The sequence below is a fragment of the Vombatus ursinus genome, unplaced genomic scaffold, assembly GCF_900497805.2.
Source record: "Vombatus ursinus unplaced genomic scaffold, bare-nosed wombat genome assembly UNPS02005197.1, whole genome shotgun sequence".
Lineage (NCBI taxonomy): Eukaryota > Metazoa > Chordata > Mammalia > Diprotodontia > Vombatidae > Vombatus > Vombatus ursinus.
Genome location: NW_020944975.1, coordinates 1,060,490 through 1,132,218, shown reverse-complemented (window position 1 = coordinate 1,132,218; position 71,729 = coordinate 1,060,490). Strand labels below are relative to the sequence as shown.

At 41.7% G+C, this 71,729-nt stretch overlaps 2 protein-coding genes across 6 annotated transcripts; one reads left to right on the top strand and one right to left on the bottom strand.

The window, feature by feature from the left end:
- Positions 1-34,530: 34,530 nt before the first annotated feature.
- Positions 34,531-40,153, top strand: ACHE (acetylcholinesterase (Cartwright blood group)). The gene is made up of 5 exons (XM_027843798.1): positions 34,531-34,581; positions 36,233-37,293; positions 37,690-38,174; positions 38,799-38,968; positions 39,798-40,153. The coding sequence occupies exons 2-5, from the start codon at positions 36,241-36,243 to the stop codon at positions 39,917-39,919; spliced, it is 1,830 nt and encodes a 609-aa protein (XP_027699599.1). The 5' UTR covers positions 34,531-34,581; positions 36,233-36,240; the 3' UTR covers positions 39,920-40,153.
- A 1,200-nt stretch (positions 40,154-41,353) lies between these two features.
- Positions 41,354-65,286, bottom strand: SRRT (serrate, RNA effector molecule). Of its 5 annotated transcripts, none has more exons than XM_027843762.1 (20): positions 65,019-65,286; positions 63,387-63,537; positions 56,352-56,480; positions 55,133-55,279; positions 54,686-54,898; positions 52,757-52,926; positions 45,792-45,967; positions 45,556-45,654; positions 45,325-45,442; positions 45,029-45,198; positions 44,734-44,795; positions 44,543-44,621; positions 44,112-44,300; positions 43,588-43,761; positions 43,322-43,475; positions 42,973-43,166; positions 42,199-42,355; positions 41,882-41,980; positions 41,655-41,787; positions 41,354-41,550 (listed from the first exon to the last, which is right to left on the bottom strand). In XM_027843762.1, exons 2-20 carry the CDS (start codon positions 63,506-63,508, stop codon positions 41,475-41,477), a joined length of 2,661 nt encoding a protein of 886 aa, XP_027699563.1. In that variant the 5' UTR covers positions 63,509-63,537; positions 65,019-65,286; the 3' UTR covers positions 41,354-41,474. The 5 variants fall into 5 exon arrangements, with proteins under 5 accessions (XP_027699563.1, XP_027699578.1, XP_027699583.1 ...); XM_027843777.1 differs by having other exon boundaries at positions 41,882-41,968; XM_027843782.1 differs by having other exon boundaries at positions 54,686-54,874.
- Positions 65,287-71,729: the final 6,443 nt, after the last annotated feature.

The following is a 71,729-nucleotide window of genomic DNA, read 5'->3' as shown; positions in this document are numbered from 1 at the left end:
GTATCTTGGGCAAGAAAACTCCAAATGAGGTCACAAAGAGTCAGTCACAATCAAAACAACTGAACAACAAAAACACTATTCATTCATAGACCTTTGTCTGTGTCCATTTCTAGCACAGGAAGTACATCTCTTTGTTTTGGGCCCAGGAACGTGACTGCCCACACCTTCCTCTTCTAGTGCTAAAGATACCAAGAGGACTTTTCTTGCCCTTGATTCAGTCTTCCCACATGCCCAGTGGAGAAAGATGTGACCTGGCCCCTCCCCATTACTGACAATCTACTGGCATTTTATCCAAGTGGGGACAAGTGACATTGCTGGGATCTACTGGGGAAGGAGGGAGGAGAGGCAAGTGCTAGGAGAAGCCAGTGCTAGTCTGAACCTGCTTGTATGGAGAAAAAAGGCAAGATGGTGTGAGTCCCCAGCTTCAAATCCCATACTGTCACTTATTACTGTGTAACCTGTTTCCTTATCTGTAAAACAAAAGGGTTGGATTACATATGATATCTAATGTTCCTTTCAGCTCATACTTCCTTGCTTTGGTGACTGAAATTTCTATCATTAGAATCCTTTGAGTTTTCAAAAATCGCCTGTTAGAATACATATTTTCCTGGGAAGTCTGTTACACTCTAAATTCTTATCAACTAACTCCTCAGTTGGGAATTAGTTGACAGCAAACTAGAGAGTATAATCCAGATGGAAAGAAATGGGGGAGAGGGAAGGCAAATGGAAGATTGGAGAGAAGGGGAAGAGAGCAGGGATGGAGAGTCAGGAGACCTGAATTCTAACCCCAATCTTACCATTAGCTCAATGCTCAAGTGACCTTGGGTTAGTAATTCCTCTGGCCCATCCTGATTCCTTTTTCAATAGAATGATGGCAGCTAGGTGACACAGTGGACAAAGTGCCAGGCCTGGATTTAGGAAGACTCCTCTTACTGAGCTCAAATCCAGCCTCAGCCACTTGCTAGCTGTGTGACCCTGGGCAAGTCACTTCACCCTGTTTGCCTCAGTTTCCTCATCTGTAAAGTGAGCTAGAGAAGGAAATGGCAAACCGCTCCGGTATCTTTGCCAAGAAAACCCCAAAAGGGATCTGAAGAGTTGGGCATGACTGGAAAGAAAAAAACAAAAGACTTCCGTTAAACGACCTCTAAGCTATCTTCCAGCTCTACCTTTCCGTGATCTTTTGGGATGGCATTAAAGGCAAACCTCAGTAAGTGCACAATTCTGGTCTCATCTCCAGCCATACCCTAGATGCCACTGCCTACAACCCTCACCCTCCTGCACACTTAGATGACAAACTCTCCCCAAAATGGAGAATCAATCTACAGGTGAGGAATAGAGGACCAGATTGGGTGGGGGACACTTGACTTCTCTGCCACAATAGAAATTGATACTTACTTGCCCTGACCTCTTTGAGATCTTATAGCGTTGGGTTGGGATGAGGAGGAGTTAGGGCCTTCCACAGTAGACAAGGAAGTCACCCTCACCCAATACTTCTGTCTCCCTTTTCCCAAAGACATTCTTTCTCAGCTTACCTCCAGTTCCAATGTGAGATTTATGACCACTGGCCACGCCTGTTCTTAACTCACACAAACTAGGTTCATCCTAAGGGCAGCCTGACCCCCATAAGGGTGGATCAGGCTTCTCTTTGTGACTCATTATGGCCCCACCATGAAGTAGAACTCCAGGGAAAAATTCTAAGCAAAGTTTAGGCATGGCTCATGTCTATGGTCTCCCCATAAGGAATTAACAGTGCTTCTCTGGAATGGTACTCAATGTATGTATAACACCTCCCACAGAGACTGTGGATATTATTACTATATATAACAATATGTTAGGAATGTAGGCTGGGTTTCCAACCGAGACTGGAGCATTTTCCATAAGATTCTCCTAATTTGTGGAGAAAATGCTGATGTGATAGTATATGCCTGCACAAGGGGTAGAGTTGGCTGGAAAGCTTTGGAGAGGAGAAACCTTCTTCGGGACTTCATTGAGAGAGTCACACATAATTCCAGCCTCTTTTCAAGACAGACTCCAGAGAGGAGAAAAAAAAAATTATCTAGAGAAAGAAAAAAAGTGTCTTGAAGACACGTAGAAAATCTGACCCCTCAACATAGCCCTGATTTCCATCTTGCCTCCCTACAAGCTTTGGGGAATTTGCCCTTGCATGAGATCAGGACCTCTCTTGGATGAGTGAGATCTCATCTCATTTCCATATACAGAGTTCATTTACTCATGTATTTTCTGTCCTATTCTAATCTGTAAGACATTACCAATTTCATTTCACTGTTTACTTGGAGAAATAAGTTTACTTATTATTCACTGTGATGATCCTTTGGGTAACCAGCATTGATGGGAAGGGGCCAAGTTGGTGAGTTGTTAAGTGCTATACTCCCCCTCCTCTCCCCAGACCAGCATTATTGGCCAGGGGAGGAGAGGGAAGGGGAGGGGGGAGGAGATAGATAAAATTCTAGTCTAGCATCCTCTCTCCCCAGAGAGTATAGAGTGATCTGCTTTGTGACATCTTCTCCCATCAAGGCAGGAATCACGGTCTCCATTGGAAAAGGATGGGCAAAATTCCAGAGCTCTCTCTCAATGCTTCCTGGAGCTGCCCATTTAGACAACAGTGTGGATAGACATAATCAACACAGGCAGCATACCCCTTATAAGAAAGAGGAAAGAAAATCTATAGTTAACTGTAATGTAGAAGGTCTTTGGAGGTTGTTTGTCCACCAGAACTGACCAAACCTACTGAAAACTTGAGGTTCAGAATTAAAACAATTGAGATTGGACTTCTACTCAGTCCATCTAACTATCAGCATAGGGGGTTACTAAGCCATAACAAGGTAAGGACATTCAGAGCAGGGAAGGGGATGTTCATTGAGGAAAGTTGACTTAGCTGAGCACCTCTTTCCTGTGCTGGGGCCAAATGTTATAGGCAATGCTGACCAGTCTGATCCAGGTTCGACCAGAACAGTTGCATACTTAGGTTCAGGCTTGGAATGAAATGAGATGCTCATGGTACATTTACTTGTTAACAAAAGGAAATTTACTTAGCCATGCAGGGGAAGGGCATTCAGAGCAGAGAAGGGATGTTCGCTAAGGATAAAGTTGATTCAACTGAGTTTAGCTTTCCTGTAAACCTTTGGTCATGCAGCTTCTCTGAAGCCTGAGGGAAGAGCTCTTAGCTTCTTGTGTCCTGACTGTTTCTTTACTCAGATGACAAAGAAACAATGTTAACAGTCTCAGTTTTGTACCCCCTGAGCCAATTACAGCTTGAGGAAAGTTTCAATACCTTTTAAGGAGAAACTAGTCTAACCTGCTTGGGGTTGGGACACTGCTCCCACCACAAAGATATTGTGAGAGAACTGAGTTTAAGATGCCATTTCTTTTCTTTTCTTTTTTCTTTTTTCTTGTTGAATGTAAATAGTATTGTATTTTTTCCAATTACATATAAAGACAATTTTCAACATTCATTTTTTATGGGATTTTGAGTTCCAAATTTTTCCCTTCCCTCCTTATTCTCCTCCCTCCCCAAGACAGCAAGCAATATGATATAGGTTATACATGTGCAATCATGCAAAACACATTTCCACATTAGTCATGTTGTGAAAGAAGAAACAGAATAAAAGGAAAAAAAAACCACACACACACACACACACAAAAGAAAGTAAAAAATATCAATCTGCATTCAGGTTCTATCAATCCTTTCTCTGGCGGTGGATAGCATTTTCTATCATGAGTCTTTTGGAATTGTCTTGGGTCATGGTATTGCTGAGAATAGCTAAGTCATTCACAGTTGATCATCATACAATATTGCTGTTACCATGTACAATGTTCTCCTGGTTTTGCTCACTTCATTTCACATCAGTTCTTGAATGCCTTTCCAGGTTTTCTCAAAGCATTCTGCTCCTCATTTCTTAAAGCACAATAATATTCTATCACAATCATATACCAAAATTTGTTCAGTCATTCTCCAACTGATGGGTATCTCCTTAATTTCTAATTCTTTGCCACCACAAAAAAGAACTGCTATAAAATTTTTGTACAAATAGGTCCTTTTCCTTTTTAAAAAAAAATTTCTTTGGGATATAAACCTAGTAACAGTATCACTGGGTCAAAGGGTATGCATAGATTAATATCCCTTTGGGCATAGTTCCAAATTGCTCTCCAGAATGGTTGGATCAGTTCACAACTCCACCAACAGTGTTCCAATTTTCCCATATTCTCTCTAACATTTTTCGTTTCCTTTTTCTGTCATATTAGCCTGTCTGATAGGTTTGAGGTGGTACCTCAGAGCTATTTTAATTTGCATTTCTCCAATCAATAGTCATTTAGTGTATTTCTTCCTATAGCTATAGATAGCTCTCATTTCTTCTTCTGAAAACTGCCTGTTCATATCCTTTGACCATTTATCAATTGGGGAATGACATATTCTTATAAATTTAACTTAGTTTTCTGTATATTTTAGAAATAAGATCTTTATCAGAGATTCTTTCTGTAAAAACTTTCTCTCAGCTTTCTGCTTTCCTTCTAATCTTGGTTGCGTTAGTTTTCTTTGTGCAAAACCTTTTTAATTTAACATAATAAAAATTATCCATTTTATATTCTATAATGCTCTTTATTTCTTGTTTGGTCATAAATTCTTCCCTTATCCATAAATCTGACAGGTAAACTATTCCATACTGCCTTAATTTTCTTATGATATCACTCTTTATGTCTAAATCATGTACCCATTTTGACCTTATCTTGGTATATGGTGTGAGATGTTGGTCTATACCTAATCTCTGCCAAGCTGCTTTCCAGTTTTCCCAGCACTTTTTGGGCTCTTATTTTTTAAGAGATGTTTTGGCAAGAATTTCTCAGGATCCTAAATTACTATCCTTGAGAGAACTGTGTTTTCCTTCCAGAATTGAGGAGTTATGGGCAGCATTGTTGAGAGAATTCTATTTTACGTCTATTTTCCCCGCTTTTGAAATGACTGAGGCTGTGAATTTTACTCATGGCCAATACACTGTTAATATTTATTTATACCTTTGTATTAGTATTTGTGACTGTAGTAAGTAATATGAGCAGTAACATCTATTTTGTTTAAGCCTAGGGCACCAGGGGGTTGGAGATTGAGAGTGAAGATTAAAATGTATGGGAAAAGAGGTTTCTCTCATTTACTTATCAGCTCAGATTGGGGTGGGAATAGAGCTAATTAGCCAGTCAATGATGTTTTAAAATTTCTATTAATTTATGAGGAGATATCAACATTTACAATTGGTGTCTCCACTTTATCTCCTCTGCTATCTGGCTTTCAGTGTCTTCATTCAACTGAAACTGCTCTCTCCCAAGTCACCAGTGACCTTGCCCTTTTCTCAGTCTTCATCCTCCTTAACCTCTCTGCAACCTTTAACACTGTTGACCTGAGTTCAAATCCAGCCTCAGACACTTATTAGCTGTATGACCCTGGACAAGTCACTTAACTTCTACCTGCCTCACTTTCCTCAACTATAAAATAAGAATAATAATAGCATCTACCTCTCAGGGTGATAGTGAGGATCAAATGAATTAATATTTGTAATTTTTATGGCACAATGCCTAGTACACAGTAGGTGATTAATAAATGCTTGTTTCCTTCCTTCCCTCCTTTTCTTCCTTAATCACCCTCTTCTCCTCTAAGGTTTTCATTACATTGCTCTCTCCTGGTTCTTCTCCTCCTCGTTCTTTTGATCTCCTTTGCTGGTTCTTCATCCAGGTCACTCTTACAAAGCTCTGTCCTGGATCCTCTTCTCCTCTTCTCCTATACTTTTTCACTTGGTGATCTCATCAGGTTCCATGGGTTCAATTATCATCTCTATGCAGATGATTCCTGGATCTGTATATCTAGCCCTAATTTCTTTCCTGAGCTCCAGTCTCACATTACCAACTGACTCTTAGAAATCTCACATTGGGTGTGCCATAAGCATCTTAAATTCAACATGTCCGAAACCGGCTTCATAGGTGGTGCAGTGAATAGAACTCTGGCCTTGGAGTCAGGAGGACCTGAGTTCAAATCTAGCCTCAAACACTTGACACTTACTAGCTGTGTGACCCTAGGCAAGTCACTTAATCCCAATTGCCTCACCAAAAAACAAAACAAAACAAAAAATTGGATTCATTCTCTTTCCACCCAAACTCTCCTCTCTTCCAAACTTTCCTCTAACTTTAGAGGGCACTACTATCCTCCCAGTCACCCAGGCTCAGAATCTCGGTGTCAAACTCTACTCCTCTCTCACACTCGCACCATATATCCAATCTGTTGCCAAGTCTTGTTTTTTCTACCTTCATATCATCTCTATTATATGTTCCCTTCTCTTCACTTATACAGGCAGCACTCTGGTGCAGGTTCTTATTGCCTCATATCTAAACTTTTGCAATAGCCTTCTTCTTCTTCTTCTTCTTCTTCTTCTTTAGGCAATTGGGGTTAAGTGACTTGCCCAGGGTCACACAGCTAGTAAGTGTCAAGTGTTTGGTCTGAGGCCAGATTTGAACTCAGGTCCTCCTGATTTCAGGGCTGGTGCTCAATCTACCGTGCCACCTAGCGGCCCCCTACAATAGTCTTCTGATTGGTCTCCCTGCCTCAAGTCTGTCTCCACTCATACATCATCTATTCAGCTGCCAAGTGATTTTCCTGAAGTACAGGCCTGACCATGCCAATTCCCACTCCACCCCACCATATTTAATAAACTGCAGTGGCTCGCTGTTACCTCCAGGAGCAAATATGAATTTTCTGTTTGGCATGTAAAGCCACAACCTGGCCCTTTCCTACCTTTATTCTTACACTTTGCTCCTCTCCACATACTGTATGGTCCAACAACACTGGCCTTCTTGCTGTCCCTTGCAAGGATGCTCCATCTCCTGGATTCTATATCTTTTCATTGGCTATTCCCCATGCCCGGAATGTTTTCTCCATTCTCACCTCTTCCTCCTGCCTTTCCTGAGTTCCTCCTAATACATGGGTCTGAACATGTCAACCCCCTCAATAAACTCCAGTGACTTCCTGTTGTACCAGGAGCAAATACAAAATATTCTGTTTAGCATTCAAAGCCCTTCAGAACCTAACTCCTTCCTACATTTACAGTCTTCTTATACTTTACTCCCCAGTACTGACTTCCTGACTGTTCCAGGAACAAGACGCTCCATTTCTGTGCTCTGGGCATCTTCTTTGGCTGCCTCCCATGCCTGGCCACTGTCCCTCCTCCTCTCGGACTATTGATCTCCCTAGCTTCCTTTAAGTCCCAACTAAAATCCCACTTTGTCCAGAAAGTCTTCCCTAACCCCTTTGAATTGCAGGGCTTTCCCTCTTTCACTTATTTCCTATTTATCCTATATATAGCTTACTTTTTATGTATGTTTGCATGACATACGTTTCCAAGACATTGTACACAATAACAGTCACATTGTGCGATGACTAATACTGATAAACTTAACCCTTCCCAGCAATATAAGGATATAAGACATCTCCAAAGGCTTCGTGATGGAAAATGTTATCCATATCCAAAGAAAGAACTGTGGAATTCGAATGCAGATTGAAGCATACTATTTGCTATTTTTTTTTCTCTTCTGTTGAGTTTTGTTTCCTCTTTCTGGTGGTTCCTCCTGTTGGTTCTAATTCTTCCTTACAACATCACTAATGTGAAAATATGTTTAATAAGAATGTATATGTATAACCTATATCAGATTGTGTGCCGTCTTGAGGAGGGTGGTGGGGAGGAAGGAGGAGAAAAATTTTAAACTCAAAAGTATATGGAAATGATTGTTGATAAATCAAAATAAATTAATAAAAAAAAATTTTAAAAAGAAAAGAAAAGAAAGTGCCTGCAAGGAAATATCTGGCAAAACTCCATCTTGATCCCTTTGCCTAGGGAAGATGACCTCTAGGGCTCCCTCAGAGATATTGCTCCCAGAGAAATAAGACTTGCATACCTTCCAGAAGAGCTGCTCCCTTCCCCTGCCACCCATTTCTCTCCCCCTTAAAGCAGCAATGTTTTCTCTATGTAATCCAGGATAGGAGATCCCCTTGTGCTTGTCACTCTGACAGGACCTCTTTCAGCTTTGATGAGACATTATTGCAGTATAGTTTTCATGCAAAGATAAAGCAAAGCAACTTTTTTTTTAAAGAATGTTTTTATTTTATTTTTTCTCAATTGCATGTAAAAGCAATTTTAATAGCATTTTATTTTTCCAATTACATGTAAAGACAATTTTTAATGTTCATTTTAAAGTTTTGAATTTCCAAATTTTTTTCTCCCTCCTTCCCTCCCCATTCCCCTCTCTAAAATGATAAGCAGTTTGACATTAGGTTATTTATGTGCAATCATGGAAAACATTTTCACCTTAGTCATGTTGTGAAAGAAAAAACCAAACAGAAGGAAAAAAAAACAAATCACCAAAAAAAGTAAAAAATAGTATGCTTTGATCTGCATTCAGATTTCACCAATTCTTTCTCTGGAGATGAATAGCATCTTCCATCATAAGTCTTTTGGAATTGTCTTGGATCATTGTTTTGCTGAGAAGAGCTAAACTGAGTATAATGTTCTCCTGGTTCTGCTCAAGTCTTTCAGGTTTTTCTGAAATCTGCCTGCTCATCATTTCTTACAGATAGTAATATCCCATTACATTCGTATACCACAACTTGTTCAGCTATTCCCCAATTTGACACCACAAAAAGGCACCATTGCTATAAATATTTTTGTACATGTGGGTTCTTATCCCTTTTTTATGATCTCTTTGGTATACAAATCCAGTAGTGGTATTGCTTGATCAAAGGGTATGCATAGTTTGATTGCCCTTGGGCATGGTTCCATATTGCCCTCCAGAATAGTTGGATCAGTTCACAACTCCACCAACAATGCATTAGTGTCCCAAGCTTCTCATATCCTCTCCATCATTTATTATTTTCCTTTTCTGTCATATTAGCCAATATAATAGGTATGAGGTAATACCTCAGAGTTGTTTTAATTTGCATTTCTCTAATCATCAAACAATGGTCTTGTGTACCTAGTCTATTTCATTGATCCATCACTCTATTTCTTGGTCAGTACCAGATTTGATGATTGCTGCTTTATAATATAGTTTGAGATCTAGCACAGCTAGTCTGCCTTCCTATGCATTTTTTCATTAATTTCCTTGATATTCTTGACCAATGAATTTTGTTATTATTTTTTCTAGCTCTATAAAAATTTTTTTTGGTAGTTTGATTGGTATGGCACTGAATAAATGAATTTAGGTAGAACTGTCGTTTTTACTATATGGGCTCAGCCTACCCATAAGCAACTGATATTTTCCCAATCTGACTTTATTTGTGTGTAAAGTGTTTTGTAATTGAGCTCATATAGTTCCTGGGTTTGTCTTAGCAGGTAGACTCCTGAGTATTTTATATTATTTACAGTTATTTTGATTGCTATTTCTCTTTCTATCTCTTGCTGCTGGACTTTATTGGTAATATATAGAAATGTCAATGATTTATGTGGGTTTATTTTACGTCCTTCAACTTTGCTAAAATTGTTAATTATTTCAACTAGTTTTTTAATTGATTCTTTAGGATTCTCTAAGTATACTATCATATCATCCTCAAAGAGTGATAGTTTTGTTTCCTCATTGTCTATTCTAATTCCTTCAATTTCTTTTTCTTCTATCATTGCTATAGCTAACATTTTTAGTACAATATTGAATAATAGTATTGATAATGGGCATCCTTGTCTCACCCCTGATCTTACTGGGAAGGTTTCTAGCTTATCTCCATTACAGATAATGCTTGCTGATGGTTTTAGATAGATACTGCTTATAATTTTAAGGAAATCTCCATTTATCCCTGTGCTCTCTAGTGTTTTTAATAGGAACAGGTGTATTTGTCAAAAGCTTTTTCTGCATCTATTGAGATAATCATATGATTTCTTTTGGTTTTATTGATATAGTCAATTATACTGACAGTTTTCCTAATATTGAACCAGCCCTGCATTCCTGATATAAATCCCACCTGGTCATAGTGTATAATCCTGCTGTATAGTGTATAGTTTATGATATTGCTGTAATCTCCTTGCTAGTATTTTATTTAAAATTTTGCATCAATATTCATTAGAGAAATTGGTCTATAATTTTCTTCTCTGTTTGGCTCTTCCTGGTTTAGTATCATGTTACTATGTTTGTATCATAAAAGGATGTGGTAGGACTCCTTCTTCACCTATTTTCCCAAATTGGAATTAGTTGAATTCACTTGTGAATACATCTGTCCCTGGGGATTTTTTCTTAGGGAGTCCAATGATGACTTATTCAATTTCTTTTTCTAAAATGGGGTCATTTAAGTATTCTCTTTCCTCTTCTGTTAATTTTAACAATTTATATTTTCACAAATATTCATCAATTTCACTCAGATTGTCAGATTTATTGGCATATAATTGGGCAAAATATGTCTTAATGATTGTTTTAATTTCCTCTTCATTGGGGATAAATTCACTCTTTTTATTTTTGATACTGCATATTTGGTTTTCTGCTTTTTCTTTTAATCAGATTAACCAATGATTCTTCTAGGGATTCTTTTTGGGCCTGAGACCAAATTACATTTTTCTTTGAGGTTTCACATATAGCCATTTTGACACTCCCAAGTTTGTGTCTTGATCCTTCCTGTCACCATAGTAACTTTCTATAGTCAAGTTCTTCTTTTTTTCATGTCTATTTTGTGACTTGGTATTTTTATGTGAGAGTTGGGCTCTAGTCCTATGCTGTCCTAATCTTTTTGTGCTGAGGCTCAAGGTCTTACTGCTTGCTGGCTTTCACTGGCTGAGCTGACTGAAATCTTCTGGGTTATATAGCAAGAGGAGGTTATCCCTAAGGAATTCAAGTTTGCCTCAATTGTCCATCTCTATAAAGGTAAAGGAAATAGGTTGTCCTGTGACAATCATGGGGCAGGGGTGGTGGGGGGACATGTCTTTCTGTTAGTCATTGCCATCAAGACTCTTGCCTGAGTCCTCCTTAATAGGCTGAACCTTCACCTGGAAGATGGTCATCTACCTGAGAGCCAGTGTGGCTTGAACTCCAGGAGAAATGACAGGAGCAGAACAGAAGTCTGTACACAACATTTGTTGATCTGACCAAGGCCTTTGATATTATCAGTTGTGAGGGCTTGTTGACAATTATGACAAAATTTGAGTGTCCAGAGAAGTTCATCAGTATTGTATGTCAGTTTCATGAGGGGATGCTTGGATAGGTTCTAGATAATGGACAGTGCTCTAGCACCAATCACCAATGGAGTGAAACAGGGCTGTTTGTTTGCTCACATACTTTTTAGCATGATGTTTTCAGCAGTGTTATCAGATGCCTTCAACAAGGATGAAAATTGCATCAAGGCCAGCTACCACATTGATGGTAAATTATTTAACTTGAAAAGGCTACAAACTAAGACAAAAGTGGAAGGAAAGTACGTGACTTTTTGTTGACAGGTAATTGTGCACTCAATGCAGCCTCTGAGGCCAAGATGAAACACAGTATGGATAGATTCTCTGCTGCTTGTGCTAATTTTGATTAACAATTAACACCAAGAAAACAGAGGTTCTTTGCCAGTCAGCACCACACCATCCATACTTGGAACCATTGGTTACAGCAAATGGAGAAATTTTGAATGTTGTTAATAAGTTCACTTACCTTGGCAATTACTTTCCAGGGACGTACACACAGATGTTGATGTTGACAAATGCGTTACCAGAGCTAGCTCAGTGTTTGGAAGGCTCCAAAGGAAAGTGTGAGAGAGAAGAGCTATTACCTGTCTACCAAACTGAAGGTCTACAGAACCATGGTGCTCACTTCATTGCTGTATGTCTGTAAAATCTGGACAGTATACTAGTGCCAAGCCAGGAAACCGAATTGCTTCCATTTGAGTTGTTTTAGGAAGATTCTGAAGATCACCTGGCAAGATAAGGTATCAGATACTGAGGTCCTTTGAGGTAAATTGCCAAGTATTCAAACTACTACAGAGAGTGCAACTCCAATGGGCTGGCCACGTTATTTAAATGCCAAACTTACATTTGCCTAAAAGACTATTTTATGAAGAACTCACACAAGGCAAATGTTCTCATGGTGGTCAGAAGAAGCAGGACAAGGACACTTTCAAGGTCTCTCTGAAAACTTTGGAATCAATTGTGAGACATTGGAGGCACTGGCACAGGATCTTCCAGCATGGCATGCCCACATCAAAGAAGGTGCTGTGCTCTATGAACAAAGCAGAATTGTAGCAGCTCAAAGGAAACATGAGATGTGCAAATTTAAAGTCATCTCCAAATCTTCATGTAGACTATTTGTGCCTAACTTGTAGTAGAGCCTTCTGAGCTCATATTGGTCTGATCAACCACAGTTGTACACATTGTACATTGACCCTGACATAATGATGTCATTTTGGTCCTCTTCAAGCATGAAGGCAACAAGCAATCAGAGTTCTAAAGACTTTCTTTTTTCAATTTATTTTTTCTCAATTATACTATAAACAAAAATTTTTACGTTCATTTAAAAAAATTTTAAATTTCAAATCCTCTCCCTTCCTCTCTCCCCTCCCTACCACTGAGAAGGCAAGCAATTTGATATAAGTTATATATGTGTAGTCATGTAAAATATTTCCATATTAGTCATGTTGTAAAAGAAAATGCAGACAAAATAAAACAAGAATAATGAAGAAAATTTTTTAAAAACATGCTTCAGTTTGTATTCAGATGCCATCAGTTCTTTCTCTGGAGGTGCATAGCATTTTTCATTATGAGTCCTTTGGAATTGTCTTGGATCATTGTATTGCTGATAATAGCTAAGTCATTCACAGTTGATCATCACACAATATTGCTATTGCTGTGTGCAATGTTCTCCTGGTTCTGCTCACTTCACTTCACATTAGTTCATGTACATCTTTCCAGATTTTCCAGCATCCTGCAATAGTATTCCATCACAATCATAAACCACAACTTGTTCCACCATTACGCAATTGATGGACTTCCCTTTACTTTCTACTTTTTTGCCACCACAAAAAAAGCTACTATTAATATTTTTGTACAAATAGGTTCCTTTCCTTTTTTTAAAAAAAAAATCTCTTTGAGATATAGACCTAGTAATATTATCACTGGGTCAAAGTTTTATAGCCCTTTGGCTATAAATAGTTGGATCAGTCACAACTCCACCAATGGTGCATTAGTGTTCCTATTTTTTCCATATCACATCCACATTTGTCATTTTCCTTTTCTGTCATATTAGTCAGTCTGATAGGTATTGGGTGGTGCCTCAGAATTGTTTTAAATTGCATTTCTCTAATCTATAGTGATTTAGAGCATTTTTTATATGTTTATAGATAGCTTTAATTTCTTCTTTTGAAAACTGCCTGTTCATATCCTTTGACCTTAATTAGGGAATGATTCATGTTCTTATAAATTTGACTCCTAGAGGTAACAGGGAGCCACTGGAGTTTATTGAGGAAGGTAGTGACATAGTCAGTGCTATGCAGAATAGAGTGAGTAGAGATGTGAAGCAAAGAGAATGGCTCCATTCCTCCCCTCCAACCAGAAGTGAACTGCCTTCTGACATGTGTAGCAACCATCTATGTGTCACCTACATGAGTGAGCAGAGCAGGACCAAGTTCAATCTTGGAGGTGTTCTCAACAATTATATCTTTTCTGGACAATTTTGATCCCACTTAGGATTTCCTCTGGAAATTTCAAAATGTGGCTCATTTCTAGCTCTCATCTAGCAGTCTTCTGTTATTTTGCAAGCATCATGCTGTCAAGAACTTAGAACAAAGAAGAAGCTTATTATATATAAGAGAATATATATATATATATATATATATATATATATATATATATATATTTTAACCGAGCTCCTAAGTACTAAATATACCTTCCCTTTCTTGTCTAGTCGACCTCTGCCTGCCTTCCCCAGGGACCTATGAAGTCACTTCAAACTTAGGGGATCTGGGGACCTCTAGCAGCCCCCTACTTAGTAGAGCAAGGAAAGTCTTGGAGGCAATGTCAAGTGAAGCAACCCACTCTCTTCATGGGCCCCACATTTACCAGTGACCTGCCTTTTCAGATGTATAGTGATACCCTGGGACACGCAGGAAAAGAACTGAGTCACTGGAGAGTTGACTGTCCTTCCCTAAGACCTCCTTAGAGTACATGCCTCACACAGTCCTAGGGGAAGGCATGCTGTCTCTTCTACATTGTGATACTTTTCCACTGTTCTGGTTCCCACAACTCTTGGCTTAAACCAACAGCTCCTTGCCTGGATACAGGAACTCCCCACTGCTCTATCTCCTGCTGCTACCATCACTGCTGCCATCCACTGAAAGCGATACAGGAAATGTGGTTAGAACAGTATAGTGAAAAGAGCACTGGATTCATGCAAGTCTGGCACTTGAATCCTGACTCTGAAACTCACCATTTCCTACTACCCCCTTCTCTGAGCCTTAGTTTTCTTATCTCTGTCCACTGCATCTGGGGCCATCGCCATTCATACTGATAGTGTATCTGGCCACTGGACGCAGATGGCTCCAGAGGAAAAAGTGAGGCTGGTGACTGCACAGCCCTCCCTCACTTAAATCCAATTCATTTGCATGTCATGGAATCACCTCCCTGATGTCATGGTCCTCTTGGAGAAGGAAGGACAAACCATAACTTGAATTCTTATCTCTAAACTAGGGACCATAAGATCTACAGTACCTACTTCACAGCGTTGTTGGGGGAATTGGATGAGATAGTGTATATATACTTTGCAACCCTTAAAGACATTATAGTTTGTTATTGTTGGTTTGTTTTGTTTTGTTTTGTTTTTACAATGAGATAGCCAAGGTCAATATGTCTCCAATACTTAACATAACTAATTCTGTTTCTAGTCAGGACCATAGCCCTGCCCACCCAGCATGAAAAAAGACAGGGTGATTGAACCATCTTCGTGGAGGAGGTTCATTTGAGGTGAGCCTTGAAGAAAACTAGAGAGTCTGAGAGGGGGAAAAACCAAAACTTATGTAGAAAATCCAGGCTTAATACCTGAGTATGTAATTACCACATTGAAGGTAAATAGAGTACCTTCAATTTGGGCCTTTCAGACTTATTCCAAGGCAAATATTATAACTGCCATCCATCACAGTTACATAAGTCAGTATCTAAATGAATAATGAATGAATAAAAAAGCATTTATCGAGAGTTTACAGACAAGCTAGGTGGCACAGTGGATAGAGCACTGGCCCTGGATTCGGGAGGACCTGAGTTCAAACTTGGCCTCAGACACATAACACTTACTAGTTGTGTGACCCTAGGCCAGTCACTTAACCCTATTGTCTAGCCAACAAAAGAAAAAGAAAAAGGAAAAGGAAATAAAGCTTTACTATGTGCCAAGCACTGTGAAATAACTGGGGATATAAATACAAAATCAAAGACAGTCCCTGATCTGAAGAAGCAGACATTCCAATGTGGTTAACCCACATAGAAGGACACTTTGGAGGAGAGTATCAGTTTATCTCATTTCAGCTAGTTTTGTTTTTTTTTTTTTTTTTGAGAAATTTGTTCGAAATGTGATACTAGCCCCCACAGGCGTTCTTTTGGTAATGGAGTTCAAGTGCTACATTCCTAAAGCCTAGGGAAAGATAGTGTGTGTGTTAATTCTGCAGCAAGAGCACTTTAATAATTAAAAGGATGCCTGCTCTGAATTGCCCACCAGATAAAAATTCTATTTAAGCTACCAGTCCATACCCTTTCAGTTGAATAGCCCTTTCCCAAGGGTCTGTAGTACTCCTGCTAGACACCAGAGGGCACTGAGACCATGAATAATCAGGATGCTTTTTCAGGGTTAAGCCTGGGATGCAGAGATGGGGCTAAAGCAAGTCTGATTAACTTGCTGACCAGGTCTGACTTTAATCTAGGGTAGGATAAGGTTTTGTTTTTTTTTATATTTTGGTAACTGTATTTTTAATATAGCTGGCTTCCTTTGTAATCTTCTGTATTTTATGTATTTGAAAACATTCTGAGAAAAGATCCAAATGCTTCAAAGGGATTACCAGAGGGATCAATGATACAAAGAAGAGTTTAAGAACTCCTGTTAGGAGAGACCAGCCAAGATGGTAAAGATGGAGGAAGCAGTACAGACTGTGGTCAGATCTAATCCTAATTGGGAAATCCAAAGAAAAATCACAGTGTCAGTCCCCCAGCCCAAGTCAGCATAGGGAGAGGGTAATAATAGCTAATATTTATATAGCACTTAGGGAAGATGTCAGAGTAGGTCAGAAAACTTCATGCTCTCCAAATTTCCTCCACAAAAAAAAGAACATTGTCTCAGAGTGAACATAGAACAGCAGAAATAAACAAAAGTTGGGGTAAAGCAGTGTGGCATTTAAAAAGTTCAAGAGACAATTTCTGGGTAATTAGTCATTTTATTAATAATGATAGCATTTTAATAAAAAGAGGTCAGTGGCACTCTCGAATGCCACAGACAATCATGGGGTGGGGAATAAACAAGGGTGAAATAATTTCATTTTATTAGGGGGAGGTAATACAAGAATCCCTTCAGAATAATAATATCATTGGAGTTTATAGAGGAAGTCAAATAGAACAAAGTGTTTTTATTATGTCATAATGATCAAATAAGACAATGGGAGAAAATGGTAGGGAAAATTATCTCACATAATCATAATACAGGAATAGAAGACTATAGAAATAAGGAAGAGGGATGGGGTGACTGGGTGACACTTGAACCTCACTTTCATCTGAAAGGTCAAAATATAATGCACACACACACACACATAAACACACACATTGAGCTAGGTGGAAAAATACATTTCATTCAACCAGAAAATAGGGAAAGGAGAAAGGGGAGATAAGAAGATTCAGAGAAGAATTAATCACTTAACCATAATCATAAGGAAAATAAACTCAAACCTCAGAGTATGGTAAAGAGAAATTTGAAAGGAAAGAAAAAAGGTAAAAACCTAGATGGGGTCTGGATGAGGGAAAGATAAGGGGTCAGGGAAGAATATCCTAATGACATCAAGCAGAGAGCACTGGTGTTGAGCACACTATCTATCACTCACTACTTTATTTTTTCTTTATAAAGGGGGATGCAGGAAGTAAAGAGAAGAAAAAAAGTATAAGATAACAGGATGGATGGAAATACACTATTAACAATCATAACTGAATTTGAATGGAATAGACTCATTGATAAAATGGAAAAGGATGGCAGAATGGATAGAAATCAGAATCCCCGTTGCTTACAAGAAACACACTTGAAATATAAATATTCAATAGAGTTAAAATAAGAGACTAGAGCAAAATCAATCATGCTTCAGCTGAAGTTTAAAAAAAAAAAAAAGGCAGGGATAATTATCATGACCTAAGACTAGACAAGAGCAAAAAAGAGACTTGACTAAAGAGACAGACGAGGAAACTTGTTGTTTGTCCTTTGTTCTCAAAGAGGACCAGTGACATCATGAGGGTGAGGTCTTGACTTGTGCCTGGATTGGATTTAAACAAGGCATTGCTGCACAAAGTCATCAGCCTCACTCTTTCCTCCAGAGTCATTGGAGTCCAGTGGCAAGACAAGGGTGAAGATGACTGGTGATGGCCCAAGATGCAATGGATGACCTTGGCCTTTATGAATTAGGGTCTTTCCCAGGTCTGTTTGAGGAGAAGGAGAATGAAAAGGAGGAGGAGGAGGAGGAGGAGAAGCATTCTCCAACTTCTGCTCCAATTGGCAGGTTGAGTCTGAAGAGATAATTAAAATTTGCTGATGGTATATTGCTTTACTTTATAAATCCTAGAAAATCAGCAAAGATACTAATTGAGACAATCGATAGCTTTAGCAAAGTTTCAGGCTACAAAATAAACCCTCGGAAATCAATAGCATTTCTATATGATAATAATAAAATCCAAAAGGTAATAATAGAAAAGAAAATCTCATTTCAAATAACTACAAAATACAGAAAACATCTGACAATCACACAAGATTCTTAAAGAAATAAAGAAGAGGCAGGTAAGTGTTGCAGTGAACAGAGCACCTGCCCTGTAGTCAGGAGGACCTGAGTTCACATCTGGCCTCAGACACTTGACACTTACTAACTATGTGACCCTAGGCAAGTCACTTAACCTCACTGCCTAGCCAAAAAAATAAATTAGTTAATAAATAATAAATAAAGAACAATTTAAATAACTGGAAGAATATTCAGTGCTCATGGCTTGGTCATATCAACATAATAAAAATGACAATGTTCCCAAAGTTAATTTATACTGTTAATGCTATCTCAATCAAATTATCAAAAGAATACTTTACAGAATTCTGTAAAATAATTACAAAATTCATTTTGAAACATTAAAGATCTAAAACATCAAGGGAAATAATGAAAAGAGATTGGAACAAAGGGGAAATAGCACTTCCAGACACCAAACTATATTAAAGTATATAATATAATCATATATATATATATATATGTATAAAATAGCAATAGTCATCAAAAGAATCCGGTATTAGTTAAGAAATGGAGATGGACTAGACAAGAAGAATCAGAAGTAATTAATTCAATAATAGTAACTGGAAAAGATGAATTGCTTAGGAAAGAACTATCCATTTGATAAAAACTTTTGGGAAAACCAGAAAGTGGTTTCGCAGAAATTAGATCAAGACCTTACACCATATTCCACAATATATTCTAAATAGGCATTTAATCGTAATATTAAAGCTCATAATATGAAAAAAATTAGAATCATACACCTTTCACAGCTCTAGGTAGCAGATGCATTCTTTTTTATTATTATTATTTTTTTAATTTTAGACAATTGGGGTTAAGTGATTTGTCCAGGGTCACACAGCTAGTAAGTGTCAAGTGTTTGGTCTGAGGCCGACTTTGAACTCAGGTCCTCCTGACTTCAGGGCCAGTGCTCTATCTATTGCACCACCTAGCTGCCTCTAGCAGATGCATTCTTAATTAAATATGGTATAAAGACAATTACAAAAGATAAAATAGATCACTTTGATTACATGAAAACAAAAAGGGAAACAAATGGGAAAAATTTTTGTATCAAATGCATCTGATAAGGATTTGATATCTAAGATACATAAAAAATTTATAGCTATATGTGTATATGTGTGTGTGTGTATACATATATATGATGAAATTTTTTAAATAAAATACTAGCCAGGAGACATCAACAATATATCACGAAGATTATACATGGTGACCAATTAGGATTTATACCAGGAATACAGGGATGGTTTAACATAAGGGAAAACATTAATATAAATGATTATACCAATAACAAAAGTAACAAAAATCATATGATGATATCAATAGATGCAGAAAAAACTTTTGACAAAATATAAAACTCATTCCTATTAAAAACACTTGAAAGCATACAAATAAATTAAATTTCCCTTAAAATGATTAAGAAGCATCTACCTAAAACTATTAGCAAGCATTACTTGTAATGGGGATAAGATAAAAACCTTCCCAATAAGATCAGGGGTGAAGCAAGGATGTCCATTATCACAAATATTATTCAATACTATATTTGAAATACAACAGCAGTAAGAGAAGGAGAAGAAACTGAAGAAATCAAAATAGACAATAAGGTAATAAAACTATCTCTTTTTGCAGACAATATGATGATAAACTTGGAAAATCTGAAAGATTCCACTAAAAAGTTAGTTGAAACAATTAAAAAATTGAGTAAAGTAGCAGGATATAAAATAACCCACATAAATCATTAGCATTTCTATATATCACCAACAAAACCCTGCAAGAAGAGAGAGTAAGAGATACCTCATTTAAATAACTGCAAACTATATAAAATGCCTGGGAGTATACCTACTAAGACAAACCCAGGAACTACATGAACAAAATTATTTTTAAAAAACTTTTTATACAAATAAAATCAGATTTAAATAATTGGAGAAATATTAATTGTGCATGGGTGGGCAGAGACAATGTAATAAAAATGATAATTCTACCTAAATTACAAAAAAAAACATTTTATTGAGCTAGAAAAGTATTAATACAATTCATTTGGAAGAACAAAAGGTCAAGAATGTCAAAGGAACTAATGAAAAAAATTTAAAAGAAAGAGGTTTAGCAGTACCAGACCTTAAACTATATTATAAGGCAGTAATTATCAAAATTAACTGGTACTGGCTAAGAAACAGAAAAGTGGATCAGTGGAACAGAGTAGACATACAATATATAGTAGTAAATGATTATAGTAACCTTGTGTTTGACAAATGTAAAGATTGAAGCTTTTAGGATAAGAATGCACTATTTGATAAAAAAAAGTATTGGGGAAAACTGGAAAGCAGTCTGGCAGAAATTGGTTATAGATCAGTATCTTATATCATTTACCAAGATAAGGTCAAAATAGATACATGACCTAGATATAAAGGGAGATATAAAAAAAATTAGAAGAATATGGAACATATTATCAGAATTATGCTAGGAGATGAATCTATGAATAAACAAGAGAGAGAGCATTGTGAGATATAAAATGGATAATTTTGACTACATCGAATTAAAAAGATTTTGGACAAATAAAATGAATGCAGTCAAGATCAGAAGGAAAGCAGAAAATTGGGGGGGGGAAGGAGATTTTATAGACAGTTTCTTGGATAAAGGTCTCATATCTCTAATATATAGAAAACTTTGTCACGTTTACAAGTGTATGGGTCATTTCCCAATTGCTAAATGGTCAAAGGCTATGAATAGGCAGTTTTCAGAAGAAGAAATAAGAGCTATCTATAGCTTATGAAGAAATGCTCCAAATTATTATTAATTAGAGAAATGCAAATTAAAACAACTTTGAGATATCATCTCATACCTATCAGATTGGCTAAAATGATAGAAAGGGAAAATGACAAATGTTAGAGGGGATGTGGAAAAATTAAAACATTAATATACTGTTGGTGAAACTGTGAACTGATCCAACCATTTTGGAGAGCAATCTGGAATTATGCTCAAAGGGTTATAAAGCTGTGTATACACTTTGACCCAGCAAAACCACTATTAGGTCTGTTTCCCAAGGTAATTAGGGAAAAAGGAAATGAACCTATATGTTCTAAAATATTTATAGCAGCTCTCTTTGTGGTGGCAAAAAAACTAGAAATTGAGGGGATGCCATCAATTGGGGAATGGCTAAAGAAGTTATGGTATATGATTGTGGTGGAAATTCTATGGTACTAAGAAATGATGAGCTGGTTGATTTTAGAAAAACATGCAAAAACTTGCAAGAAATAATGAAAAGGGAAGTAAGCAGAGCCAAGAGAACACTGTATACAGTAATTAGCAATATTGTTCAAAAAATATTTTGAACAACCAAGTTATTCTGAATAATATAAATACTCAATTATAAAGGACCTATGAAGGAAGATGCTATCTACCTCCAGACAAAAAACTGACAAATAGAAGAACATATAGTATGGTTTTACATATATTGATAAATCTATCTCAAATGATGGCCTTCTCTAGTGCAGGATGGGGAAGGAGGGAGAAAGACAGTTTGGATATAACAAATATAACCAAAAAAAGTAACAAATGTAATTAGAAATAATTTATATATACATATATATACATATATGTGTATGTGTATGTATGTATAAGATCAAAAGCCATCCCCCAATTGATAAGTTGTTAAGGGATCTAAACAAACTAGGCTTAAAGAGGAATTGCAAACTATTAACAACTCTATGAAAGAATGTCCCAAATCACTAATAATAAGAAAAATGACAATCAAAACAACCTTCACCTTACACTGTACAAATTGGCAAAGATGACCAAAGATTGACACAGTCAATGCCGGAGATGTTGTGAGAAGATAGGCACACTAGGGCATTGTTGGTAGAGTTGTGAATTGATACAACCACATAAGGTGACTAAAATGTCCATACTCTTTTGAACCAGAGGTTCCACTACTAGGTTTTTACCCCCAAGGAGACTACTGATAAGAAGAAAGTCATGTACACCATGTACACCAAAATATTTATAGTCACTCTTTTTGTAATAGCATTGAATTGAAAACAAAGTAGATGTTCATCATTTGAGAAATAGCTAAATAAATTATGATAATAGGCATACCTCATTCTATTGCACTTCACTTTATTGCACTTTGCAGATATTGCAGGGCTTTCTTTGTTTGTTTGTTTTTACAAAAGGTTTGTGGCAACCCTGCATTGAACAAGTCTATCTGCACCATTTTTCCAACAGCATGTGCTCACATCATGCCTGAATCACATTTTGGTAATTCTCACAATATTTCAAACTTTTTCATTATTATTATATCTAATGTCTGTTATGGTGATCTGTGATCAGTGATCTTTGATGTTACCATAGTAATTGTGTTGGGGCACCACAAACTGCACCCATATAAGATGGTGAACTTAATCAATAAATATTATGTGTGTGCTGACTGCTCCACTGACCAGCCATTCCCCCATCTCTCTCTACCTCTCCTTGAGACACAACAATATTGAAAATGAGCCAGTTAATAACCCTACAGTGACCTCTAAGGGTTCAAGTGGAAGAAAGAATCAATCCATGCGGCAAACTTCATTGTTGTCCTATTTAGAAAATTGCCACAGCCACTCCAGCCTTCAGCAACCACCACCTTGCTCAGTCAGTAGCCATCAACATGGAGGCAAGACGCTCTGCCAGCAAAAAGATGACACCTCAATAAAGGCTCAAGTGATGATTAGCATTTTTTAGCAATAAAGTATTTTTTATTAAAGTATATATGTCTTTTAGACATAACACTATTGCACAGTTAGTGGACTACGGTATAGTTGTAATCATAACTTTTATATACGCTGGAAAACCACAAAATTCATGTGACCCACTTTATTGTTATATTTGCTTTATTGAGGTGGTCTGGAACCAAACTCACAGTATCTCTGAAGTATGTCTGTACATGAATATAATGGAAAATTATTGTGCTGTAAGAAATGATCTATGTGATAAACACAGAGAAGCATGGAAAGATCTAAATGAACTGATAGAGAGTGATGCAAGCAGAACCAAGAAACACTACAAATAATGACTGCAACAATGTAAATGGCAAGAATAACTACACACACAAATAAAGTGAATGTTGCAAAATTATAAAGATCATGGCTCAAAAGAAGAGATAGGAGAAGACACCCCCATTCGACTCCTTTGCAAAGGTAGGAAAACTACAAATGCTGTACATCGAACATATTTTCAGACTTTTTTGATGTATTGATCAGTTTTGCTGATTTTTTCCCCCTCTGCTCTTTCTTTCTTTCTTTCTCTTTCTTTCTTTCTTTCTTTCTTTCTTTCTTTCTTTCTTTCTTTCTTTCCTTCTTTCTTTCTTTCTTTCTTTCTTTCTTTCTTTCTTTCTTTCTTTCTTTCTTTCCTTCTTTCTTTTTTCCTTTAAAAATACTATTTGTTGTATGGGATAGATAGCTTGGGGGAGGGGAAGGTACTGGGGGAAATCGTGGTGTAAAAATCAAAAGACATAAACAAAAACTTATTTTTAAGAGTTACTGAAGTCTAATTAACAAAACTAAAGAATAGGTAGGTCAAAGAACAAATCGAAGAAACACAGATAATTTCCTTAAAGATAATGACAACACTGAAGCAATATACTAAAATTTAAGGGATATAGTCAAAATGGTACTTAAGGGAAAATGTATATCTCTAAACATTTTCATCAACAAGAAAGTGAAAGAACAGTTCAGTAAATTGTTCAGTAAAACAGTTCAATAAAACAAACAAACTAGAAAACCCACAAATTTGAAAATCCCAATTATAGAAAACCCCCAAAAAGAAATTCTGAAAATTAAAGAAGAGATCAACAAATTGAAAACAAAAATAAATTAAATTAATAAATAAAACTAGGAGCTAGGGTTTTGGAGACAATGAAATAGATAAACAATTAGCTAAATTAATTTACAAAAAGAAAGAGGAAAACCAAATTAACAGTAATATAAATCAAAAAAGTAAATTAACAACAAATGAAGAAGAAATCATTGGAAATTTCTTTTTGCCTGATGATATACCAGCAAAACTGACAGCCTAAATTAAATGGATCAATATTTACAAAAATATAAAATACCCAGATAAACTGAATAAGAAATAGAGGATTTACAAAATCTAGTTTTTAAAAAAAATTAAATAAGCCATAAGTGAGTTCTCAAAGAAAAATGCCTCAGAACCATATGGATTTATAAATGAATTCTATCTAACCCTCAAAGAACAATTAATTTCAATATTATGTAAACTGATAAAATAAGAAAAGGAGTCCGACCAAATTTCCTTTATGATACAGAAATGTATAGTAAAAGGAATAGAGAGTAAAGGAAATGTGGAGAGAAAAGGAACAGAAAGACAGTTTAGAGATCAGAAAGACCCGAGACTAAGTGCTGTCTCTGATCTATACTGGCTGTGTAACCCTGGCTAACACACTTCATCTCTCCATGCTCTAGGTAATTCTTAAGACTGTAAGCTGCAGAGAAGGCACCAATCTACATTGGTAGAGAGAGTTTCCCCATCTGGTCATTCCCTCTACTAATGAAATCACAGGCCCAGTCCTATCCCTATTCTCATTGTTCTGTGTCAACTGTCTACTTAAGAAAAGAACCTCTGATGCCTTATGACAGCCTGCTGTCAAAGACAGATTGGATTGTCCCATATTTCCAGGACTCTGGGTGGAGATTCTGAGCTAAAAGCAGTGAAGTATCACCCAGAGGTGGTCCAGGCCCTTGGGAACAACTCAAGGGTAATAGATTCTATTACTTAATTCCTCTAATTGAGCTCAATTCAATTAAACAAATATTTATTAAATATCTATCATTGCAAAGCATTATGCACAGCACTGAGAAGATTCAGAGTGTACGAAGGTGGTAAGAATCTTCCTTTCTCTGATTGCAGGCCCTTCTTTCTCAAATGTACGCAGTGTGTGACTCTTCCTACTCCCTTTTAAAGGGCTGCATAAAGCAACCTGGAATGATTTACATAACCTTGCCTAGAAAGGTGGGAGGCAAATGGAGAGTGGGAGCACCTTTCCAAAATCCCAGAAGATTCATTGCGAGGTGCTGACTGAGTGGGAGGCAGACTGCCCAGGTACTGACAGGCTGAGAAAAATGAAAGGGATTTACCAAAAGTGGAAATTCAGAGATTCAGAATGATCTAAGAGAGTGTGACATGAGACCTTTGTGTGCGATCCTCCTTGTGCCACTGAAGGAGACCCCCTTGTGTGAAAGGTGGAACTGTGGATGCCATCAGGGTGAGACGGTCAGTGTTTGCCTATGCTCGAGAGATGGCACTATCTACTGGGGAGGAGAAACAAAGAAAGCATCAGGAAGCAGGAGCAAAAAAGGAAAGCTGGGAAAAAGAGAGACATCTGCAAAAGACTGCAAAAGAACTGAGTAGAAAGGCTCTTGCTAGGAGGCCCCATTCCTTCCTATTACTTTTAAGTCATCACTTAAAGTCATTATTGCTTTAAGTCATGTGAACTGTGAGGTCCCTGGGGAAGGGTTGGCTCACCCAAACAAAGACCTTTGAAGAATGTCTTCCCATGCCAGGAGCTGAGACTCAAAATCTTTTTAGTCCTTTACCGTGTAAATAAAATTTTTCTGCCTTCAGACCCTTTGTAAGGCTGAGTGCTTTCTTTTCTTTTTTATTATATCGCTATCACTTGTCCATCACCCCTCCCCTCCCAAATAAACTAAATGCTAACAAAGAAGCATAGTTAAGCAAAACAGAACAACACATTGGCCATGTCTGACAGTAGGAGTAGCTAGATGGCACAGTGGATAGAGTGCTAGTCTTGAAGTTGAGGCATCGGACAGCAATGTTGTGACCTGATTTGGGGTTTTCTTGTACGAAGATACTGGAGTGGTTTTCAATTTCCTTCTCCAGCTCATTTTACAGCTGAGGAAAATGAAGCAAACAGGATTATTAAATGGCTTGTCCAGGGTCACATAGCTAGTTAAGTGTCTGAGGCCGGATTTGAACTCAGGAAGAGATATCTTCCTGACTGTAGGCCTAGCACTTGATTCACTGTGCCACCCAACTGTCCTCAGATACCTATAAGCTATGGGCAAGTAATGACTTTATGCCTCGGTTTCCTCATTCATAAAATAGTGTTAAAAGTTGTGGTATATGAATGTAATGGAATACTATTGTGCTATAAGAAATGATGAGCAGGCAGACTTCAAAAAAACCTGGAAAGATTTGTATGGACTGATGCTGAGTGAAATGAGCAGAAACAGGAGAACATTATACACAGTAACAGCCACATTGTGTGATGACTAACTTTGCTCTTCTCAGCAATGCAAGGATCAAAGACATATCCAAAAGTGTCATGATGGAAAATGCTATCCACATCCAGAGAAAGAACTATGGAGTTTGAATACAGATCGAAGCATACTATCTGCTCTTTTTTTTTCCTTCTGTTTTGTTTTGTTTCCTCTTTCTTGTGGTTCCTTCTATTGGTTCTAATTCTTCCTTACAATATGACTAATGTGAAAATATGTTTCATAGGAATGTATACGTAGAGCCTATATCAGATTGCACACTGTCTTGGGGAGGGAGGAGGAAAGAGTGGCGGAGAAAAATTTAAAACTCAAAAGCATATGGAAATGATTGTTGAAAACTAAAAATAAATTAAGAAAAAAATAGTGTTAAAAGGATTTTTCCTGAGTCAGTCTCTAACCTGAGAATGCTCGGAGCCACACAACGCAGGCCTAGAGACAGGAGTGCCAGTAATCAATTTCACAGTGAGGAATGTTCTCCTAGCTGAAGTAAAAGCACAGGTTATATACTTAAATCACAAGTGGGGAAGGTGGGGGGAAAGTGGATCACAAACAATCGTTTAGTGGTTTCCCATAAGAAACCCACAAATCCCACAATATAACAATTCTGGAGTCAAGTCTTTGGGGGTCATGACCACCTCCCCTAGAGTACAAAATGAGAGTTCTGTGATGGGAACAGCTTCTACAATCTTTGATTTGTTTCACTTAAGGTCCAGTGATTGTGAGCTTTGTCAGTTTTGATTAATCATTTTAAGTTGCATTATGAGCTCTGACTCCTGAGCCAGAGAGGCAGCTCTTGAGAAAACTAAATTATTAATATATTCATTAAACATATATCAATTAATATGAAAATTATAATTCCCTTCTCATTCCCTCCTTTCAGCCATAAAAGTTGCAGTGACCCTTTGAAGGCCAATGAGGAACATTCATTTGAAACACAATTTTGAAAAATGTCTTGATTATAGAAATTTGCTATAAAAGGAAAAAATAAAGATATGGTTCTCATATAACAGGGGAAAAACTCCCTTAGCTCTGTTTGATTCCAGGCATGAGTCATATCTGACAGCTAATCATGTAGTTAGAGTGTTAAAGCAAGGCTCAGAATTAACCAGGTGGGAATTTTCCTTTTCCAGAAAGGAAATAACACAATGGGGAAATAAAGTCAGGAGGATCCTACCCAGGCTGTGTCCTAAGTCATCCCCCAACCTTTCCCAGGCACAGATATCTACTTTAGCAGTCCTCAGACTGCCGCACATGCAGTTTTCTATTATTGGCTTTGTGAACATGCAGACAACTACCCCTGCAATCAAAGCTCAAAACAAATTACAGTCCCAGGAATTTTTGCCTTAAATAGCAAAATTTTCATTAATCACAACTTAAGGAAATAAGTACAACATGAAAGTGAAAGAAAAAAACAGTTTCTAGATGCCAAATGAGTATTGCATTAATTAATAGGTAGTCTTCATATAGTACCTACAATATGCCAGGCCCTGTGCTAAGCACTTTACAAACGTTGTCTCATTTGGTCCTCATGACAACCCTGGGAGGTAAGTATAGTAGGCTGAGGTTTGCAGTTACTCCCTCTATAAACTAAGCCTTTTTTCTCCTAGCTACTGTGCCCTCAATCTCTTAATGTTCATTTTTTTTTTCTGGGACTGTTGACATGAGTTTTCATGGAGACTTCTGAAGAAAGACATCAGAAAAAGGAGAGAAAGGAGACAGAGTTCATATTCACCATCTTGCTGTCATGTGAAGAGATGGTGGGTGCCCAAGTGTTTTCTTCCTCTCCCTACCCCTAGCTAGGCTTTTCAGAGAGAAGATAAGGAATCACCGAACTGAAATTACTATCTGCTTCCTTGAGAATGACAATGTAATGTTTAGTGAGATAAACAGAGTACTTCTCAGAGAGATCACCCCTCTCCCCTGCTTTGAAGTCAGGGAAAGATGTTACTCTTCTAACTGAGCAACTTCTCAAAGGTACTTCTCTCTTTCCTTCCCATAAGGGAGAAGGAATTTAAACAGAAAGCCTGTTTTTTCACTCCTGTTGACAGATGCACCTAGAACAGATACTCCATCCTCTTGCTCTTTCCCACTGTGTTGTCTGTTACCCTTTAAATAAAAGAAAGTAATGACTACTAACCCTTGTGTAATCAATGCTAGCGTCACAGATAGAGGTTAGGGATACTGGTCAGTCTGAGAAAAGTGGGAGACCCAGCCCATCTCAGCAAGAGGTGTGGGAGAAGGCAGCAGAATAGTGATTTCTTCCCCAGTATATCACAAACCTCTTGGGTATGATTGTATCATTAGCCAGCTTGAAGTTAGTTTGCAAGAGAGAGTAAACCAAGAGTGAGTAATAACCAGAATCAAAGAAAAATCCTGTAGACTAGAGAAGATAAGTCCCTGAGGGCAGGCACGAGTCAGTCTAGGATGAAGGGGCTGTCCATGGAGTTTATTACTCCCTCAAGTAGACCTGGAGAAACACCTTATCATGCCTCATTACATATGGAGACCTAAACTCTAAACTAACTTGCATGGTCTTCATGTAGATTCTTCTTCTGGTTCTGCTAACTTCACTCTGTATCAGTTCATTCCAATTTTCTCAAGGTTCTCTAAATTCTTCAAATTCATCTGTTTTTCTTTTTTTTAAGCTGGACCTGTGATTTCATCAGGGTAGACAACTCCTAGTGAGGATCTTTCTCCACCAATGCAGATTAGCATCTTCTCTGCAGTTTAGATTTGTTCAGGGTCACACAGCTAGTATGTGTGAGAGACACAGATACAATATAGTATAATATTGTTTCATTCCATTCATACACCATTTTGTTCAACTGCTCTTAACACCCTTTTTGTTTCTAGTTCTAAGTCACCACAAAAAATACTGCTATAAATATTTTGGTATAGATGAGATTTTTTCCCCCTCCATCTTTGACTTCTTTGGTGTATATGCCTCATAGTGGTATTACCAGGTCATTTGGCTAATTTTTTTAGTATAATTCCAAATCATTTATGGTTGGACTGAAATATAGCTCTATCAACAGTGTATAGCTCCATGTATGGTGACTATAATAACATGGTAAAGAAAAACAACTTGGAAAGATGTAAGAGCTTTAACTTATTGGTAATGACCTTCCTGACAGAAAGGTAATGAATGGGGGCAGCTAGGTGGCACAGTGGATAGAGCTCCAGCCTTGGAGTCAGGAGGAACTGAGTTCAAACCTGGCCTCAGACACACAACACTCACTACCTGTGTGACTCTGGGCAAGTCACTTAACCTCAATTGCCTCACAAAAAAAAAAACAAAAACAAAAAAAAACAGTGATGGACTTAAGATGCAAAACAGCCAATGTGTGGATTTGTTGTCCTTTACTATGCTTATTTGTCACAAGGGAGGGCTTCCCCCCCTTTTAGTGGGGTGAATGGAATCTGAGGGGGAGTAAATGATGTGATGACTTAAAAAAAGAAGAAAAATGAAATAAAGTTCATTAAAGCTTTTATTACAGCGTATTAAAATGCCCAGGAGAAAAACAATTAGGACACAACTTCTGAGTCAACAACTGATCAGATGTCTACTTCACATCTGGCACCAAAATGGTAGACCACTGGGAATGGAGGAGTCACCTGGTTGCCTAAAGAGGGGTGAATCCATCTAGATTCTTGACCTTTTTCTTCCAGATAAAATTGGTTATTATTTTGTCTAATTTTATAAAGTAATTATTTGGTCATTTTATTGGCGTGGCACTAAATCTAAAAATTAATCTAGGTTCTATTATCATTTTCATTATAGTGTATGGCCCTACCTTGAACAAGAAAAGTGTATCCAATTATTTGTCTTCCTTTATTTCATTAAGAAAGGCAGCATGCCAGGAAGTTGACCAGAAAGACTTGGGTTCAAGTCCTATCTCTGACACACAGTAGCTCTGTGACTGAGCAAGTCACTTAATCTCTCAGTGCTCTAATCAACTCTCTAAGTTGGAGAGAAGATGCTTACCTGCATGAACAAAAGGAGTTTTCTCTCCTTGGAGTTCCTATATCAATAAAATTGTATGATTTCTGTAAGGAGCATTTTAAGATTATATTCTCATAAGTCTTGATTGTGTTTTGATAGCTAATTTGCATGATATTGTTACTTAGAATGGTATATCTCTTTCTGCTATTTTTTGTTACTGTGTCTGAGCACTTCTAAGGGGAAACCTTTTAAGAGGTCATCAGTGGATGAGTTGTTCTAGGTACTACCTGGGTGAGGATAAATAAGTCAGATCAGTGAGATTAGTGATCTGATTCCACACTAAGGGCAATGTCTGAGACCTGATCTTCTCATCCATCATTGATCATCATCAGACATCATTATCACCTGGATGAGGACAATTAGAGAAGGAAGAAGTCCTGAGACTTTTATGTCAGGAAAAGTTAACAAGGGTAACAAAAGTTAACATAAAGAATGGTCTTTGCACTTTTAGAATTGATGAGCTAGTATGTAAAGCTAGATAGAGTGGGTAGAGTGCTGGGTCTGGAGTCAGGAAGACTTGAATTCAAATATGGCCTCATACACTTACTAGCTAGGTGACCCTGGGCAAATCATTTAACCCTGTTTGCCTCAGTTTCCTCATTTGTAAAAATGAGCTGGAAAAGGAAATGGCAAACCACTGCAGTATAAAGATACTGAAGAAAACATCAAATGAGGTCATGAAGAGTTGGACACTACTGAAAAACAACTTAAAAACAAACTGAATGGGAATAAGAAATAAGTGCAGATAGTTACAATATAAAATATTTATGTTTATTAAAGAGGTACAAAGTGTTACATATGGCCCAAGGGTAAAAAAAAAAGTTATTACTGAATGTGGGGTCATTGAGTTGTCAGCAGTAGACAAGGGGAGAAAGAGTATTTTCAGGCACAGGAAATAGTATAACCATGGGGCAAACCACATATGTGCAGAGCCCATTGAGGGGACAGATAGTAACCCAGTTTGCCTGGGGAGTAAGGTAGTATGCTATGGAAAGAAGCAGTATGAGATAATGTTGGAGAGGTAAAAAGGGATGCCAAATTCTGAAAAGCCTGGAATGTTAAGTAGACTTTGACCTTTACTTCGTAGGCAATAGGGAGCCATTAAAGAATTTTGATAATTAGAATTTTATGACTAAATATATGTATAAAAAAGACTTTGATAGTGATATGGATTGGCAAGTGGAAAGAGGAGAGTTGGGAAGACCTGCTTAAGTGGTAATGGGAAGAAAAGAGGAACAGATGAGGGATATTTCAGAGAAGGACTTAATAGGTCAAATCAATAAGCATTTATTAAGCCCCTATGCCAATCCTTGCACTATGCTAAATTCTAGTCTTAGTAATATTAGAAGTGAGAAAGAGAAGAATTAAAGAAATAACTAAAGTTACTGATGTCCAAAGTCATCATCATGAAGTCAACAAAGGTAACCAAAAGAGGCAATAAAATGGTTTTTAAAAAATCATCCTTCACCAGGTTCCTGGAGCACTCAAAAATATATGAGAACCTGAGGGAGACTGCCCGAACTAGGTAGGGGACAACCCCATTTGCCATGTCCTGGGATTCCCCCTAAAGTGGATATCAGCCCCAGGTCACTAAAGTCACATTGATTTACTCAGGCAGAATGCCTGGGATGGGAACCTGGAGCTCATCTAGTCCAACCTCCTTATTTTATAGAAGAGAAAACTGAGGCTTGAGAACTTGACTAAAGTCACACAATTAATTAACAGCAAATCTGTGGCCTCTTTCCTCTACACCCTTCTCATTTTTTCTCATTCTCAATTTCTCAGTTCTCAATATTTTCTCATTCAAAATTTAGTTTTATCACCCAAGTAATGATAATTTCAATAAATGATCGAAATTATAATTATCATGTTCCTAAGGGGTGAAGCAGTCTATGTTGCAGTAAAAAGAGGACCCTGGATTCCAATCCTGGACCTTAGGCAAATCGCTCAACTTCTCTGTGCCCCAGTTTCTTAATCTTTAAATTGACTGACTAGATGACCTCTAAAATCCTTCCCATCTCTAAATCTTGTGATCTCTTTCCCCTCCCTTCAGCACCAGCCACTGTCCCTCAGGAGGTGAGCAACAGCGAACAGGAGGAGGAGAAAAGGAGGAGATCGAAGATCGAACCTTCAAGTCTTGGAGTTCCCCGCGCCCCCCCCCCCCCCCCCGCCCCCCCCCCCCCCCCCCCGCCTCCAACACACCCAGCGTACTGTGAGTCCCTGGCGCCACCTGGAGGTCTCCACAGCCTTGCAAGGGAGGATGGGGAAATTCAGGGCTGGGAGTGAAGATGCATCTTTGAGCTCAAGGTGGGAGTTGGCGTGGGGGTGGGGGGTGCGCAGAGCTGAGCTGCGACTAAGACCCTACAATTGGGCATGTCCAGAAGGCGGACCCCAGGGTCGGACGCCTGGAAAGGTTGGAGAAGGGATAGGATGTGATATCTAAGACGAAAAACAGTCACAGGCCTGGGTTAACCCTCTGGAGAGTTGCCTGGACTCATTACCCGGAGTTTCTAACTAGATTAGGCAAGGGCGGGGGTGGCAGAGAGCTCAGCCTGGAGCCAGAATGGCCAACAAGGGAATACAGGAAAGGAGGCTAGGGAGGAGGTCCCCACTTTTGAAGGAGCAAGAGGGACCAGCTTAGAGGGTTCTCAGGCTGGGAGGAGCAAGAGGCAGAGAACAAGGCTTGCCTTAGACCCTTTCCCCCTGGTCCAGAGAGCCATGCCTCCTTTCCCCAACTCTCGTTCTCCCCGCCCCCACTGCATCCACCTTGAGGGTACTGAGATTGCCAAAGGGAAGAAACGTTGGGGCCGACTCGGGAATGGCAGCCTAGGTGTGAAGTGACTGACAAAACCCCAGATACCTGCAGGGACACCTGCAGTATGTGTGGATGGATGATCGAGCCTACTACGGTCCTATTCTAGAGCCTCTTGGGAACAAGTTGGACCCACAGGGACTAACCCACCAATGTAGTCTCTCCCTCCAACACAAGTAGTCTGCGTGCTGCCCCATGCCGAGATATGTGGGGGTTGGGGGGTACATTGGTGATGGCATGACTGACGAAGAGGCGTCATCTAGACTCTAGTGGGACCCCCGGGGCGATAGGATGTTCCACCCTCCCCTACCCCCGGGGACTTCGAATGGCTTCTGTTGGTTGAAAAATGCGGGGAGGTTGGGGCGGGGGAGAGTCTGGGGGTGAGAGAGATGAACCGGGGGGTGAGGGAGGAGAAGTAGTCACGATCACGAAAGGACCGATCCCATCAACTGCCGGTGGCATTGGCCAATGACTACCCATTCTGGTGATGTCATGGACCAGCCGGTTTCTGATTGGTGACCAGGGTCCGAGAACATTCCCTCCCCTCCTCCAACGCACACGTTCTTGGGGAACCTAAGCCTTCAGTCTCAGGAGTCTCCAGAGGTTTCCAATGTTGGGTGGGGTTGAGACCCCCGATCCCCACCCCAGTCCTACTAAGCAGTCCTCGTAACTCTTTTTCTGGTTCTTCCCCAATGTCCATCCTCATCCCTCCTCCACGGATTTCCTCAGCTCGGTCTTTCAATAGTCTTCTCCGCCCTCAAGATATTCCAGCCCAAGGTCCCTCTCCTGCACATAGACCCCATCTCACCCTAGGGAAGCTGAGAATTAGGGGGTTGGGATAGAAAGGCCCGCACTCCTGCTGACCCAGCGAGGAGAATATAGGTTGTGTGGATAGACAGAACGGATAGGCAGACGTCTCCCAGTTCTGAGTTTTTCCGCTCTCTAGACTGGACTCCGGTTGCTCTGCCCCAGCTTCAAGTGCCTGTGTACGTGTTGGAGGAAGGTGGGGGTGGAACTGTCTAACACTATGTTTCGGTGTGTTTATTACTGTGTCTGCATCTCTGCCACACTGCGTGTCAATATATGCACGGCTGACATACTGTGTGTCTTTCACTGTGTCAGTATGTGTCCATGTGAATCTATCACTGAAAATTATCTTTATCAGTGTATCTGTGTAATTGTGTTCTATCATTTGTGTCGGTGTCACGTCTATCTCCATAACTGGGTCTACCCCACCCTGTGTGTCAGTGTCTCTGTCACTGTAAGTAAGTGTGTCTAAGTATGTCTCTCGGTCTCTCACAGAGGGGAGGGGAGGGGGGAGAGATGGGCGGGGGAGCTGGAGCCCAAGCGGCCCCGGAGGGGGTGTGTGTGCCAGAGGCTGGGGGCGGGGAGGAGGCGGCGGCGGCTGTCAGAGCCGGCTTAGCCTGCGTTGGGAAAGCTCCTCCGCCTCCTGCTCCCAGCCTGCCCGGCCCAGGTAAGACCCCGGCCCCCAGTCTGGTCTTCTCCGTCATCTCCCATCCAGTGACTCTGAAACATCTGGGAAGGCGCAACTCGGGTGTGTGCGCGCATCCTTAGGCCCCCATAGACCCCTCGTACATCCCCCGCCAGCCCTTTACCTCAACACACAACCCCCCTCCCCCAACACACACAACCCCTCCAACTCACACAAACCCACCCACCACGCCAGGCCTATAGCCCTTCTTCCCCCATCACATAGAATCCCAGACGCACCGGCCTTGGGAGAGGGGGAGTAAATTCAACGCCCCTCCCTGCCTCCCAAAGACCTGCACATACTTCACCTTCGCTCCCCGGCGGACGCTCTAGTCTTTCCATTGCCCCTGCAATTCTTGAGAAGCCGCCACCTCCCAAGGCCATTTTATCTCATGTCTATTAGGTCCCTGGGGTGGGGTCGGGACTGCAATGAGGACTCCCGGGACCCCCAACCCCAGTATCTCCAGCTTCCTTTCCCCCAGTCTCCTGATTCCTTCAGGGTTCCCTGCGTCCCCGCCCCCAAGGGAAATCCATCTCTATTTTACTGCTGGGGGGGAGGGTTTGGGGAGGGGGGAGTGTCAGCGGAAGCCCCGGGTTATAATTATCCCCTTTCCTCGTGTTTCCTAGTTAATCCTCCTCTCCTGCTACCCCCGCCCCACCGCCGAGGCTCAGAACCTCACGGGGGATCCTGAAGGCTTCAGAGGACAGCGGCGGCAGGGGGTGGGGGGTGGGGGGGATTTCCGTCCTGATCTGGGGAATTTTGATCCCTGGTTGGAAATACCGGAACAGTAGCAGCTGCTGTCCCCAAAATAGAGGCCGGCTGGCCGTCCGTTCCTCTTTCCCCAACACCTACCCCCCCCTCCCGGATCTGGGGACCACTGGACTCCTTAGTAACCTGAGTGTCCCATGCCCTCTTCAGACTCCTAACCCTTGTGCCCTTGCCAAAAGCCGAGGATTCCCCCACCCCGCTGCTCCGCTCCTGGGTTGGAGGTGGGGGGCATGGGAGCGGGTGAGGAGAGATGAGGGGCGGGTAGGGGGAAGTAGGAGGACGCACTTTTGTCAGTGGCTGCTGACCCTCGCTGGCTGGACACTGGAACTGCAGTCCCAGCGCACAATATTGGGGAGGTGGGGAGGGCGGAAAAGGGGGGAGCGGGTCACCGAGGGCAGCTGGTTCTGGGGAAGAGCAGAGCTGCTGACAGCAACCGGCACAGAACTAGGCCTCTGTGCCAGGGGATGGGACCAGAACAGGTCAGGGTAAGGATAGGAGGCAGTTTGAGGCAGGTTCCCCGCCCAACCCCAGAACTCCTGACCCAAGGACAATTCCATGAGAATTCTTTCTCTCTCTTCTTGGTCTCCAACTTCTCTGTGGCCCCACCCTGGGTGGACTGTTGCTTTGGGTGCCACATCATCCCTCCACAGCCTCATCTCAGTTCACACAACCCAAAGAGGATGGTATCTAGACCTTCGGAGCACCATGCAAAGGGCTTTGTCTCTGGGACTTTCTCTGTCTCTATCAGCTTGCCCCTCCTCTTTATGATAACTACTGCATCAAAGTCCTAATCTCCTTGCTTCCTGTCTCTTCCCCCTCCTCCCTCCTTGGTCATCTCACCTCCTGTCCCTCTTTACCCTTGCAGGCACCAGGATGGCCATTGGACAGTCTCTACTGCTTCTCCATAGTCCTTCACCCCTTCTCCTTCTCCTCTTCCTCCTGAGCAGGGGAATAGAGGCTGAAACCATTGAAGATCCTGACCTGCTGGTGACAGTAAAGGAGGGCAAACTTCGTGGGATTCACCTTAGTGCCCCAGGGGGCCCTGTTTCTGCCTTTCTGGGTATCCCCTTTGCTGAGCCCCCAGTGGGACCTAGGCGCTTCTTGCCTCCAGAACCCAAACGGGCATGGAAAGGGGTCTTAGATGCTACATCCTTTCAGCATGTCTGCTACCAATATGTGGACAACCTGTATCCAGGTTTCCAAGGGTCTGAGATGTGGAACCCTAACCGGGAGTTAAGTGAGGACTGCCTATATCTTAATGTGTGGACACCCTCTCCTCGACCAGTGGTTCCTGCACCAGTCCTGGTCTGGATCTATGGGGGTGGCTTTTACAGTGGGGCCTCCTCCCTTGATGTTTACGATGGACGATTCCTAGCCAGGGTTGAGGGCACTGTGCTTGTTTCCATGAATTACCGAGTTGGTGCCTTTGGCTTCCTGGCACTGCCAGGGAGCCGGGAGGCACCAGGCAACATGGGGCTGCTAGACCAGCGTTTGGCAATGCAGTGGGTGCAGGACAATGTGGCAGCCTTCGGAGGGGACCCAAGGTCAGTGACACTCTTTGGGGAAAGCGCTGGAGCTGCCTCCGTAGGCATGCATCTGCTTTCACCTCCAAGCCGTGGCCTGTTCCATCGGGCAGTGTTGCAAAGTGGGGCTCCCAATGGACCCTGGGCCACTGTGGGGGCAGGTGAGGCTCGTAGACGAGCCACCCTGCTGGCCCAGTTGGTGGGCTGTCCCACTGGCAGCAATGACACTGAGCTGGTGGTCTGCCTGAGGACCCGTCCAGCCCAGGACCTTGTGGACCAGGAATGGCAGGTGCTGCCCCAACAGAGTGTCTTCAGATTCTCCTTTGTTCCTGTTGTGGATGGAGACTTCCTCAGTGACACTCCTGAGGCTCTCATCAATGCTGGGGACTTTCATGGCCTGCAGGTAATTGTGGTTTCTGCAGGTTTCTGCATTCATTAAACCCCCAAATTCAGAAATCCTCTTTCACCTCTTATTTCACTTGGCCTACCCCTAAGCATACTTAGACCCAAAAATAGCTTAGTGGGGAAGGAAAAGAAAGGAATCAAAGTCAATGTATTTCTTTTTTCCCCAATCTTATCCAATCTTACAAATGTGTGTCTTCTTTTTCTCCCCAATCTTACAAATTTTCTCTTTCATTCTCTGTATTTGTCCTGTCTGCCTGTCTTGGACTCTTCATTGCTATCTGCCCTGATCTCTCTTTTCATCTCTGCCCCCTCTCGGTTCCTGTTTTTCTGTGTAGCTATCTCTCTGTACCTGACTTTTTTTTTTTGTCTCTACTCTTTGTCCTATTTTTCCCAGGTGCTGGTAGGTGTAGTACAGGATGAAGGCTCCTATTTCCTGGTCTATGGGGCCCCAGGCTTCAGCAAAGACAATGAGTCTCTGATCAATCGGGCCCAGTTCCTGGCTGGAGTGCAGGTTGGGGTCCCTCAAGCAAGTGAGCTGGCAGCAGAGGCTGTGGTTCTGCATTACACCGACTGGCTACATCCTGATGACCCTGCACGACTTCGTGAGGCCTTGGGTGATGTTGTGGGTGACCACAATGTGGTATGTCCTGTGGCCCAGCTAGCAGGAGGACTTGCTGCACAAGGTGCCCGAGTTTATGCCTACGTCTTTGACCATCGAGCCTCTACGTTGTCCTGGCCCCTCTGGATGGGTGTTCCCCATGGCTATGAGATTGAATTTATCTTTGGCCTTCCCCTTGAACCAACACTCAACTACACTGGCGCTGAAAGAATCCTAGCCCGGCGCCTGATGAGATACTGGGCCAACTTCGCCCGTACTGGGTCAGTAGGGTTGGGAGAGTGATGGAATATTTATAAGATTCAGATGAGGAACAGGCAAAGAGAGAGAAAAATAAGGAGACTGAGGGAAGAAGATTATTAATAATAAAGGGGTAACTGGGGATGGAGGAGGGGAGATAGGCAAAAAGATGAGAAGTGAAAAGGGGTGAAAGTAATGAAAGAGAAAGATGACTGTCAAACTGGAAAAGATGGGAAAAAATGGCTGAGATGAGGGAGACAATGGGAGAAATATGAGGAGGGAGAAGAGATGGGGAGACCAAAGGATCTGGAACTGGAAGGTCCAACCACCTCATTTTAGAGATAAAGTGACTGAAGCCCAGGGGAGCTGCTCAAGCCCACATAGATGATGTGGCAGAAATGGGATTTGAACACAGATCCTCCGATTGCAGATCCAAAGCCTCTCTTTGAGGGGGGGAGGGGAGAGGAGAGAGGAGAATAGGTAGCAGCAGTCGGTCAATAAGCATTAGGAGGCAAATGTGTGCTGGGCAGAACATATGAGGGAAATGAGGATGCTATGGGAACAGGTAGGGTCAAGCACAGACGGGAAGCGGGGGAGACGCAGCTCCTGGCAGACCTGGGTCTGATCCTGCCCTCGCCCTTCCCCAGCGACCCCAACGAGCCCCGGGAGCGCGAAGCCCCGCGCTGGCCTCCCTACACGGCGGGGGCTCAGCAATACGTAAGCCTCAACCTGCGGCCTCTGGAAGTACGGCGAGGGCTCCGCGCGCAGGCCTGCGCCTTCTGGAATCGATTCCTGCCCAAGTTGCTCAGCGCCACGGGTAAGCGGCTGCCTAGGAGGGGACTGGGGAGACCACTCGGGGGCGGGACCTAGGGCGGGGGGCGCAGGCAGGCCGGGCAGCAGGTTGGGCGGGCTGAGTGGTGATGGTGGGTGCCGGGAAGGGTGCGGAGCCTGGGGAGGGGAGCCCGCCCGGCTGCCCCATATCTCACCCCATCAGGGTGTAACCCACTCTCTTCTTCCCCCTCCCCTTCCTAGTCAGGGATGCCCAGTGCCCGGCCGGAGGTGGGGCTGCCCCAGGGCGCAGGCCTGGCCGCTATGTCCTCCTCCCGCTCCTCCTCTTGTTGCTTCGATAACACACCCGTCACCCCCTCCCCGGGCCGGGGCCCGGGTTACTGCGACTCTCCGGAGCGGCCCAAGGGAGGGGCCCCGGTGTCAGCGCCCTTCCCTCCCCGCGACAGCTCTCGGCGGAGGGAGAGCCCCAGATTGGACACTTCAGGGACACCCCTCCCAGGGACACCCCTCCCAGGGACACGCCCCTTGCCCAGTTTGTTGTTTACGTGAAAAAGGCAAATATTTTTTCTAGAATAATCCTTCGCATCCTTCGCATAATATGGAGGGGAGGCTGAGGGTCTCCTGCGCGTTCCGACTCCACCGCCCCGCCCTTGACAGGACTGTTCTTTCTCAACTGTCTCTTCTTTTTCTCCTCCCTCGTCCTCTGCCGCCCCTGTCACCTTCATCACCGTCCCGGCCATTCGTCCTTCTGTTGCATCTCTTCCGCTTTCATCCTGTGTCCTGTTCCTTCCTCTCGCTCCACTCCCCTCCAATGTCTTCCCCACCCCCGTGTGCCACGGCCACCGGCCGCCCCGCAGACAGCCTGGATGAGGCGGAACGCCAATGGAAGGCGGAGTTCCACCGCTGGAGCTCCTACATGGTGCACTGGAAGAACCAGTTCGACCATTACAGCAAACAGGAGCGCTGCTCAGACCTGTGAAGGGGCTCGGGACCCTGGGATCTCCCTCGCCACTCCAGCAAGCTGGCCTCCCTCTCTCTCCTCGGCCCACAGCTGTATATACTATTTATTTCAGGGCTGGGATATAACGCGGATAAAGCCGCGGGGCTGGCCCCACCCTCCAGGGCTCTCTCCGCCCCCTGCATGTCCGGGGCCGAGTCCCCTCCCCCCGCGGTGCCTTCGCCCCTCTGGGCCGCCAATAAACTTAGTCACAGAGCTTGTGTGAGCCTGGTGGGGGGAGGGGGCGAGCAGGGCTGGGCAAGGCCTGGGCTCCGCAGATAGGTGAGCGTAGCTTTGGTGCCCACGTTACTGTAGGCAGGTCTTGGGCAGCACCTAAAGGCTTAATGGAAGCGGTGCGGCTGCTGCATTGGGGGAACGCTTAGAGGCCCGCTGTGTGCGGCCCTCTAGGAGCCTCACACTCCCGTTTCCTGAGGCCCTACGAAGGGCAGGGGATGGTGGCTACCAACGTAATTTCCAACCGGCCCCGGGAGGAGCTGCAAGCTGCAGAAGAGAGAAGATAAGCGCCCTCCAGACTAAAAGGGCTATCAGGTCCAGCATCCCAGTGTGCCTGTTACCCCTCCCCATTCATTTGTGTCCAACACCCTCAAAACTGGAGTGTGCTAAATCAAATTTCTTCCTCTACACGTAAAATTAGGACCTGCTTTCCACAATGCACACCTGAGCCTAGGCCCAGCCTGCCTGAAAACACTTCTGGGATGGCCTGGCTAACAAGGGTTGGACCTGTGGCTGTGGGGTACAGGCCATTGCAACACTGTTCCTGGCCTGATAAACAGGTTCCCAAAGTAAACTCTACACCAGAAAGCCCCGTAGGCTGTAACAGATCTGAGATAAGCCTTCTGGCTTTCAAAGTTCTGAGAGACTTATCTTTCCACATGGTAGAAAGTGTTAGGTGTTGGAGAAAGGGAGAGGAGGGCAAGGAAGGAAGCTGAGAATTGTGGGTGCAGGGGCCAAGGCACTTGTTGGCACAAGTCTGTCTGGGGATAAAGCCTAAATGTGATAACTGGTTTTTCACTGCCAAGGAGGCTCTATGAAATCACGGATGGTCACAGGTTGGCTGGGTGAGCTGGCAAGAAATAGGCACAGCTTTTAACTCCAATTCCTTCTACAGTCTGTATCTGAGAATGTAGGACTCCAGGAAAATGAGGATGAAGCCTGACCTAAGAGGCTAATATAAAATGACTAAGCTTCCATCTCTATGTAGTCTTAAGGATGGCTCTACACCTATAGCAAACATTTGGAACCTGTGAAAACTAATGGCAGACACTAGACATTAAAGGAATCATCCTTTTACATGCGATTCTTCCCAACTTCAGAGGGATAAAGTCAATAAATAAAAAAGGTCTTAGGCACCTGTGATACTTCTGTAGCTCATACCTACCACAGGCACTCCGTATACCCAGTTGCTCCCATGTTGTGGAAAGCTGTTTATTGGCAGTAGGGCTGAACATACAAAAAATTATTTTGGATCTGAAAGGGGAAGGGAATTATGGATACAGCAGTTGGGGGAAAAACTTGTTCAGAAAAAATCAACATCTTCAGGGGCATCCAGGTCACGATATTCCACAATTGCTCTTGGGTCACCACGAACCATCCTGTGAAAGAAAGTAATCAGTCAAGAGTTAGTGAAGCCAGACTTATTAAAGCTGGAGTGGAAAGGAGAAAAGAATATGTGAAATCCAGAAATCTCAGATCTTACCGGTTTCGGGGCTTCCCAGGATAACCACCCTGGCCCCGGAATGAGTCATAGTTGCCACGGCCAGCACCATATGGAGCATGGGGGCCCCCATATGGGGGTCCTCCTGTAGGGACCGTGGGACGGACAGCAGCAGCTGTGAATGAAATATATGTTTAAGGACATCTATTGTGTCTCCAATTTTTTCCCACCTCCCCTAAATGATCCATTCATCCTTCCTTTACACTTACCTCCATAGCCAAGGATAGGTGGCCGAGGCTGCCCATAAGGCATCAGGCCCTGGGGTGTCTGGTGTGGGTAGGGGAGTCCTGTCAGGCCTGGGGGGAGTACAGCAGGGACAGGAACATGAATTACTGGGTAAGGGGAGGATGGACTCGTGGTACTGAGTGTCCAAAAAACAGGAAACCTGGGTCTTTATATTCTTGGAAGTCCTTGGGAAAGGGTAACCAATGACTACATTCTAACAGCATTAACAGGTTGGGAAGAGCCAGGAGTCTCAGATTGCCCAGGAGGAGATAAATTAGAATCTCCATGAAGCACTTCTTACTTTGAGCAGGACCAGGTGGTTGAGCTGGCTTGATCTCAGGCAGTGCAGGCCGCTTGGCATCAGTGAGGAAGTTGTTGAAGAAGGCCACTTCTTTCTTAACTTCCTCAATTTTTTCAGCATGCTTGTTGAAGATGTGCTTACGCACAAATTCAGGGCCCTGGGCCAGAAAAGAAAAAAGTTAAAACATGGCTTTATCCATGGCTCCCTAAAACATTAGGAAGGATAAAGTGTTGTTCAGTCTTTTCATGACCCTGTGGATCATGAACCACCCTCCGTGGGGTTTTACTGGCAAAGACACTAGAGTTTTCCCACTTCCTTTGCCTTAAGGCAAACAGAGTTTAAGTGACTTGCCGAGGGTCACACAGCTAGGAAGTGTCTGAGGCCAGATTTGAACTTAGGTCTTCCTGACTCCAGGCCCAGCCCTCTATCTACTGAGTCATCTAGCTGCCCCTAGGAATGACAAAAACAGATCTACTTCCCCCTGCCTCCTTTGTTCCTTGGAGTTTTAATTTTGAGATCTCTTCCAGGAGGTCATAAGTGTTCTTTCAATTATATTTTACCCTCTGGTTCTAAGATATCAGCGCAGTTTTCCCTGATAATTTCTTGAGAGATGCTGTCTGGGGTCTTTTTTGATCATGGCTTTCAGGTAGTCCAAAAGTTCTTAAATTATCTTTCCTACTTGTTCCAGGTCTCTGTTATGCTACAATTTCTTCCCCCTTTCAAAATCTCTTAAGACACCCAGAACCCTTCACCTTAACCTCCATCATTCCTAACCTTGAATTTCTTGCCACTGAGGGGGCATAGCCACTTGTCTTTGCCCAGCTCCTGGGTGTTGGAAGTGACAAATTTTTCCACCTCTTGCTCAGGATCTTTGCGTCCCATCTTCTGGGCTTCATCTTCTGACAAAGATTCCCGAACACTCAACAAGGGCGTCAGCTTTTCTTCAAATGTCTTCTGCCATTCTACCACTGTGATAAGAGGAGAATACTAGGGTGAAATACAGAACTAGAGAAAAGGAGGTAAGAAAAAAATCACAGATGAGGATAGTGAGAAGTAAATATGACTGAAGATGAAATGGAGAAGTAGAGAAAGGAGGAACAAGGGCAGATACTGGATGTCTTGCCTTCTCCATGGCTGATGCGATTTGGAGGTACAGGCCCTCGAACATGAATGATGCCACATCTGTTGGGCATTTCATCCTCGTTGGGATATTCACAGGTGTTGTAATAGTCCAAGGAGTGCACAATGCGTAAGTAAAGAAGGAGTTTGTCAAGAACCTGAAAACGTGGTATCAAGAGATCTTTTACTCATACTACCTTGCCCCTTTACTCACCCATGGCCCTATTAACACCCCTCTCCCTAATATACATACAGGTAACTCCCCCTCACCTTGAGCAGCTTTTCATCTCGTTCCACGTTAATTTCAGCTGGATTCCCCTCTTTGGGAGGTTCTTCGGGGGGTCCCCCTCCACTGTTCCCCAGCAGTTCTTCCTCTTCAGCACTCACTTCCTCAATCAGGTAATCAGTGATATTCTTCAGGATTGGATTCTGAGAGGGCAGGCTCTGAATGGGGGGGGGAGAAGGGGTGCACATGGGTTATAAGAAAGGAATAAAGGCCCCACCCCAGGTTGGCTGAAATGGGCTGCTTACCACATCTGGCTGTGATAGCTCAGAACCTCCCTATTCAGGAATGCAGAATTGGAAAGGTGAGGTGAGATTCTTACTATTAAACTGTGTGTGGGAATCACTGAGAGTGGTGGCTTTAGAATGGTAATGTCTTGACTTTTGTCCAGCCTACAATAGGCTCCAGCCCCACAGTGGGGAGGGGGATGGCAGGAGGGCAATGATGACAGTAGAAGAGTCCCATAATATCAAAAAGGAAATGCAGTTATAACCCAGAGGCAATCACTGACCGTGGGCAAAGGAGGGGTCCCAGACTCAGCCCCCCAAAGTTGGGTCCTATCATCCAGAGTGTGAATCAGCTTGGCAGCGAGCTTGATGTCATTGCGCACAATCTGTTTGTGTTGAGTGATGCCATTGACATTACGGACCCGTCGAGTTAAGTCTCGATTCACACCAGGGCTCAGCTCACATTCCCGAAGCTACAGAAGAATAAGTAATTAGAAAACTACTACCTTAGGGGCAACCCTGAAGGAAAAGAAAAGAATCCAGGACCCCCTGCACATGGCCCACGGGTTTATACCTACTAGGAACTGTAAAGTCCTTCAGAGAAGTGATTAGTGAAGCTTATCAAATGAAGCGAGATATGACCTCATCTCTCAACAGATCTTGCCCAGTCTCTTGGATATAATCCTATATAATTTATTCCCTCTATGGCACTCACCCTGATATTCTGCAGGTTCCAGCAGATTTCTTTGATGTTAACACTTCGATCAAAAGTCACCCAACCTCGACGGAAAAATCTAGGCAAAGGCGGTGGTAGGTATGTGAAAATGCGGAATAATCTTAATCAATCACACCCTACCTAGCCCATTCACCTCAGGGTACCCAAAGATCTTGTCCTTTACAACTCACCTCCTCTCAGGCTGGGGTTCTGACAAAGCTACACGCATGAAACCTGGGTACTTCTTACACAGCTGGGAGGAGAAAAGGAAACAGGTATATTTAGAATTCACATTTGTCTTCGTCCAAGTCCCTAAGAACTCAGGGTTACTGCCCCTCGTCTTCTTCCCTTACTAGTTAGGGGGAACCAAAGGAAGACAGTGTTAATTGGTCATCCGTAACGAGTCCATGATATAAGAGGGGTAAAAGATAACCTTGAGATAATAAACACCTGCCCTGACAAATAAAGTATCCCCATCTCACTCACAGAAATAATCTCAGCCCGAGGGATATTGGGTGCAATATTGCGCATAAAGAGGGAGCAAGTCTTGTGTAGAGGTCGGGGTTTGAATTCTAGTCCAAGTGTTTCCTTGGGCTTCTCTTTAGCCTTTTCTCGATCTTCCTCTTTAGGCTTCTCCTTCTCCTTGGCAGCTTCCTCTGTGAGTTGGGGATAGGGAGAGGAGTAAATAATTAATCTTATACCCCTCCCTTCCAACTCTATCCAACTATCTACCCCCTCATGGGGGGAAAAAAAAAAGATCATCAACAGGAAGCTAAACCCACCAGACTCATCCTTCTCCTCCTCAGCCTGGACACTCTCTGACTCAGATTCAGACTCGGACACACTGCCTTCATCAAAGCTGTCATCCCCACTGTGCTTCCGGTTCCGCTTCTTACTGCTCTGTAAGGAATGACAGGTGGGGTTGGAAAAGTCAAAGGATGAGCAGGAAATCAGGAACATCTCACTCCGCCCCCCCAACTTAAGGCTCAATCCCTGTACCACAGGCCCACCACCTTCTTAGCTTCTTTCTCAGGCTCTTCCTTCTTCTCATCTTTCTCCCCATCACCGTCAGGTTTTTTGGCTTTATCATCAGACATACTATCATTCTCAGTCTACAAGCAAAAAATATGAAGGTTTAGCTCCCTAACAACCCATATCAGAAGCCCTTTTCTCCCTAAAGGGGGGTTCAGAATTTCTACCTGTACCATCCCCACTCTTTCCAAATCCTAGGGGCCCCAACATTCCCAACCTGTTTGCTGTCTTCTTTGTCATCCTTATCAGTTTTTCGTTCCCCATCAGCAAGTCCTAAGCCTCCTCGTCCATCTTCCTTCTTGCCGGGTTCTCCAGGTTTCCCTGACTCTTCCTCCTCTTCCTGGTCCAGAATCCGGAGGTCATGTTCTGTGCCTCCTTCCATCTTAATCACAGCTGCAGACAAAAGTTCTGAGGTTACAACCCAAACTTCCTAGTCATTAACTTTTGGCTTTCCAATTCAACAAGCAAAGTAAGTACATACTATGGGCAAGGCACTGTGCTAGGTGATGGGGACACAAAAACATAAGTCACTTCCCTCAAGAAGCTCACGTTCTACTTGAGAAATACAATATGCCACATGTATATAAGAAAATTCAAGGAGGAAAATAGTACAAACTACTAGGGGAAATCATATAAAGCTTTACTTGGAGAAGCATATACACTGAGCCTTGAAAGAAGCTAAGAATTCCAAGAGGCAGAGGTGAGAAGGGAATACATTCCAGATAGGGGAACACTTTTTCTGCAAAGGCATGATGATGAGCTGCTTATCTAATTGGAGGAACAGCTGGTAGATTTAACTGGTACATAAAAGTACCATGAAGGAAAGTCATAGGGAATGAGTTCATAAGGACCAGGTTGTCTACTGACACACTGAGGAGTATTTTATCCTGGAGGCAACTGACAGCTACTAGGGCTTTTGAAAAGTGGAATGATATAGTCAGACCTGTATTTCAGAAATATATTCAGCATCTGTATAGATTGGAGAGGGGGTGAACCTGAAAGCTATGAGTTCTATTGGAAGGCTGTAAGAGAAGTGATAAGAGCCTGAATTAGGGCTCTCATGTAAGTAAGAAAAGGGATGGATGGTGAGATTTGTTAGAGGCAGAAGCAACAATATTTGGCAACTGAATGGATATAGAGGATGATGGAAAAGGAAAGGTTGATTAGACCATGGTCTGAAAGAGTAGTGACTGAGGGAGGAAGGGAAAAAAGAATGAGTTCTGTTTTGAACACAGAATCACAGAATTTTAGAGCTTGAAGGAATCTTAGTGATCTTAGTTCAAGCCATACAATGCCGAATCTGAGATGAAGATAAACAGCTAAAGATGTCCAATAAAGTGGTATTATTGGGCAATAAGTGATGACGAATTATAGTCAAGATGCAGGTTAGATACATAGATCTAAGAGTTTACTGTAAGAAAATAAGAATTAAGTCCAGAGAAACAGAAGAGGGACCAGGACACAACCTGGGGGGGGAGGGGAGGCGGGGAGACCTATAGTTAGGGGTCAGTACATAGAGACTAAAGAGTGGTCAGACAAGAGGAAAAGTAGAAGAGAAGAATCCCAAAAACTCCGGGAAGAAACAGTGGTCAACAGTGTCAAATGCTAGAGAGAGAGATTAAGGAAGAGAATTGAGAAAAAGGCCATTGCATTTAGCAACTGAGAGAGCTGAGAAATTAGGAGAGAATGCTTTCAGTTAAGTTTGGTCAGAAGCCAAAATCCTTGGGATTAAGAAGTGAGTGGGAGGAAAACAGTGGAGAAAAGGCTTGCCTGGGCTCTCCCAAATTCCCTTCCAAACAACTTCAAAATAATGCCTCAAAACAAATTCTGGAGTGGCAGAACCAAGAAAATAATGGGGTGAAACAATTTTCCAGTCCAAGACATCTTAGGTCAACAGAAAAGGTATGTTTCAATGGAGTGAGAGTAAAGTACACTCCAGCAGCAAGTGATTAGCAGTAGAGGTTTCCATAGCTATCAGCCTTCAGAAGGTAAGGGGGTTTAAACAACTGGTCAGAAGGAGATAACAAAGGGCTTTTTGCTGGCACTGCGTGTGGGACTCTGTTGCATTGCCCATACTTGGTTCCGGTTCACAGTCCCGGGGTGAGAAGCATTAGCACACTAGAGCATGCAATCACAGGGGAAGAGACCTTGGTCACAGTTCCAGGGCAGAAAACAGTGCTTGTAGTCACAGGCCAGGAAAGTAGGAAATACACCTCTCCTTAGATTATACTACTTGGAAGAATTGAAAACTTAACAGACCCTCAGAAGTAGCTCTGAAAATAGCAGTAAGAAAGGCATGAAGCTTGGGACACTGCCTCCTTGACCACGGGAGTAGAGTTCAACGTTAACATAAAGTTAAAAGTCAAGAAATAGGCTGGAAAAATGAGCAAACAAAAGAAGAACTTGACCACAGAAACTTATGGCAACAGGGAAGATCAAAATACAAACTCAGAAGACAAAGTCAAAGTAGCTACATGCAAAGCCTCAAAGAAAAATGTAAATTGGTCTCAGACTCAAATTCCTGGAAGAGTTCAAAAAGGAATTTAAAAAATCAAATAAGACAGGTAGAGGAAAAATTGGAAAAGAAATGAGAGTAATGAAAGAAGAGTCAACAACTTGGTAAAGGAGATAAAAATACTGAAGAAAATAATACCTTAAAAAACAAAACAAAACAAGCCATATAGTAAAAGAGGCACAAAAATCCACTGAAGACAACTCCTTAAAAAGCAGAATTGGCCAAATGGAAAAGAAGAAGTACATAAGTTCATCAAAGACAATAATTCCTCTGCATACCCTTTGACCCAGCAATAGCACTTCTAGGACTGTATCCCAAAGAGATCATACAAATGGAAAAAGGACCCACATCTGAAAAAATATTTATAGTAGCTCTTTTTGTGGTGGCAAAGAATTGGAAATTGAGAGGATGCCCATCAACTGCTGAATGGCTGAACAAGTTGTGGTACATGAATGTAATGGAATATTACTGTGCTATAAGAAATGATGAGCAGGCAGACTTCAGAAAAACCTGGAAAGACTTGCATGGTTTGATGCTGAGTGAAGTGAGTAGAACCAAGAGAACATGGCACAGAGTAACAGCCACATTGTGCGATGACTAATACTGATAGATTTAACCCTTCTCAGCAATACAAGGATCTAAGACATCTCCAAAGGTCTCATGATGGAAAATGCTATCCATGGAGTTTGAATGGAGATGGAAGCATAGTATTTGCTATTTTTTTCTTCTGTTGTGTTTTGTTTCCTCTTTCTGGTGGTTCCTCCTATTGGTTCTAATTCTTACTTCCAACATCACTAATGTGAAACTATGTTAATAGGAATGTATATGTATAGCCTATATCAGATTGCACACCGCCTTGGGGAAGGAGGGGGAGAAAAATTCAAAACTCAAAAGCTTATGGAAGTGATTGTTGACAAATCAAAATAAATAAAAAAATAAATATAATAAATGTTTTATGTAAAAAAAAAAAAAAGAAAATAAAAGAATTCCTTTCAAATTAGAACTGAGTGAGTGGAAGCTACTGACTCCATGAGACATCAAGAAACAATAAAACAAAGCCAAAAGAATGAAAAAAAAATAGAAGAAAATATGAAATATCTCACTGGAAAAACAACTGACCTAGAAAATAGACTCAGGAGAGATAATTTAAGAGTTATTGGCCTACCTGAAAGCCATGATAGAAAAAAAAAAGCCTAGATATCCTCTTTTAAGAAATCATCAAGGAAAGCTACCGTGATATTCTAGAACCAGAAGGTAAAAGAGAAATGGAAAGAATCCACTGATCACTTCTACTGATCCCAAAATGAAAACTCCCAGGAATATTATAGCCAAATTCCATAGTTCCTAGGTCAAAGGGAAAATATTGCAAACAGCTAGAAAGAAAAAAAAAAAACTGAAGTATCGTAGAGCCATAGACAGGATAACAAGATTTAGCGGCTTTCACGTTAAAAGGAGCAGAGGACTTGGATTATACTATTTCAGTGGGCAAAGGAGCTAGGATTACAACCAAGAATCACCTACCCAATAAAACTGAGTATAATCCTTTAGGGGGAAAAATGGGCATTTAATGAACAGAAGACTTCCAGGCATTCCTGATGAAAAGACAAGAATTGAAAAGAAAATCTGACTTTCAAATACAACACTGAAGAGAAACACAAAAAGGTAAACAGACAAGAGAAATCTAAGGGATTCAATCAGGTTAAACTGTTTACATTCCTACATGAGAAGTTGTTATATATAACTTCTAAGAATGTTATTATTAGGGAAGCTAGAAGGAATAAACAGAGGTCACAGGTTGAGCTTACTACACTGAGATGATAGATAAAATTAAGGGGTAAGAAAGAGGGATAATTATGATGGGATGATATCTAAAAAAAAATGAGAGAAAGAAAGATGCACTGGGAAAAGAGAGAAGGGAAAGGTAGAATGGGGTAAATTATCTCATATAAAAGAGACGTAAGAGCTTTTACAGTGGGAGGGAAGATGGGGTGGTGTTGGACAACACTTGATTGAACCTTACTCTCATCAGAACCGACTCAACAAGGGAGTAAGATACACACTCACTTGGGTATAGAAATCTACTGTACCCTAAAGTTAAGTAGGAGGAGAAGAGGGTAAGTAGTGGGGGTGGGGGGAGTGGGAAAAGCTAATAGAAGGGAGGGTGGAGTCAGAAGCAAAACACTTCACATGGGACAGGGTGAACGGAGAGTAAAAGAAGGATAAATGGAAAAAATAGGATGGAGGGAAATATACAGTTAATGAAATTTTTATAATAAGGTTCTCTGATAAAGGCCTCATTTCTCAACTATATAGTTAACTGAGTCAAATTTCTAAATCATTCCCCAATTGATAAATGGTCAAAGGATAAGAACAGGCAGTTTTCAGATGAAGAAATCAAAGCTATCTATAGTCATATGAAAAAAATGCTCTAAACTGATTAGAGAAATACAAACTAAAACAACTGAGGTACCACCTACCAGATTGGCTAATATGACAGAAAATGAAAATGACAAATGCTGAACGAGATGTGGGAAAACTGGGACACTAAAGTGCTGTTGGCAGTGCTATGAACTGATCCAACCATTCTGGAAAACAATTTGGAGCTATGTCCAAAGAGTATAAAACTGTGCATACCTTTGACCCAGCAATATCAATATAAGGTCCGTATCCTAAAGAAATTAAAAAAAAGAAAAAAGGAAAAGGACCTACATATACAAAACTACTTATAGCAACTCTTTTTGTGGTGGCAAAGAATTGGAAATTGAGGGGGAAAAATGAGGGGATACCCATCAGCTGGGGAACGGCTGAACAAGTTGTAGCATATGAATGTAATGGAATACCATAATTGGATTTAAGAAATGACAAGTAAGACACTTTCAGAGAAACTTGGAAACACTTAGATGAATTGATGCAAAGTAAGGTGAGCAGAACCAGAACACTGTACAGCAATACTGTATAATGATCAGCTGTGAGTGACTTAGCTACTCCCATCAATACAAAGATTCAAGACAATTCCAAAGGACTTATGATGAAAAATACTATCTATCTCCAAAGAAAGAACTGACAGGAGTCTTTTACTTTTATTTTTTGTGTTTTCTTTCACAAGAAGACCAATATGGAAATATGTTTTGCATTATCATACATGTATAACCTAGATCAAATTGCTTGCTTTCCCAATGTTGTTTGTCTTTCATTCTCAAATAGGACCTATGACATCAGGAGGATGCTATCTTGACTTGCAAGTGAACTGAATTTGAGTGAGGCAGAACTGTACAAAGATCTGCCTACTCCCTCCTCCAGAGTCCAGTGGCAAGACATAGGTCAGGATGACTGGCGATGGCCCCAGAAGTAGTAGGAGACCTTGGCAGTTTGTCTGACGCAATACCCACACAGTAATTAAAGGATAGGTAAGAATGGAGACAAAAGATGGCCTAGTTTGCCTTCACAAAAGAATCAGTCTGGAGTTTCTAGTCAAAACAATTACTCTTTACGCTCACTCTAGAGATACCAAAACCTAAACAATGAGCAAGAGAGGCTTGGGACATATTATTGGCCAATCAGTGAGAGCCAAAGTGATTTGGGTTTAAAGGCATGGTCAAGTAGCTCCATTTGAATCCCAATGGGCTTTATCAAAGCCTGGTTTAACAAAGCTGTATTTCAAGAAATGATAAATGAAAACTACCTGAGACAAAAGAGTTAACTGTCCCGGTTGTGGTTTTTTTTGTTTTTTTTTGGGGGGGGGGGGATAATGATAGAATAAATAAATAGGGAAGGGAAAAAAAATCTAGCCCCAAACCCCAAGATAGCTTGCAAAGTATAAGTAATCAAAATTTATATTCCTTTGGACAAAGCACCCACACATAAGGTATGACTCCCCAGGTGGACAGGGAGAACACAGAAAGAAGAGGAGGAGGAGGAAGAAGAAACAGCAGTACTGCCTAACTGGATCTACACAGTTAGGTCCCCAGAGGGAGAACTACTACTATTCACACCTTCCCAATGAGGGGAGGAGAGAAGAATGAATTCAAGAACTCAAAATTTTAAGAAAGTCAAAAAATTCTTTAACATGTAATTGGGTAAAACATGTAAACAAACAAAAAAAAAGATGAGTGGTAGGAAATGAAAACAAAGAGCACTGGTACCTTTTTCTAGATTTTTTTTGGGGGGGAGGGAGTTCCTTCACTTTATTTCAGAGTAAAAGAAGTCCTAACCACTCCTGGAGCAAAGAGACCTAGTATTTATGGCTACCTAGGTTGAGGCTTATCACTAGGCAGAGGAAGGAAAGATACTCTTTCCTGTCTTGAGAGGATGGTAGGGTCAAATGTAGGTTTTTAAAGAATGGCTATCTAGGCACATTTGCATGAAAGGAGAAAAAGTAAAGATTGGGGAAGGAGAGGAAAGGACACAATTAGAGGGGCTGACTTTGGTAAGAAAAGCTACTTCTTCATCACTGACTGGAACAATGAGGAAAAAATGAGAACTGAGGTTGAGGAGTGACAAAGCGGAGAATGGGAAATGAGATTGATCATAGATGGCCTCTATTTTCTCAGGAGGGCTTCTGCTTCCTACCCCCTAGCCTTAAAACATGGATATTGTGGCCTCTTACTCTCTCCAAACCCTCCCACTCCTTTCAGGGACAAAGCTATCTGTACTGTGCAAACCCATACCTGCATCCAGCATCTTGACAATGGCATCAGCCTTGTCAATGTCCAAGAGGAGGTTATCAAACCAGCCACTATCCATTAGAGATAGGAACACCTGAAGTCTATTTTGTAGGGCTCCTCTGGCCTCCTGCCGACGTTTCCCCACCTCATCAGGGTGGTATTTGGACCGAAACCTGAGAAAGGAAATGGGAAGGGGAAAGACAAAATAGTCACAAATAGCCAGGGCCATGGATGTGAGGGGGAGTCCAAGAGAGCCATAGTAGACCCCCACCCTTCTCATACACCCACAAAAGATGGTAAGAACAGGAGACCATGGGGAGGGGGACACAAAGAATTATCATGCCACCCCAAATGGGACAAAGAGATTGGCTTTAGGTGAGATTTAGGAAAAGCTAGGATCAAGGAACTCTGGGTTCCAGAAAAATGGAGAGCCTAGAGGAGAATGGGGCAAATAAAGCAGGGTCCCTTAATTCATTTCCCTAGATTTCTGGGGTACTAAGATAAATGGGGTCAGCACTGCCAGAGCCCCATAGATAAAAGAGGAAATATTACTATGCCCCAAAAGATCTCCCTCTCCTCCCTTCAGGAATTAAAAGGACTATTACCCCCCCTCTAGGCTTTGGGAAAGGGCCTGAGATACACCAAGTAGGTCAGGGCCAAGAAGGACCTGACACTTCTATCTCCCCTTGGGAAGACAGACAAAGTGGTAATGGGAGTAGAGAAAGGAAGTGGAAGAAATGACTGTCCTTTATAATTAAGACACTGCCTAGGGGGACAGAGAAAGCAAAGAGAAAAGTGGGTGGGGTGGGGAAGAAGAAGAAAGAACTAAGTCCTGGAAACAGAAAAAAAGAAAATTGAGATGAGGAGATTGGAGGGGTAGGGGGACAGCATGAAAAGCTGAGGCAGATTAAAAGACAGATAGACAGGAAAAGACAAAGTGGATAGACAGAGGCAAGGAAACATGGACCAGAGATGGAGAGAAAAGGACATACAGAAATATATGAAAAGGAGAAAAGAGAACCAAAAGTTCAGTGTGAGAGGGAAGGAAAAGCCGCAGGTGTCACCTCCAGGGACTTTACCTTGGCTGCTTGGTCAAACAGAGCTCAAGATTTAACTAGCCGGGCCGACCCGTGCTGGCTGGTGGGCCTGGGCCGGCTGGCTCCTGGCTGGGGCGGGCTCCCGGCCCGCTGCCCCGCCCCGCATGGCTTGGCGGTGGGGGCCCTGACTGACTAACTGCCTAAGCATTCACATTCATCTAAGCCACTGCATTGTGCACAGTGGTGCCCTTTCTCTCTGCCTGGCCGGGGGGGAGCACGGCTCGGCCCAGGGGGGCTGGTGTATGGGCTGGGTGTGGTGGGGGTGAGATGGGTTTGCTCCGAGCTCCGGCGATGGGTGGGTGTAGTTCCCGGTTCTGGCTCTTTTCAAAGAGGAGGAGCACGAGGAGGGGGGAAAAGATGGTTGATTAAAATCAAAACATCCACAAACAAAAAAAAAAAATCAAAGGGTTTTTTTTTGGGTTTGTTTTTCTTTAAAGATGACCCCAAAACCTCAGCTTTTCTTGTTTAGATTCACTTGTCACTTCTGGGAGACCATCAGTCACAAAGGGTACAAAGATTGGGGGTGACACAGTCCATGGTTCTCTCTGTGCCAGCAAAAGGGGAGAATAGCCTCTCTGCCACCCACAGGAGAAAATCAGTGCAGGAGGGCTCCAGCCAGCTCCCTGAAGGTATCTCATTCTGGTATTGGGGGAGTGGAGAAGGGGTGGAGGTAGAGGAACACAGGAGTCTTTATACCCAAGAGACCACAACAGCCAATGTTGGGCACTTCCCCAAACCCGCAGGAACTCCAGGGCACATAGGGCTTCGGGCTCCATCTCCCAGGCCAAGGGTGACATGCCAAGGGAAAGGAGTATCGGTAAGGGGGGGCACTCACCACTCCTCATCTTTATGAGCCAGGAAGAAGTCCTGCATCTGCTGCCTCCGAAACTCCAGCTTGTAATCATTGTAGCGCTTAACAGCTTCTGTCTCATCCACAGAATCATCCAGTGACAGCAGAAACTCCTTAAAGGTCTTCATAACAGGTGGTGGAACACCCAAGTCGATTTCTGCGATGCTGCCCAGCCTGGGGGGGGCCCGGTCGGGGGGTCTTGGTTGGGGGGGAAGAGGGTGGGGGGATGGGGGGCCAAGGTAGCCAGCAGCCCCATTCCTCACCCAACATGGACATTAGTCCATGCACCAACTAGTGCCCATTTCCATTCCCCACACTATCAATCTAGTTCCCTATCAGCCCTTTTATCTAGTTCATGTACCTCCCTTCTTTTTAAAATAACTTCAACATTTCTACTTCCCACAGTTCTCTAATTTTCCCCTGAGTCTTTACCTGGCCTGGATGGGTAGTACATGATGTTGCATAATGTGGACGTCTGGATGGCCCCAGGGCTGAGGAGGGCCATAAGTTGGGCCTCCACCTCCCCCAGCATAAGGCATTTCATAGCCACTGTGGTATGGGTCAGAGCTGTGCTCATCCCTGAGAGTAAAGAACAAGCAAGTCAGAAAAGCGAGAACTCTGCAGAACAGAACAATGGATGGGAAAGCTATAATGTTAGAAGGTCTAAGGCAGAGGTGGGGAACCTGCGGCCTTGAAGCCACATGTGGCCCTCTAGGTTCTCAAGCTCAGCCCTCTGACTGAATCCAAACTTCGCAGAACAAAATCTCCTTAATAAAAGGATTTGTTCTGCAAAACTTGGACTCAGTCAAAAGGCTGCACCCAAGGACCTAGAGGGCCAGGTTCCCCACCCCCAGAAGGGAAAGAGATGATTTGGTGAGAAAGGTATGGAAAGGGCAGAAGAGAAAGATTCCAAATGGAGTGATTAATGATTGACAGATTTAGGGGAATAAGCTTCTCAGCTGGAATCTGAAAGAATATGTTGGAAAACCTCTGGTATTGTTGGTAGAGCTATGAATTAGTCCAGGAATTCTCAAAAGCAATTTTGGAACTATGCTAAAAAAGTCACTAAACTATCCATGCCCTTTAATACAGCAACACCTGCTATTAGAACTGTACACCACCAAAGAGATTTTTTAAAAAGCAAAAAAGAATCCATATGTACAACAAAAATGTTTATAGCATCAATTTTTACAGTGGCAAAAAACTAAGAAGCTAAGGAGTTCCCACCAACTGGGAATAGCTGAACAAATGGAGTATTATTGTCCCATAAGAAATGACAAATCTGTAAGAACTGGTGCAAAGTGAAGTGAACAGAGTTAAAAGTCCAATTTATACAACAACACTGTAAAGACAACTTTGAACAACTTAAGAACTCTGATCAATATAATGACCAATCAAGATATCAGAAGACCAATAAAACATGCTAGCCACCTCCTGAGAAAGCTGATAGATTAAAGATACAGAATAAGATGCATTTATGGATATGGCCAACGAAGGAATCTATTTTGCTTGACTATGCATATTTATTACAAGGTTTTTTTTTCCTTCAGGAAGTGGAAGGAAGAAAAAAATGAATAAAATGTCAATTAAAAACAAACAAAAAAAAAAAAGCAAGAAAAAGCAAAGCTAAGCTAAGCTCTGGCATTCTTACCAGTCTCGCCTCATTCGTTTTTGGGGAGGACTAAGTTCATGGCGTGGTGGAGAAAAGCGCTCACGTCGATTTCTATCATAGTCACGATATTCCCCTCGACTTCTCCGATCTCTCCCACGGTCCCACTCTCTAGAGTTGTAAAAATAAAATTAATCAATAAGCATTAATAATATCAATAATCACCTACTATCTGCCACAAACAGTGCTAGATGCAAGGAACAGACCAAAAAGACAAAAAGGGAAACAAATCATCCCTCTATGAATTTATACTGCATCAAGGGAAATAATGTTTAAGTAGGTAACACAATGGATAGACTTGAAATCAGGAAAACCTGAATTCAAATCTGCAAGTCATTTAATACCTGTTTGCCTCAGTTTCCTCATCTGTAAAATAAGGACAGTAATTGCATTTACCTCCCACGGTAGTTATGAGGATAAAATGACATATTTATAAAGCATGATGAAAATGCTATCTACTATATTATATAATGCTAGCTAATATATCATAGCTGGACTTGGAGACAGAAGATATGGATTTGAGAACCAACTCCAATAAATACAAGTCTTTTCAGTATAGCAGGCAACTCTTTAAGACTATAAATTACATAAAAATTGCATATAAAAAATATGCCAAAATGTATTGTTAGAGGAAATTTCCTCATCCTAGAGTTCTCTATACCAATGAAATCACAAGTCTAGTCCTTATCCCTATACAAAATACAAGGCAGTTTTGAGAAGGAGGGCATTTAGCAGTTAGGAAGGGTGGGAGAGATTAGGAAGGCTTCAAGAAAAAAGTGATGCTTGTGCTGAGTCTTAAAAGAAAAGAAATTCTGTGAGCCAGAGATGAGAAGAAAGTGAATTTCAGGTTTTGGGGAAAAACCAGCACAAAGGCATGGAGATTGAAGATGGTCTTTAAGGAACAAAAAATAGAGCAGTTTGGCTATAACATAAAGTACAAGGAAAGGAGGGCTAAAAAGATAGGTTGGGCCCAGGATGTGAAAGGCTTTAGAAGCCCATATTTGATCCTAGAAGCACTAGGGAACCAGAAGAATTTAATGAGTAGGGTAATGATATGGTCAGAACTATGCTTAAAGAAAATCACTCTGAGGGGGCAGCTAGGTGGCACAGTGGACAGAGCACCGGCCCTAAAGTCAGGAGGACCTGAGTTCAAATGTGGCCTCAGACCAAACACTTGACACTTACTAGCTGTGTGACCCTGGGCAAGTCACTTAACCCCAATTGCCTTAAAAAAAAAATCACTTTGGCAGGCATATTGAGGATGGATTGTGAATACAGGGGAGGATGCAGGTAGTAGGGAGACCATTAGAAGACTAATGCGAAAGTATAGACGAGATGTGACAAAGGCCTGCCTAATGTAGTAGTTGTGTAAATGGAGAAAGGGAGATGCAAGAGCTACTGTATAGATATAAAACAAATTATTTTCATTCAATTGGCAGTGATAGGATATGTGGAGTGAGAGAGAGTGAAGAGTTGAAAATAACTCTGAAGACTAAAAGGATGGTGATACCCCTGAGAGAACTAGTGAAATTTGGAAGCCAGACAAAATTTGAGTGAAAAGATGAAACTAGATCACACAAGATTTAGCTGCCACTACATAAAGAAGCGGAGAGCTTGGAATAGGATATTCCAGAAGGCAAAAGATAGAAACTTACAACCAAGAGTAATTTACCTAGCAAAAATAAGTGTAATCCTACTGGGGAGAGAAAAAGTCTTTAATGAAACAGGATTTCTAAGTATTCCCAATGAAAAGATCAGAGCTAATTAGAAACTTTGAAATATAAAGAATGAAACATCTTTTTTAAACATTTTTGTTGTAAAACATCTTATTGCAATATTTTCAACAGAAACAAAAAAGTAAACATGAGCAAGAAATCATAAGGGACTAAACAAGGATAAACTATTTATATTCTAATATGGAGAGATGGATATCATCAGGAGTCATAGAAAAAGTCTAATAAGCCAGAGAGCCAAGTGCAAGAAATTAACTCACATAATCTTCTACTGAAGACTATACAAACAAGGAGTAAGAGATGGAGGGAAATGTGACACTAGAACCTCACTCTCATCTTAACTCATCAAAGGAAGGAAGAATACACACACAGTTGCGTACAGAAATACATTTAATTAAACAGGAAGGAGGGTGGGAAAGGGGAGAGATAGCAATAAACAGGAGGACATATTAAGGGAGGGATTAATTCTGGGGGTGTGGTTGCTTGGGACTGAACCAAAGAGTGAATTTAGAATAGAGGTTTAAAAGAAAAGAAAGGGTAGGAACCTGTGATTGGGCTCTGGATAAGGGAAAGAATGGGGGGGGCTAGAGAACAGGAATGAATTGTACCGAACCTTTGTAGAACTGACCCAAATTTTTAAGACTAAGAGTCATTCACCAAATAGATAGTCAAAGGATATCAACAGGCAGTTTTCAAATGAAAAAAGCCAAGCTATCAACAATCATATAAATATGCTCCAAATCACTAATAATTAGAGAAGTGTAAATTCAAGCTACTTACGGCCATCAGATAGGCAATGACAAATGAGAAAAATAACAAATAATGAAAGGGCTGTAGAAAAACAGCATACTAATGTAATATTGGTAGAGCTATGAATTTGTCTAGGCATTCTTAAGAGCAATTTGAACTATGTCCAAAACGTTGCTACACCGAACATATTCTTCGACTCATGGATAAGACTATACTCCAAAAAGAACAAAAGAGGAAAAAAATTCAAACACACAAAATAACATAGCTCCTCTTTTTATAGTAGCCAAAAAAGTGGAAACTAAGGGAATGCCCACTAATTTCCCTCTAAACAACTTTAACTAACACCTCTAAACAAATTCTGGATCAACAAAAACAGACAGGGTGGAACAATTTCCCAACCCAAGATAACTTAAAAGGACTGCAGGAAAAGTATGTCTTACTCGGGTAAAAGCAGAGCATAGTCCAGCACAGGCAGTATGGAGCTAGCTGGAGGCCCCTGCCCAGAGCACAGATCAGCAACTGAGACCCTGAGGGTCCTAGGTCAAGAGGCCAGTGGCATATTGGGCCAGCTGTGAGGACTCAGGCCCCAACAAAACAGGCTAATGTTCAGGTATGGCAGGCCCAGCGGCACCAGAACAAGAAGCTTGGGACAGTGCACTCTGTACCCCAGAGCACAGTCAAATTTAAAAGTCATGAAATAGGCTGGAAAGTTAGTAATGAACAAAAAAGCCCCTGACATAGAAAGCTACTATGGTGACAATGAAGTTCAAAATACAAACTCAGAAGAAGTCAACAATGTCAAAACGCCTACATGTGAAGCCTCAGGGAAAAAAAAAAATAGGAATTGGTCTCAGGCCCAAAAAGTCCTCTTGAAAGAGCTCGAAAAGGATTTTAAAAATCAAACAAATCAAATAAGAAAAAAGAAAAATTGGGAAAAGAAATATGAGTGATACAAAAGAATCATGAAAAGAATCAACAGCTTGGAAAAGGAAACACACACACACACAAAATGAAAAAGAAAACTCTTTAAAAAGGAGAACTGGCCAAATGGAAAAGGAGTTATGAAAGCTAACTGAAGAAAATAATTCCTTAAAAATTAGAATTGGGCAAGTGGAAGCTGTCTCTATGAGACAGCAAGATTGAACAAAATTAAAAAAATGAGAAAAAAAATGCAAAATACTTCACTAGCAAAACAACTGACCTGGAAGATCCAGAAGAGATAATTTAAGAATTATTGGACTACCTGAAAGCCAAAAAAAAAAAACCTACACGGCATCTTTTAAGAAATTATCGGACAGGATTCTGGGAAAATGATGGAGTAGGTAAGAAAACTTTCAGCTCTCAAAATTTTCTCCACAAAAAAAGGCAGAACATCTCCTCAGAGGAAATGGAGATCAGTGGAAATAAACAAAAGTCAGGGTAAAGCAGTTGTTCTCCTGAAACAACCTAAGAAGACCCCAAGAAACACCAGACCCATGGGGCAGAGGTTAGGCCTGAATGATGTACAAACACCTCCAGGCCAACTCTGCTGAATCCACAAATAAAAAGCCCTGGGAGCAGCTGAGGTTGGGAGGTAGCCTCAACCTTAGAAACTTTCATCTCACAATGTGGGGGTCTGAAGGCTGAGTAAGAGAAGATTGAAGGATCCTCCACTGTTGAGGGACACCAAACACTCTATACTGACCAGGAACATCCCAGACTGGTCCCAAACTGCTGCTGTGGGAGAGGAGCTAGCACACACCTGGTAAGTACAGTAGCAGAGGGGTGGGGACCATGCTGGTTGTGGGTACTTGCAAGGGAAGAGAGCCTCTGGTTTCAGTTCCAGAGCAGAGAGGACAGCTGTAGTTTACAGCCACCAGGGGTAGCTCAGGAAGCAAGATCATTTTCAGGACAGTGTAGCTGGGGGGGGGCCAACTGTGGTGGTTTAGGAATGGAAAGGAAAGCCTAAGATTGAGCTGTGGGACAGATCTCAGAAAATAAAAAGAAGGACCTGAGAGACATCATTACCCATACCTTGGGACTAGAACTTGATTACACTAATAGCTGCTAAAAATAAAATAAAACAGGGGCAGCTAGGTGGCACAGTGGATAGAACACCGGCCCTAAAGTCAGGAGTTCCTGAATTCAAATCCAGCCTCAGACCAAACACTTCACACTTACTAGCTGTGTGACCCTGGGCAAGTCACTTAACCCCAATTGCCTAAAAAAATATATATATATATAAAATTTTAAAAAATAAAATAAAACAAAACTAAATAAAAATGAGTAAGCAAAGGAGAAAGAAAGATCTGGGTTCATATCCAGAGGAAGATAATGGAGCTAAAAATGCTGCTCCTTTTTCAATGAAAAATGTCAAATGGTCCCAAGCACAGAAAGAGTTCTTGGAAGAACTTAAAAAAGGACACTAAAAATCAAGTAAGAGAGATAAAGGAAAAATTAGAAGAAAAAAAAGTTAAGAACCTAAGAAAGTTATGAAAAGTCAACCAACTTGAATTAGAGAATGAAAAACTCAAGGGAAAAATAATTCCTTGAAAACCAGAATGGGGGAAAGGGAAGCTAACGATGTTATAAGAAACCACTGATCACCTCCTGAAAGACAGGCCAAAATGAAAACACCCAGGAATATTATTGCCAAATTCCAGTACTCTCAGGTCAGGAGAAAATACTGCAAGCAGCCAGAAAGAAACAATTCAAATATCAAGGAGCCACAGTCAGTATTATACAAGACTCCGAAGCTTCTACATTAAAAGATTGGAGAGATCAGAATATGATATTCCAGAAGGCAAAGGAGCTTGGATTACAACCAAGAATCAACTACCCAGCAAAACCAAGCATAATCTTTCAGGGGAAAAAAATGAACATTCAATGAAACAGGGGACTTTCAAACTCTCCTGATAAAAAGACCGGAGCTGAACAGAAAATTTGATTTACAAATACAAATTCAAGAGAAGCATAAAAAGGTAAACAGGTAAGAATAAAACAAATTATTCACTAAAATTAAATTGTATACATCACTACATGGAAAGATGAGACTTGCAATGCTTAAGTTCTATTACAGCAGTTAGGAGGAGTATACATAGAAGGTATAGGTACAAGTTGACTTTGATGGGGTGATATAAAAAAATAAGGGGTGAGACAGAGGACTGTACTGGGAGAAAGGAAGGGGGAAGCAGAATGGAGTAAATTGTATCACATGAAGAGGGGTAAAAGACCTGTTACAGTTGAGGAAAAGAAGGGAGTGAGGTGACCATTGCTTGAATCTTACTCTCATCAGAATGCCTCAAAGAGAGAATAATATACATACTTAGTTGGGTATAGAAATTTATCTTACCCTATAGGGAAGTAGGAGGGGAAAGGAGAAAGAAAAGGGAAAAGGGGGAAGAAGGACCTGAAAGAAAAGAGGGCAGAAGTAGGAGGGAAAAGAGGAAAGAAAAGAGCTGGGGTGGTGGTGTGCTGATAGAAGGGAGGGTAGTAGTCTCTGGCAGAGCTGAGTTCGGACCTTAGGTCCAGCGTTCTTTCTACCTGATGCTCAGAATCCCTAAGGCTTCCTCCTGACCCATTTGAGGGATATGCTCAGATCTAAAACATGAAGCTAACCCTGCTCTTAGCAGAATACAGGGAGGAAAAACCAAAATAATCATTTTAAAGAATGCTCCAAATCACTAATAATAAGAGCAATACAAATTAAAACAACTCAGATTTTTCACCAATACCCATCATATTAGCAAAGATGACAAGACAAAAATGGCAAAATGAGAGTGTACTATTATTTCTTGGGTCCTGGAGGGATCTTTTATTAGATTTGTGAATTATTCTATAAAATAATTTAGAATAATGTCCTCAAGTCCCTTTGACCCCAATCATATCACTACAAGGCATATGCCCGCAAAGGGAGCATGAAGAAAAATGATCAATGTAAAAAAAATATATAACACCACTTTTTGTGGTAGAAAACAACTGAAAACATTAACTGAGGAATGAATACACAGCAGTATAGCTATGTAATTGTATATTATCACATAGTAAAAAATGATGAGCACGAAAATTCCAAAAACCATAGAAAGGCTTGTATGAACAGATGGAGAGGAAAGTAAACAGAACCAGGAGAACAAAGATAATAACACTGTAAAGGTAAACAACAATAAAAATTTTGATCATTACAGTGACCAATCAAGACTTCTGAGGACTGGCCATAAGCTAGAAGTTTGGACTTGGATATACATTTTCAGAGATGCGGCTTATGTTACAAGAAACGGCTGGGGAAACTTTAATGTAAAGTGACAGGTATGTCCCCCAAAAGAAAGAAAATCAATAAATCAGAAAAAATAAGAAAATAAACACAAAAGAAAATAAACTTCAGACAGTCCCTCAGAAAACATTAATTTGTTAAATATACTTTAAAAAAAATCAAACTATGTACGAAAAGTTTGGTTTAACATACAATCCTCTTTTTTGTTCTTTGTGTTTGAAAGATTTTTGATGATTAAGTTCATAATGAAGAAAATACTTATTTAAAAGAATGGGACTCTCTTACCGATCATTCCAGTCATCCCCTCTCCGTCTCTCATCTCTTTCCCTTGAACGATCATAATCACTTCGTTCTCTTCGGAATTTGTCCCTTCGCCTACGGTCATACTCATCATCGCTGTCACCCATAATAGAGGCTGGAAAGTGAACAGAAGTACCTAGTAGTAAACAAAAGGGGAGGAAATAAGCATTTATATAGCTCCTACTATGTGCCAGGCACTATGCTAAGTACTTTACAAATAGTATCTCAACTGATCCTCCCAACAACCCTTAGAGGTAGGTGCTGTTATTACAGGGTTACACAACTATTAAGTGTCTGAGGCCAGATTTGAACTCTATTCCTGAATGCAGGCCAAGTGTTCTATTCACTGAAAGCCACACTTATTTTGCCACTAGGGAGAAGGGAGTATAGAACACCCCCCTTTTCTATACCTACCTCACTACCCCCTCCAATAAGGGTGTCACTGCTCTCCTATGCAGCTCTAAGTTTCCTAGCCCCTGGTCACCTTAATTAAAAGGACAATTTATCCTCCCTTTCCCTCCCTCCACTAGGAGGGTCCCTTATATCTCTACTCTTCTAATAATATTCTCCCACATGTCTAAGAGAACCTGCCATGGCCCGACTACCAACAAGTCACCCTTAGATTCCCAAGTCCTTCCCTCACCAGAATACAAACAAGATTTTATGTAGCCTTTAAAGTTTGAAAAATGCTTACCGTTTATCACGGTATGGCTAAAAAGGAAGGAACCAAGCTTTCAGAATTTTGGTCCAGTGCTGTTTTCAATGTACCCTATTACTCCCTAGATAGTGCTAGCCTTCCTTCCCACCCCCACCACCCCCCATCCTGGTAAAATCATTGATTTTATCATCAATTTAGAGCTGAAAGTGACCCAGAGATAAAGGACCTTGGTGATTTGGTTCATCCCTAATAAAATCACTTTTTAATCATAGATTTAGAAGTGAAAGGGACCCAATGATAAAAGGACCTTGGAGATTATCTAGCCTAATCCTCTCATAGATGAGTCTAAAGCCAAATCATTCCTTATCACGGCAGACACACAACTAGAATTCAGGTCTCTCAACTTAAGATCTAGCGTTCTGTTCACTTCACAATGACATCCATAACTAAGGCTCCTTAATTATCCCCCCCCCAACAATCCAAACTAGCTCTTGATACCCTGTAGCCCTCAGACATCTCTTTCCAAGATGAGCCCCATTCAGCCCCACTCTAGTTACCCTCTCCACATCTTCCAAGCTTTAAACTCTTCGGGCCTCGAACAGATATAAAGACACACACAGACACACACGCCCCCCCCCCCCCCCGCTGTCCTCTCAGCCCCTGGACCTTATTCAGAACATACTCCCCCAGCCCTGAGCCACCAACCATAAAAGATATTCATAAAATAGCCTTCAAAGTTTGTTCAGAGAACGCCCAGGAAAGAGATGGGGGTGTGGAGGGGGAGGGGAATTAGGTCCTGAACTATCTTGCATCTTCTGGGGCCTCTAAAGGACACTAAAAGCTACAATCCCGCAGCGGAGTAGGAAACTGAGGCCCACGGGGGAGGGGGGAGTGGAGAAGAGGGACGGAAACGCCCCACCCAACCCAGGAATCGCTTCGGAAACCTATCCCCTCCTCACCTCAGGCCCACCTCAAGCCTGTCGGCCTCTGCCTTTACTATAAAAGCAAAGGAAGGCGGGTCGGCTTAGTGGCAGTCGCGTCGAGTCTTTTATCCCTTGTACTGCTGAGGGAGTCGGGGTGTGAGGAGGCGGAATCCAAGACTGGAGGGGAGTCTGTGGGAACGGAGCCGGGGGGGGGTAGTGGGGGGCGGTAAGAGGGATTGTAGAGTCAGGACGTGACGAAAACAGCTCTCGGCCGAGTCCGCGCGCGCCGTTCCTGCCGCAGTGTCTGCTGGGAGCGAATGTGGCGTCGACGTTGGTGTCAGCGTCAGCGTCAGCGCATGCGCCACTCTTGGGCCGAGTTCAGTTTCGCGTTCTGTCGGGGCCGGGGCGGAAAGTTCACGGATGGACGGAAGCGGAAGTGCCTGGAGAAGGGCGAAGGGAAGTGGAAGCCCGTTATTCTGCATTTCGTTCTGTCTTCAGTTCGGTTTACCGACAGTTCATGTACACGTAGTGTACGCGGCTCGGTACTAAGCTTTTTGGGAATCATAGATGAGAAATGACACAGTTCTTGACTTCAAGGAGCTTACGATCTAATTGGAGGAGGGGAAGGAGCAAACCCTTATTAAACTGCTTACTGGATGCCAGGCAGGGCAGCTAGGTGGCGCAGTGGGTAGAGCACTGGGCCTGTAATCGGGAAGACTCTTCTTCATGCCTTCAAATACGGCCTCAGACGCTAGCCGTGTGACCCTGGCCAAGTCAATCCTGGTTGCCTCAGTTTCCTCATCTCTAAAAAGTATCTTTGCTAAGAAAATCCCAAATGAGATCACGAAGAGTCAGACAGACTGAATGACAGTAGATGCCAGACACAGTGGTTTTACAAATACTTCATTTGTGGATTGGGAAAGGACCTACATACTGCCAGTGAGCTCTTAAAAATTAATTAAACTCATTACTTATAAGGTCCATAAGGCCTCCATCCTCTTGCAAAAAGGAGGTGCATAGATTAATTTGCCTACTGTCATTATATATGGTGTCATCTCTGGATCTGATAAATAATTCACAGTACTAATAATGGTTTCCTCAGACCTTAATGTGAATTACGTTACAATCCCCCAGTTCTTTGACCTATTCTTTCAGTGTCCTTGTAATGTCAATATTTTTTATGTCGTGGTCTGCCTCTGAAATCAGGAGGTTCCCACAAATTTTTAGTTCAAAAACATCATATTTTTCAAGCAAAGCATACCTTATCTGATCAATGGACTGATTCAGAATGGCAATATTAAAATAATTTTTCCCTTCACTAAAAAAAGGGTATATAGAATAATTAGGTATGTTTTCCTCTTGATGGGAATGAATTTTCTATTGTTAATAGTCATCATTCCCTAATTACCTCAGTGGAGTCTATAGAGAGAAGTCCACTCTAAAGGTTTAAGGGAGTCATATCTTTGTATGAATGGGGAAAGAACTTTTGTTTTAAATGGCTTTTTGGAAATGACTGGAAAAATCACTGAAATAATTAATTGTATGTGGATGTTGCCAGACAACTGAGAGGTGGAATGAGGGACCTCACCAGTGAGAAAATGAAAACCAAGGCAAATCTCTGTAATTTTAGGATGGTTTAACAACTGTGTTGAAGAAATTATATGGGTTTTGTCTTTGTTTTAGTTTTTAAATTTGGCATTTGAGGAGAGAATTCTGGGAAGATGGCAAAGGAGGTGAGAAAACTTTCAGCTCTCCAAAATTTCCTCTACAAAAACGATAGAACATCACCTCAGAGGGAACATAGAGCAGTGAAAATAAACAAAAGTCAGGGGAAAGCAGTTTTTCTAAGAAAACTTGACAAGACACTGTGCCCACAAACCCCCAAAGACCCAACCTCCAGGGGCAGAGGTTAGGCCTGAGTGTAGTGCAAACACTTCTAGGCCAACTCCACTGAATCCACAAACAACAAGCTCTGGGGGCAGCTGAGGTTGGGAAGTTAGAAACTTTCATCTCACAGACATTTTGGGGGTCTGAAGGTTGAGTAGGAGAAGATTGAAGGGCCTTCCACTGTTGAAGGACACCAAACACTCTATACTGACCAGGCACATCCCAGGCTAGTCCCAAACTGTTGCTGTGGAGGAGCTAGCACATACCTGATGAGTGCAGTAGCAGAGGGATGGGGACTATGCTGGTTGTGGGCACTTAAAGGAGAGCAGAGCCCCTAGTTTCAGTTCCAGGGCAGAGAGGACAGCAGAGAGCAAGATCATTTGCAGAACAGCTGGGGGTCCTACTGTGGTGATTTAGGAGTGGAAAGGAGACTCCAAGATTAAGCCCTGGGACAGACCTCAGAAAATAACAGTAAGAACGACCTGAGACTTGAGGCATCATTACCCATACCTTGGGACTAGAACTTGATTACACTAATTGCTGCTAAAAAACAAAATCAAACAAAAATAAATAAATAAATAAATAAATATGAGTAAGCAAAGGAATGAAGATCTGGGTTCATATTAAGGAAGAAGATAATGGAGCCAAAAATGCTGCTCTGTTTTCAATGAAAAATGTCAAATGGTTCCAAGTACAGAAAGAATTCTTGCAAGAACTTAACAAGGACATTAAAAATCAAATAAGAGAGAACAAGGAAAGATTAGAAGAAAAAAAAGTAAGAATAACCCAAGAAAATTATGAAAAGAAAGCAGATGGACTTCAGAAAAACCTGGAAAGACTACGGACTGATGCTGAGTGAAGTGAGCAGAACCAGGAGAATTTTGTACATAGTAACAGCCACGTTGTGTGATGACTAACTTTGGTAGACAGCCCTTCTCAGCAATGCAAGGATCTAAGACATCTCCAAAAGTCTCATGATGGAAAATGCTGTCCACATCCAGAGAAAGAACTTTGGAGTCTGAATGCAGATGGAAGCATACTATTTGTTCTTTTTTTTTCTTCTGTTTTGTTTTGTTTCCTCTTTCATGTGGTTCCTTCTACTGGCTCTAATTCTTCCTTAAAACATCACTAATGTAAAAATATGCTTAATAGGAATGTATATGTATAGCCTATATCAGATCGTGCACTGTCTTGGGGAGGGAGGTAGAGGGAGAAAAATTTAAAATTCAAAAGCTTATAGAAGTGATTGTTGATAAATAAAAATAAATTAATAAAAAAGACCAGTTATAAAGGACTCAAGAAGGTTAAATTGTTTACTTCTTATATGTGAAAATATCAGTATTTTATGACTGTCATAAGGTTTGGACTGAGTCGAGTATGCTGGGGTGATTCTGAAAAGGTACAACTGTGCAGGGAGAGATAAAAAGGAGTAATTATCTCATACAAATGAGGCATAAAATGAAAAACTGATACAGAAGAAACTAGTAGGGGGAGGATGGGTAGTGCTAGAACCTTACTCATCAGAAATGGGTTAAAGAGGGGACAACATATATCTAGAAGGGTATAAAAATCTTCTAACTTCAGAAAGAAGAGGGCAAGAGGATAAGGTAGGAGTGAGGTGAGGAGGGGATAAGGGGGAGAGTCTTGGGGGGTGGGTAGGTTAAGGAATAGGAGGTCAAGGTAGCAGGTAGAAGTAAAGTAGATGAGTGAGGAGGGAGAGGGTAAATAGGGTGAGATGACTAGTGAGGAAAAATAGGAAGGAGGAAAGTACACAAGTAATTATAAGTTAGAATGGAATAGGATGAATTTGCCCATAAAATGGAAATGGATAGCAGATTAAACATTTGAATTCAACAATATTGTTGCTTTCAGGAAACCATAAAAATGAGAAATACACATAAAAATAAAATAAAGGGCAGGCGAAGAATTTATTATGTAAAAAAAAAGCAGGGGTAGTAACCATGATCTCAAACAAAGTTAAAGCTAAAATAGATTTTATCAAAAGAGAAAAAGAGGTGTGAAAAGAAGATGTTTGTGAAATTTTCTGTTTCTACCCAAGTTAACATAAAAACAGGATGCCTGTGAATTAGTACCTGATTAGCAGGTACTCTTTAACTACAAGTATTGGAAAAAATAACCAACAGCTGTTCTTGCATCTGTGCATGCTTAATTAGCTTATCTGACACACCTTAAGGCATTAGCTTATCTGATACTTGTTAAGGTGTAAGAGCTTGCTCTTCCCTTCTGTATCAATGTATGTGTGCTCTTTGGGAGCAGCACACCTACTTATTGCAGAGGGAAACTACACTATATGTCTGCAATATTATTCAATATTATTTTAGACCATTTAAAATAAAGACAAAAAAACGAAAACAAACCAAAAAAAAAAAAAAAAAACAAGACTTCAGCTTCCAGGAGCCAAGATGGCAGAATAAGAAGTAAGTAGCTCTAACCCTCTCTTATTAACCTCTGAAAGCCCAGAAAATATGCCCTAGGAAAACCCTGGAACAGCTGAACTAGCAGAAAGACTGGGTATAGCAGTCCTGTAGCTTTGAAAGTTTGAGGGATTAACGAAAGTCCCCTCTTGCCCTGGGGGAGGGGAGCACTATAGAACCAGGAGATCATCCCAGCAAGCTAGAGGAAAGCCCCACCTAAGCACACCAGGGGGCAATCCTGAACTCCAGTTGGTGGAGCAGGCAAGCACCAACACCAGGACCCTCGAATGCCTCAGTATGGGCAGGGAAACGAGTGGAAACCGGCTCAGAAAACCACCACATGCCATGGCGTTCTCCGGCAGCCAAGTCTCCTGGGTGCCTCAGCAAAACTCTGGAAAGCACAACTCCAAGAAGGAAAGCCCCAGGCAGAGAAACATCCTACAGCAGTGAAACATCTATCTGCAAGGAACCAAAGGAAGGCCCAGGTGGGCAGGCATCCTCCAGGGGCCAGACTACCCAATCCTACCCCTAGAGCTCCAATGTTGCTGATTCCAGCCCAATACCAGGTATGCTGCCAGAGCCCTACGGCCTCCAATTGCCAGCATCTGAGGCCTCAGTACACAAAGCCAGTGACCAGGCCCCTGGCTCTCAGCACAGGAAGTTTGGGTCAGTGTCCCCTGCTCCCCAGCAGGAGAGCTCAATTTTTTTAAAGGCCAGGAAATAAGCAAACACCATGTATGCCCCTATGCAAGCACTTTTCTCGACTTTCCAACTTCTTTTTATGTGTTGTCTTGTTCCATTAGAATGTTGCTCATTGACCCTGGAACATAACATGCCAATACTGTCCATGGGTTTTCTTGATAGGGATGCTGGAGTGGTTTGCCATTTGCCAGTGGATTGAGGCAGACAGAGGTTGAGTGGCTTGCCCAGGGTCACTGGGTATCTGAGGCCAGATTTGAACTCGGATCTTCTTAGCTCCAGGCCCAGTGCTCTATCCACTGAGCCACCTAGCATAGCCTTCTAATTGGTCTTGCTACCTCAAGTTTCTCTAATCTCTAATCTGCCCTTCACACAGGCAGCAAATTAACATTCCTAAAGCATAAGCCTAATTGTATTGTTTCCGTGTTCAAGAAGTTGCAATGGTTTCTTATTGCCTTAGAATAAAATATAAACTAGCCTTTTTTTCTAGGATAATTACACATTATTCTCCTTCATGTGCTCTACCTTCCACTCAAACTGGCCTACTTGCAGTTCTGCCTAGATAACATTTGGTCTCCCATCTCTCCATCTTTGTACAGAGTCCCCTTTCCTATAATGCTCCCTCCTCAAATCCCCTGAATCCCTAAAGACTTAGCATGAGTACTACTCTCTCACAGAGAAGGCCTTTCCTGAATCCTCCCTAACAGCAATATTATTTTGCATTTATCTTGTATTTACTTGTGCATTGTTTCCCCCTAGTGGAATGTAAGCTACTTGAGGTCAGATACTGTTTTTTATCCCCCTCAGTCCTTAACATTGCACCTAGCAGTAGGTGCTTAATAAATGTGTGTGGAATGGGAAAAAAAAAAGTTAGCTCATCGAGGGCAGGGGCTATCTTTCTCCCCCGCTCCCATCTTTGTATTTGTATCCCCAGCTTAGCATAGTTCAAATGGGGTTAAGTAACTTGCCCAGGGTCACATAAGTATCTGAGGCCAGATTTGAACTTACAAAGATGAGTCTTCCTAACTCCAGATCCAGTACTTTATCCACTGTACCACCATGTTTTCCAATTGTTATCTTTAATGATAATATTTTCTTTCATATTATTCTCTTTAAAGCCAGGTAGGTTTGGTGGCCCCATGGAGGATAACCCTATGGTGCTGCCTATGTGCCGTGAGACGTGATTCCTCATTGCCTGAGAAACTTACTGGAGAGAGAATCAAGAGAGAGAGAGACAAAGAGAATGAGAGAGACAGACGGTGAGAGACAGAGCAAGAAAGTGAGGCGTGACAAACAAAATCTAGAGTCAGAGGCAAGTAAAGAAAAGCTAGTACACAACATATCCTTTGCTTGAAACCCCAGAGACTACTTATGTAAAGAGAGCATTCTCTCAGCAGGTGGTCTGAGACTTCATCTCATTCTCAGGCCACAGAACCTCCTGACTCTTGTATATTCTATCACTTAAACTAATCTGTATGACTCTTCTGATTACTGTTGCACTGCTTGCAATATGTTTCTTCACTCTCTGTGTCTTTGGTATAATAAGTATTTGGTAAGAAAGCTAAACTGGCTTAAATTAGGTTAACTTTAGTTCCTCAGGTCTAGAATTCTTTAGGTCTAGAATTGCACCACTCAGAGCAACTAGGGAAAGTGGCTTTTATCCTAAATCCCAAAAGACCTATACCCAAAGACTTAAAGTCTGATGTGATAGCTGTAATCCCAGCCC

Excerpts from the sequence above, each read along its gene's own strand:
- SRRT (XM_027843762.1), bottom strand. The coding sequence starts at position 63,508 with ATGGGTGACAGCGATGATGAGTATGACCGTAGGCGAAGGGACAAATTC. Across the intron at positions 45,443-45,555 it reads CTGAGAAAGAAGCTAAGAAG|AGCAGTAAGAAGCGGAACCG; the intron begins GTGGTGGGCCTG and ends CATTCCTTACAG. Across the intron at positions 43,762-44,111 it reads GGACCCCTCCTTTGCCCACG|AGCCTGCCCTCTCAGAATCC; the intron begins GTCAGTGATTGC and ends CCCCCCATTCAG.
- ACHE (XM_027843798.1), top strand. The coding sequence starts at position 36,241 with ATGGCCATTGGACAGTCTCTACTGCTTCTCCATAGTCCTTCACCCCTT. Across the intron at positions 37,294-37,689 it reads GGGACTTTCATGGCCTGCAG|GTGCTGGTAGGTGTAGTACA; the intron begins GTAATTGTGGTT and ends TATTTTTCCCAG. Across the intron at positions 38,969-39,797 it reads CAAGTTGCTCAGCGCCACGG|ACAGCCTGGATGAGGCGGAA; the intron begins GTAAGCGGCTGC and ends GCCGCCCCGCAG.